Raw genomic sequence first — 71,310 nt, 5'->3', positions numbered from 1 at the left:
GTAAGGTTGCGTGTGTTCTCAGCTACAAAAGGCACAGCCGTGTGACATAGTTAAAAATGTACAAATTTTATAATGGCCATCATACTGTAAACATGAGTGTTTACTAAACTTGTTAGCTGGAAAGGCTGTTTGCTGTAATTGCTGTAATATGCCAAAGGCTACACAAACCATGTGTGTGTGTGTGATGCTACTGCCATTTAGCCATTTACAAACTTACTGCAATGTTTCTGTATGAAACCTAGCAACATGCAACGGTGGTTGGAGGAGGATATTTTTAGCCAACCCTGCTGTTATTCTAATTGTAGGAGTTCTTGTTTGAATCTCCCCATCCCCTTTAAGTACACTGCTGTTTTTTTTGTCAGCACAAATTAAACTACTGTGAGTTTGTTAGACAAATTAATCAAGGATCTTTTAACTATATTAAACATTCTGGCCCTTTTTTTTAAAGTCTCGTGATTTAGGAAAAGGCAGAATTTGACATATTGCTGTGAGATGAGAAATGCATTAACAAAAGACAGTAGCACCAGTATCTGACTATAACAAAAATACCCATGTAGTGAATGAGAGATATAAAATGATAGATTAATTGACTTGATATGACAGCCAAGGCATCGAGACATATGCACCTTATAGGGGGTTCATTCAGTGTGATGATGCAAAAGCAGCTCCTTGATCTTTAAACGGTATTAACAACCTCGTCATGAAGCTGTCAGCTACAATTTACTGCCATATGAGTGTAAACACGTCTTTAAACATTTCCCCTCCAAACCAGTGCCTTTTGTTTATTTATGTCTCTATTCATTTAGATTTTATGATTTTAGGTAATCTGAGACACAATAAAATTTACATCCTCAGACCACAGCTCTCAAATACGCACCAGCACAAGGTTATATGGTCTTCTGATAGCCAGTGTGGTCGGTCACACCAGAGGCAAATAAATCATCTTGGGTCACAGCAAACAACGGGCAAATAGCATTAGAGTGCCGGAGCTTTGGTCCGACCTCCTGGCTCTGCCACACACCACGGAGCTCAGCTTCACTTGATATGCTATGAACCGTCATCACGTGGACGCCTGGGCGTTCAGTGACCTACTGTCACTCTGCTGTCAATGAGCCACTGCTGCGCAACTCTGAGGAAGCCACACACTACAACTTCACACACACACACACACACACACACACACACACACACACACACACACACACACACACACACACACACACACAGTGCAATTCTGCTCTCCCAGCAACCTGGTTAATCACCTTCCACAGCATTTAAGCCCAAGATATGGCAAAGAGTGCCAATCGAAACAATCTGCCTTAATTACATATGGCAGTTCATGACATAACTTTCTCCTCTGCCGTTTATCACAAATGCCCTCATTAAACCACTGTCATTCATCACGGCGGTGCGCACCACTCAATGACATCCTCAAAGTTTTATAATGACATCTAAATGGATGCTGGCAAAGTCGTCGCTGCTGCACAGGCTGCAGGGTGAAACCTACTGGATCTCCAACTCGCCTGGTTCATGACTTAATTGACTTAATGAAGTACTCGAAGACACGGAGCATCACTGTCACACGAGAGCGAACATTAAGGAGAGGGCCAGCCGGGCCGGTTGTACCCGACCGCCAACCCTCAGGACGAGCCATCGCACATGAAGCAACCATCTTGGTAGAAAACAGGGACACAGCTGGAAGAATATTAGGTCAGTGGGTATAAAAGCTTAGTGACTTTATCGGAAGGCAATTTTGGAAAAACGGCTAAAAAAGACTCTTTACTTGATGTCAAACTGCCACATCTGCCAAGAAAGTGAGTCATTCTGTTTTGTGCTAGAGCTCCGACCCATCGTTTCACTTGCACCAGAAAGTAGCATCTTTACCTCATCCTCGTGAAGCACACTTACAGTAGTTTTCGTTGCATGACGATGTCAATGCCGTGCACGATCCACACCGCATTCATGGTGACTCGGCTGCAGCATACTCCACATATCCATCACAACATCTGAGACAGATGCATTACCACTTAGTTTGAAACAAGAAAGGGAATATTTACTGGGAATATTCTGCAGATTGAAGGGCAAATTCATTTAGAGGGAAATTCAAAGGGGTGCAAACAGACTTTAAAGATAATGATAGAGAGAAATTGGATTTGGCAAACAAATCAGAGTCATCAGAATATTTTATCAAATCTACTTTGATGCTGACACACACAGTTCTGGTTGCACAGTGACCTACAGACAAACTCTCTACACGCATATAACGCCATACTATCATCACAGACGTAGATTTCGTTTAAATACCAGAAGCTATAGTGCTTAACAGGGAAACGTTAAACCCCACGACAATAAAATAAAGTATCATTAGCAGAGGTGCTTAAACGCTCGTTATTTAAAACTTCTTCAGATGGACTGCTGATGTTCAGTAAGATATTGTAACTGGAAAGAGAGAACAATCCCTGGATTATAAGACTGATCTTTTAATGTTGACAAAGACTGCGAGCCTGACTGAAAAAGTCTGGTTGCCTTACTCATCCTGCGTTGTCTCAGTTATGTTGTGTTGAATATAGCTGGAGCACTATATATCTAGGCCTTTGCAGTAGCTTGGGAACACTTGCCTCGGCTGACAGTGGGCCACACAGAGGATTCACTGTCTTACTAAAACAAAGAAAAAAAATCCTCCGAGGTTTATTAAGGTACCATCTGGAGCTAAAACAAATCGGTGGTGTGATTTGTCTGACAGGGTAGATTCAATGAGTTAGCAGGTTTCAGTTGTAAGGAGCACTGCACCCCACTGACACACTCTGCATACTGGCCTACTTCATTGGCCAATAAACTACTGGCTCTACCTGCTGCTTCAGCACAAACCCTTACAATTTCTTTTATTCTATAACAACTGTCCACGAGGTGAATATGGTCTACTCTTACTTTGAAAGGCTTAGCATTTCAGAGAACAGTGAGCCTCAGCTTGATTGACTGATTGGTTGCATTGTGTTGAGTACAAGTTAGGGCCACGAGTATCTTACTGCGGCTTTTTCCACTGAGCAGCAATCAGTAAGTCAACGCCATCAAGGCCTTGCGGTCCCACATGGTGCTTTTCATGTAATCATCATATTTACTTTAACTTTGATATTGTTTGTTTTGGAAAGGTTAATAAAAGTCAAGAGTACAAGAAAAAAAAAACTCAAAGGTTTTAATGAAAACATTTACCCGTTTTTGGAGCTGGTTTCCAAATTCTTTAGGGTTTCTTAAACATCCACACTAAGCCTTAAAACGCCATAAAAAACAAAACATCTGTCCCGAGTTGTAACCGTTTGACTGTTCCTTAAACCACGCGGGCGAAACCGGAAGTGACGTATGTCTCCCCTTGCTACGAAAATAAATGCGTAAAACCAATTAAATATGTAATAGTAAAATAGCAAATACACATTTATTTATGTCAACATAAACTTTAATTCACTATTAATTTTATATATAAAACAAATGAACATGCCGTTTTGTAAATCGTAAGGCCAGCAAGGCGACAATGTTACTTCCTGGTTGGATAAATTTGCAGCTCCAGAGTTCAATACATCGTCTTTATTGTGCAACGCTATTAATATTTCCCCCCCCCCCCCCCTAATGTTTAGGAAACTCTTGGAAGAATCTAGAAATGTCTCCAAATTAGTGATAAGTCTTTAAAAAAAATAAAAATAAAAAAATAAAAAAAACACCTGTGAGGTTTTTGCGAAGTCAGCTTTTGAGGCATTTAGCCTGAAAAATAAACGTGAAATGCAAAAACGAGGGTTAACTGGTGCTACTAGAGAAACATAATGCTACAAAAATATCATGTCGTTTTAGATGATAGTTGACGATGACTTTTGTTGTTGCGCCTGCAGTGTTGGCGAGGCGTAATAGTCCCGCTCCAGTATGATGATGATCTACTATACTGCAGCTGCAGTGTCGAGGAACTGCTGCTCAGCACATCATCCTCAAACCCGCTACATGAGGTAACAAGTAGTCCGCACTACATGCTGTCTACCTGAGGCTTTACAACAGCCTGTTGAAATAAACATCCCTTGCTCACTGAACCTCTGCAACGTTTCATTTAATTAGCAGGTGGGGTGCTGAAATCAGGGCTTGGGCATTGCTTTTCTACTAAAAGAACCTGAAAGATGTCGACTGTTCAGGTGTAGGTTTTGCATCAAGTGCAGTGGAGCTCAGTTCCTTTTCGACATGCTCTGTTCGCACCTGCAGCTGCCTGCTTTCTCCAACACAAAATCAACTCCAGTGCCTGCATGAAAATCCCGTTTCCCCAGGCCCGCATGAGGAATATTGGCCTGCTACAGCGGAGTGATAGACATGAAAGAATAGTCTGTCTCCTCCGGCTGGTTTGCTGAAAACACAGCGAGTAGAGCTCTCATTTAATAGAGAAGTGGTGATGCGGAGGGGGGGAAATGCTGCTGCAGTCAACCCGAGGAGAGGATGGAATAATCTGGTTATAGGGGGAAACACGTTGTACAGAAGAAAAAAAACTGCGCGTGGATTTGATCCACTGAAATATCATCGAGCCCGTGTGTGTGTGTGTGTGTGTGTGTGTGTGTGTGTGCGTGCGTGTGTGTGAAGGAGAGAGAAAGAAAGGGAGAGGGAGAGAGCGAGCGTTATTTAAAAAGTTAGGAGATCATGGTGCCGTGGTGATGCAGGGGGGGCTTTGTGTATGTGTCTGCGCGCTGCGTCCCCAAACCTGGGCTCGCCGATATAGTAGCTGCACAGAATAAGTTGTTTCCCCCCCACCCCCTCCCCTCCCAGCGCCACTGCATGATCCACTCGCTGCATAAATATGATTACAGATCCATCACCATTACAACAAACAAACGAATAACGCAGACACTCTCTCTCTCACACACACACACACACACACACACACGCGGGCGCACGCATAACGCCGGTTCACATCAGAGAAACAGGAGTAGGAATAATGGTGATGAGCTTACCACTTGGATTCTTGTTTTTCTTAAGACTCTTGCCACAAAGACACTGCAGCATATGCGTTCCTTTGCTGAAAATGTTCCAAAGAAACCACATTGATTTGGGCGAAGAGCAATCCAGTGGCTTAAACACCCAGATATAGATGAGATCCTTGCGGTTGCATAATAACACAATTGGATCAGTTCTCCCGAACAAGGCTACCAATTGTATCATAGAAAAATAGGTATATCCAAGTCCTATGCGCTTTCATTCACGTGACAAAATAGTCAGTGTCTGTCAGACTTCGTAATAATGGTGTGTTTTCTTCTTCTGGCGTATAAAGAATGCCTCCTCAACTAGTCGATAATAGAAAATATACTCTATAAATTGCATGTGTCGCACCGGGAGGAAACGTGTCGCCAGTAAACAAACACAACTAACGTGAAAACAGTAAACCACGGTGGATTTCCGAGGAGAAAATCATTGCCTATTAGTTCATCACTCTGAGGAGAGGAGGGTGGATCTGCACAGCATCAAAAGCCAAGGGAGGATGCATCCTATGCACAGACTGCTGCAATGATAGCCCCAACAAAACCCCACATTGCCGGATTAAGTCCGATTCGATCCTCCTTTAAAGCAGCTTGTTTGGCGAGGTCAGACAACACCAAACCTCAGTTTTCATTTCTTATAGTCCCACGCTGCAACGTTCCTGTTAAAGCCAGGCTTGGGTTCTTGGTGTGTGTCCGTGATTCCTGGAGTGTGCGTTTGCTCCCTTTGTGGGGTATTTTCCTCAAGCCGTCTCAGCACCACGCCACTGGCATCTCCAAAAGTACGGTGCGCCTGTATCCAAACATTTGCATCAATTTCCCTTTTAGCATCGGACCTCTGTTAGAAATAGACCGGGAGGAGGGGTTAAATTGAAAGATTGGCTTTCCATTACGTAAACACGTGGTTTCTGCGCCGTCATATCAGTGATGCTCGGAAATTTTTGTGATCCGAGTGAGACCATTGTCCCAAGCTGTTTCTGCTCGAATTCTTAGAAGAGACAACGTCTACGGAGTCGGTTTACTTCGTGAGGGCATGTGTGCATCGCATGTCGAAGAGTCTACATTTTTACAACCATCGCCTTGATGCCATTTCTTCTCCATTTATCATTTCTTTGCTCTCAGTTCCTCAAGTTGTTGCACCGTTGTGCATTTAGATGACGGTAAATGGAGATAATGTGATTACAAGCTCCGAAGTCACAGGTGCTAAGACTCACCAGGAGAGGCTGATGGTGATGCTTCAATTGCCTGCATCAAGTCATCTAAGCAACAGATCCCTATTACTTCATAAAGCTGAATGAAATGATTAAAACATTAATACATGAAGAAGAAAGGAGCATCATAATAAAAATGAAAACAAATGCAAGATAAAACTTTTAATGAAAATATAAAAAGAAATTCTAATAATTTGGTAGTAATTTAAAAGTAAAATTATGTATCAATAGTTGAAAAAAAAAAAAAACTTCACATTTACTTGCTGTATGTTGTTTCTTAAACCCTGAGGACAGGGAACCAGTTAGTGTTGCCCATAGCGACTGTTTCCTCTCTGATTACTTTTCTCCAAGGATTTAAAGATTTTCCATCACAGACGAACGGAGAAGAAGATATTGTTTTCCCCTGATTATGCCAAGAGAGGAAGTGTGTGTGTATGTGTGTAGAAGTTCAGTTTTTCCACCGAGGACATTTTTAATTTGTTGTGGAACCAGAGGAGTGTTTTGCTCTTTGCGTTATTCCATACTTTCCATCTAGGGTTAAATCACGCTCAGATCTGTCAGCGCCACTCTCTCAGCACAAATGGTAGAAGTCCATTTGTCTGCCAGTGTTTGGAAGAGGATCCATTAGTTGCTTGGTGTAGAGTTGACTCCCCTCACAGGTGGTACGCACTCTTTGCCAGTAAGCAATCTTTGTTATGGTCCAAGAGAAACAAATGACCAGCATTATGGCCCGAGCAAGAACTAATGGCCCATTAGGAAATGTAGTAATTTCCTTCTTCTGTGTAATTTTTTAAAATTATAAGTCTGGGATGAGTATTGAGTTCTTGCTTATATGTGGACTTTCACAGAAAAAGGTTGATCTGCACAGTGTTGCATTATATCACTTCATCGATCCTCCTATTTTCCAAATGACCCCCAAAACCATGTCACACAAATCACTTTGACGTTAAATACTTCTACATTATGTAACATGTATAACACCCGATCTCTTAAAATAATCTATCCTTCAAAATTACAGTATGTTCTGTAATAACAGCAAGTTGCAGCTGAACTCTGGAGAAGGTGTTATCAAAAGCTGCTCTTATCCAGCGTATTGTCGAATGAATGAAACAGAGGAAAGACTGAGGTTTGTATAAACAACATTAGCCACAGCACAGGAAGCTTGATGAGAGACTGGAGGAGTTCATTAGTGGGGTTGTGTTGTGTGTTCATCTCTGAATTACAGCATTAATCCACTTTAATGACCTAGTTTTGTGGCGCCCAGGTCTTGTCAGTTGTCTGTGATAACTGGTTCCTCTGGGATGTGGGCCACTTTGAAACAAAATGTTTCCTGATTGACTTTCTTTACACAGCATCATCATTTTGCTCTGTCACCGTTTAAAGCTTTACAACTACAAGAAGAATTTATTATTGAAGTCAAGAGGTGGCTGTCATTTGAGCTATTTACAGTGTTTTCACACTCTGTGTAACTGTTAAGGCATTTACACACAGAGACACACACAGAGAACAGGAGTCCTTCACACACACACACACACACACACACACACACACACACACACACACACACACACACACACACACACACACACACACACACACACACACACACACACACACACACACACACACACACACACACAGTATATCCAGTATCCCACTTCAGATACAGTCTGTGTTTAAGCAGTTTACGTAGGCTCACATGTGTCCTGTGAGGTCAAGTGGGCATTTACACACAGAGACACACACAGAGAACAGGAGTCCTTCACACACACACACACACACACACACACACACACACACACACACACACACACACACACACACACACACACACACACACACACACACACACACACACACACACACACACACACACACACACACACACACACACACAGTATATCCAGTATCCCACTTCAGATACAGTCTGTGTTTAAGCAGTTTACGTAGGCTCACATGTGTCCTGTGAGGTCAAGTGGGCTCACGGTGGAATCAGCACAAGTCAGAGGCGTTGCACTGCACTCTCTCCAGCTTCCTCCCTCTGCAGAGGCCTCTCGTGTCATCTTCGCTATCGATCCGTCTACTCTAATGTAAAGTATCATCGCACCCTGGAGGATATCGTCTGACAATTTTGTCAGGGATCATTAGAATACTTCTTTTTGATTGCCCAGGCTGCGGCCCGGCAGGAAGTGGCTCCCTTGTGAGTTTTTAACAGCCTGTTTTCTCCCGATGGGAAAAAATAACTTGATTTAAGATGCATAGAGACAAATGGACTGGTTCCAGTTTTACGCATGGTTTATGTGGTTTTCACTGTATCAGGCTCACACACGAGGGAGTGAAGACCGCATGAATGACTGTTATCATTTGTTTATTTAGGGTATATGGAAGGAATCCTATCATTTTATTTAATATGAAAAATATTATCATATGTAGAGAGTTATTTTATTATACCAGGTGTTGTGACACTTTTTTGTCCTTTACAAAAATTCTTAGAAACAATCTGCGGTTGTATAGAGTATATTTGTAATTTGGGTGAACTGACTGAAAGTACTGAGAATAGTCTAGAATGAAGGAGCCAGATGGTGAACTTTACTGAGATCATTGTAATATTTTGTCATTACTACCTGCTAACATTAAAAGACATGGTAAACACTAAGAATTTGAGCTGAGAATTTCCTCCAATTTATATCAATGATCGAGGACAGTATGAAAAAAATCTAACTGTAAATTTCCACCTACTAATATATGCATCATGTAATCTTGTGTATTAATGTATGACAGTAATTTTATCAGATACACACTGGCCGAAAGTTTTTGAAACAGGTTACATACTTTGATATTTGTTATCAGATTAAATTTCATAATCACCCTTCTGTTGTACAATTTAGAAACTTGTGCATCATGACTGATGCTCTCAGGGAATGCCGGACTGGGACGGCATGTAAGTCCATGTTCAGTAACAGAGCGGAAACCACCCTCTACCCCCTTCCCAGCACGCTCACAGCCAAGACGTCGACCAATCAGAGAAGGAGAGTGAGCTGTGTTTGGCACTGCTTGGAGAAAGTGTTCATTCAAAAATGAACAGCTGTTGGAAACCAAGTCATGACCACAGATTTCATTCAAACACACTTACACACACTCGCACACACACAAATATCCATACACAAACACAAACTGATTGTTAAAAAACTGGGGGTAGCATCTGTTCATTCTCACACAGCTATTTGCCCAGTGAAAGCCCTGCAACAAGTTGTGTTCAACACAGTCGCTGATGTCCAGTGACAGGGCTGAAGGGCCCAGAACTGTTGGCTGTGCTTCTTTAGGATCACACTGCTAAACTGCACTATATTAGACAAATGCCTGGGTTGCACTACTACCCATAACAGTTCATCAGAATGGATAAATGTACTTCATATTTACACAGCACATGAAATAGGGAATACGGGCCTACCAGACAGTTGATATTAATATCCAGATTTGGTTTACTGTCAGTTGCAACACCATATGTCCTGTTTAGACATCGTCTCTAAAACCTCTCCACTGCACCCACATTGTGACTAATAGGGTGAAAGACCAATGGAACAAATTGAGGAATCCCACACACATAATAACCAACTCCTCTTTAAAATCCATTGTGACCAACAGTGTTCATTATTGTAGAGCGATGAGGGCAATGACACTGGCCAAGTGAGGGCTCAGGCACCCTCCACTATATAAGCAAACCAGCCCACATTCACTGAGTATAGAGCACGAGTTATACAGTCTAATTCTGTCCACAAATGTACAGCTCAGTATCATGACTGCGCTATGATGATCCAAGGTCTATGTCTTCATACTGTACAAATTCCCCTTAAATATTTTATAGACGGACTCATCCTACACAATTCAACAAAGTAGGACAGAATAAACGCAGTTTTTAAAAAGTATGTATGACAAAAAAAATACTCGCCAACTACCTTCAAAGACAAAGAGGTGATTCTAAGATTTTAATGCAGTCATAGCAAGGATTCATACAAACATAAGTCTAACCTCCACACCTGATTTAACAATTATCAGTGTAGTGAACAACCTGTTATCATCATTTGTCCCAAATGTGTGGGCTAGTACAAGTCTACACTAAACTAGTAAGTTGAGGAGGCTGTTATCACCCGTTTATTTCATAATCCAATGTTCAGACCCAAACTGCTCCTGCTAGTAGGCCAGAAGATTACGTGTTTTTGGGACCTCTAGTGGCTATATTAATGATGACAGTAGCAAAGGAGGAAGGTGACATAAGCTGCGTTCTGAATCGCATACTTTTTCTTCTTAATTATAGTACATGCTGCATCTACCCTTACAAACTGCTTACTGTTGCATGCAGTACGCATACAAATGGGACATACGCCTTGAACTTAGTGATTCGTAGCGCGACATTAAAAGTAAAAGGAACAAGGATGTGATTTGCAACCAATGCTACACTTCTTTTTGATGCCTTTTCTTCTTCCTCTTGCGAAGCTGGCGGAGCATCGGCGCCAACAACTCCCTCGGCGGCTCCGTCGTTGTGACAGATCTTTTTGCTGTGCAGAGGATTGTGGGTCAGAGCAGCCAGAGAAGCATGCTGGCCTCCAAACTGCAACATACGACCGGATGTAGAGGACATCCTGGTACTTTTGGCATACGATGTTTAATATACTATGTATTGGGACACACTTAATCTAATACTGGAACACAGTTTGTGACAGAATCCACAAAGGGAGGAGCTCCGGGTGGTTGTGTGGTTTGAACACAGGACTTTCACCCAGGAGGCAACTGTTTATACCCGGTATGAGAAATCGTCAACTCTGGCTTATTTAAAGTTACGTATGTTAACATGCGTAACATGGTTACCTTAGGTGACGTTCATATATAAAAACATTTTTAACCCAAATGGCTTGTCCTAAACCTAACCAAGCAGTTTCGGTGCCTAAACCCAACCAAAGCACAATGGTGTGCCATGTGTTGCTGGTGCTTTCCATTGGTCATATATGTCGTTTCTAACAGCCTGCTGAACGTGTAGGTTCAGTCGGCCCCAAGTAGTCCATATATTTGTGACAGATGCGTGATGATAAGCACCTTTTCAGTAGTCTGACAATGTGGTCGTATAACTTCAAGGGTCTTCCCGTCGTTCCATGAACATCTTGAAGGAATTCTCAATCTGAATTCTTTAACAAATCTGTTGCTAATTTCCCCTCCGGACTCGCATTTTGTGTTTCTGTGGTACAGTAAGTCCATCTTTCCCTCTATTAGAACCACAAAAAGCACTACGATCATCCATGGTTTCGATGCAGTCTTGCAGTATTTTCTATATTTGGAGACATCTGTCACAAAGCCACGTGGTTGAAATATAGATGAAGATAGATGTTCTCGGACTCGCTTTGGGGCGAGGCAAGAAGTGCCTTCACTGAGTAGTCACTCAAAGCACGAGGTAGGGTCAAATGAAGCGGAGAACAAGCAGGCAGATATTAGTCATGAATGCTGGAGTGGTCACTCTCATGCCAAGCACCGTTCAACCCTGGCACTGGACTTCCTCTGGCCTAATCCCCACAACCGTCAAACTTTACTCAGCAGCGATGCATACACACACTCCCGTGTGAGTGGTGGCCTAAAATAAAGCCCACTCTCAAATCACGCCCTTTTATAATCGTCTCCCTGGGAGTTTCCTGTTCAGCGAGAATTGCCATAATCAACCTATTCACTTCCTTATCATGACCACACTTTCCATGTTTAGCCTCTCTTAGTTCTCTCTGCATTGCAAAGCTCTATATGGCTGCAACAGTGCGCTCAGATAGTCGTGCTCATGGAGTCAGAGTTTACCCGAACATACAGTCATGTGCGGTCATGCAATTGATTGGTTCCTGCTGTGCCAACAAGATAATCAATACTCCAACTATTTCCCCCCCCTTTAGCCACTGATCTGCCATGTAGTGAACCGCTCTGTTCTGCTCTGCTCTATTCTGTTCCTCCGGTACAGATTTTAGAAGTGACTGTTTCTGCAAGGATAAAAGATTATTTTGTACTACTTGTCCCAGAATAAAATTCAACTAGTAGGTGGACAACAAATGTGATACTGTCAGGATATTTTGAGTGCTAGGCTTGAGGTGGATGTTGTTTCCTCATGCATTTCTTCACTCCAGGCTGCAGGGGGCTGTTTTCTACAAGACCTGACCTGCTATTTTCAGCGACAGCTACTTTCAATGGTTGTCATGTACACTTTTATTCATCTAAAAGGGAATTGTCTGATTTTTGTAACAAAATGAAAGCAGCTAACACATATCATTTATCATATTTCTGAGCCTTTCATTAGCACCTGAACACTACACGTACTCAGCAATATACTTTTCAATTTAGTCCACATTTTCTGGATGCTGGATAAATAAACTCTAGTTACTTACATAATTTTATGCTGTGTAAAATGAAAAAAGAATCTGTGATTAGTAGACTTAAATCAAGCCATCGAGCATACACACACACAGAATGATTAACTCCAATTGGTGGCTTTCATTCTTCAAAATTGACACGAGGATATCTGTGTGCTACGTACTGTAGTATTAAAACAAAAACATGGACCTAGAGAATGGACCCATACGGTGATATTCACCTTTTGGAGTGAACCAGATAAATAACTGGAACACACACATAACTTCAGTGGATGGATCACTTCACATTGAACAAAAAGTTTGAGGAGAAGGAGTGAGTCCAAGACGTACATGTTAAAAAATATAGGGATTTTCATTTCCTTTCCTTTTGCAGGATTTAAACCAAAGTACAAGCACGAAAGACCTTGCCAGTATCCAAGAAGCTTAGATGTTGAGAAGAGGTGAAGTTGCCAAGGGAACCTGGAGAACATTTACAGAAAAAAAAACAAAAAAAAAACGGTGGTTACGTTTAAAGGACAAATCTGAGCATAAATCTGCATTTGTGTTAGCGTACTGCAGTCGATTAGTCTACAGTACTCGACCTTACTCCAGCTAATTTGTTATCCTCATAACTCATTCCACTGTTATGTAACAGTACTGTGGGTCTTTTTTAACTTGTAAAGACTGCAGCTTCCATTATTTATACCCTTTCATAGCACAGATCTATCTGGGATATAGGCCTTTATGGGTTTGTGGATTAAAATGGGACAAACTTCTTGCATTCAGACGGAAGTGCAGCATGTATGCGACAAACTGTCATCAAAAGAGCCACTTTTAGAGGGATAAAACCTATTTCCGAGTCAAAGCATCCATTCCTCTGCAGCTCAGCAACATTAATGGTGCAGCGGGCCTGAGAGTGTCGTGCCTCAGAGTCGTTACCTATTCTACCATCCATTAGCTGAAAATTGTTTTGACTATAAGACAACTTTCTACATATCAAGTGGGATAGGTTTTCAGATTTTGTTACAGCTTTTACACAAAGGAAAAGTGCAGATCGGGGGGTAAATACAACAGCGCCCTGTAACACTCCCACATTACAATCAAATATGTAGCGTTAGCAGTATATTTTTTATGTTTTCTGATATGATTAAGTCTATTCTGTCACACAACATAGCATCAGAACAGAGTCAACTCCTAGAGAAATTAGAAGTTTCTCTAAAGTATCTTTCTATTTTCAAAAAGGACAAGATATTGTTTGTAATGACTCTTTAACACCTGTCTGATAGATGATCACTGGATGTAGAGAAGACATATCTTAAAGGTACAGGAAGACCTTTCTGAGAGCAAAGTTTCCTGCAGTCAACTCACTTCTGAATGTTGATCTGAAAAGTTTGAGCAATGTGATACATTGGACCAAATGAACTGCATAAATGTGCAGAGAAAATGGAGTTGCGATTGTTCCAAATCCGCGCCAGCAAGTGATGTCTGAACAGCTTTGGCGAGATAAATTAATGAAAGCTAGAAAGTGTTCTTTTTAATAACAGAACTCCATGATTGCAGGTGTGTGTTAAGTAATCCTGACAAGCAGGTTGGGAGTCTGTGTGATGCAGCCATCTCTAAACAGGGTCCACTCATGGGGACTGTTACCATAGTCACTTCCAACAAAGAGATAAGAAGAAAAAAAAAACTTGATCTGACCTTGGGGAAATGCACCAATGCCTCCTGCTGATCTCAGTATGGTTCTAGCCACAGGCATGGATTAGAAAATAAGAAAAATATAAGCTATGAGGAAACTCCCGGTATTTATATCAATCAGCAGAGACAGGGTGACCAACAGACCACAGAATAAAAAGGGTATTTGTAGTTGTTCATGTTGAGTCAAAATAGATGTAAGCAGGACTTTTGACTGTGATCAACAGGAAAAGATACTTTAAATTTCAGTATCGCATTTATTGGCCTAAGTTTATTAAAAACAAAACACAATTAAAACTGCAAACAGTGATATGCGGGCCCTCCCACACAGCACGTCGGGGATCCAGCGGGTCGGTGATGCTGGCTCCCCAACGTGCAGCACGGCAAGGTCCGCATATTCCCGCTTGCAGCTTTAATTTTTTTCTCGATCTCGTTCCTTATTGTTCTTTGAAAAAAACTCCTATTTTTGGTGGCTTTAACATCTTCAAAAACTCATGAAAGTTGGTGCCTGACGCATGTGCAAAGTTTCATGAGGTTTGGAGCATCCTTTGACCTTAAACATCAACGTCCTGTGTCACGGTGAAACATCAAACTTAGTCGCATCGCCCTGGCTATACCATATACTCTATACTCTATACTATATACTATATACCCTATACTCTATACATTATACTCTATACTCTATACTATAATCTATATTCTATACTCTATGCTCTATACTATATACTATATACACTATGCTATAATCTATATACTATATACTATATACTCTACTATATACTATATACAAAAATTAATTTTGGGTCACTTTTTAGATAACAAAAATGACTTATTTTATCATATTTTGGACAAAATATGTCTTTTTTTCTGACACTGTCACAATAAAGAAAAGCAAAGTCTCTTTTGGACTGTTTTTTGTTTGAGTTTTGTGTTGTAGTTGACCTTTGGTTTGGTATTAGTATGACTGCATGAACAAACCTGAACCTGTGTGGTTTACCCTTAGAGGGACTCATCTTAAGAGGTCTCACCCTCCATGAACTATGTGGCTTACCCATTAAGGGAACTTGCCCTCAGTAAACCATGAACCTTGTGTGTTACCTCGGTGGGTAAACCATGAACCTTGTGTGTTGCCTTGGCGGGTAATCTATGAACGTTACCTCGGCGGGGCTCGAACCCGTGTCTTCATGAGGTCATCCAGCTCGGAGTCGGCGTCAGAGGACGAACCGCAACAGGAGAAAGTGTTTCACGGAGTTCACTCAGAGCTTCCAGAGACTCAACCGACAGTCTGGTTAACTCAACAGGTAAAAGATTCTACTTCACCAAGGTTGCTATTAATGGTTCAGATTCCACCTTGGCCTGTTGATGGTGATTCAACTTTTACTGAAGTTGAAACATTTGGAGAAATTGAAAACGTTTAGCATACACTACACATTACAGGAAGATATTTAATATCACTGCAGACCCCCTTGAAAACACGTATATCTACTATCCAAAGAATGTCTGTGGCAATTTTGGTCGCATTTGAATGAATATTTGTGGACGGTGGAGTTATAGGTTGTAGTGAGCCAAAGATTTGTCATAATGCTGTCTGGCTTCTGGGAAGGTTGTTGGCAAAGTGGTTAGTACTGCTGCCTCTCAACCAGAAGGTAAGCAGTTCGATTTCCCCCTTTTTTATGACTTAAAAACAAATTAGAAGTCAGTTTTGACTTTGAAAATGCCGTTGTTTTTTTGTTTTTTTAATAACATGACTTTTGGGTCACTTTTTGGCCGCCACGCCACGGGCACACCGATCAACGAAAACAAATTATTTTGATAACTTTTAATTCCAAACATGTTCTCAGATCAGAAAGATGCTTCTCTACAGCAGTCCCTGGAAAGAGTGTTGAGATTAAATGTGGACTGTAGTCAGCAATATATTCATTTAGATGCAATATGTTTATATTCAAGAAATACACGAAGTCAAAGTTACAAAAGAAGGCCGTCAAAATAATAATACTCTCCAAGAATTTGTGATCGAAATTGCTGTTCAACCTCAGTGTAACATGCAGAAATTCGTGGCCACAAATGAAGGAAAATGTCATTTATCTTTAATTGACAGACAAAAAGGAAACAAAAAAGGAAGCGAGAGCGATCTAGAGGCATGTTGCACTCCCTCTATTTTATCATCCTGTGTTCTCCATCTGTCCCATCAACTCCTCTTATACAGCAAAATAACAAATTGGACTGGAAACGTTTTATTGCACATAATTCATTCATGAGAGCTCGTCCTACGCTCTGAACGAAGACGGGGCTGAGGGGAGCGGATGGGGGTGCAATTATTTTGCCTCCGAGGGCATCTGTGCAGAGACGTCAGACAGCCTTACGATAACTCCTAAAAACTCAGACAACTGTATTATTGTTCAATACGCTCATAAAAGCTATACTCGTGGAACTCATTGCTTCTTTGTTTGAATGTTTATGTTTGGTTGCACAGCTTTTGGAGTGAATGTGAAGGATTGTTCAATCGTTGTAAAAAGTAGACTAAATAAATGTTGCACAAAATAAGATCGCTATAATCATCTATTACAGTTGGATCTGTTGTGGTTTTGCGAGAGCTTTGGTTGCTCACTCTGCTGTGGGATTTGAATGAGTGATCTCAGTGGCATAGAAAATGGTCAGAACCACCTCCTCTCAGTAGGAGGCAGTGTTGTAACATAGATGTTCATTCATGAAGCGCCTGAATGGGATTCATTCAACAAATCTTTGATTATGTAACTCTTTGTGTTTTATTATCAGGAAGATACACAGGGTACTTTATATATATACGTTGACATATTTAAACATAATACCACAAAATAGTATGCAGTTCTATGTGGTTTGTGTGATCAGTTTACTATAAGCAAGTTTTGGTTTTTTTTAACAATCTTTATTTGAGATATTGTCTTTTGTGTCCTTGTTTTGTGGCCGTTGTTTTGTTTTTGGTAAAGCATCAGCTCTACACTGTGGTGTCTGGGTTTGTATAAACTGTGTTTACACAAGGTGTGTTAGTATAAGTTGCTCTGATATTGTAAGTTTCCAAGTAACTGTTGCCAAGGCTGTTACTGCCTGCATGCAGCAAGTAGAAAAAGATAATAGCTTACTTGCCCTTCACTTCATTGATTTAGCCGTGTCGTTTTTCTTCTATGAAATACAATAATTCTACATTTGATTTCATTATTTCACTTTCACTTCTGTTGAACTTTCACGAACAGAAAGTCTGGTCAGAGTTCAACAATAAGTGCAAATCTTTTCAGAAAACTCGACTTAATTTTCACCTTTGAACTGAGTGAAACGGCGTCTTCACACAGCAGCTCATTTTACAGTCACTCACTCTGAAGTCTCCTCACTAATTAGCCCATCTCTATGCCTGTATGTGTTTCTCTTTGTGGAACTTGCTAAAACAAGTGCACCATTTAAAACCATTCATTCGTCTCCGCTCTCTCAAGCTGCTGTCATGGCAACCATATATGACAGGCAGAAAACAGACTGGAGTCAACCTGGGAGGATGTACGCACTCTTGGGCAGATGAAGATTTGTGATATTGAGAAAGCATGGATCACAGACTGTGAGGTGAGTCAGAGAGGCCCTGGGGACTTAGTTTGCCATCACTGGTCATAGATTAGTAACAGATTAGATTTGAAAACTTATGCAAAATAATACATCAAAGCGTTAAAATGTGTGAATTTCTCTTTTCTGGTGGGTGTGAGGGGGCTTGCAGTTTTGCAGCTTTTTTTAGTGGTTTGTTTTCACAGGGTCATGATGCATCATCTGGCAAATCAACCTCTGCTTCCCACCACAAACAAATATCTGCAGCAGAAGTGGGACAAGGCTTCATATGATTTACACAGAAACAAGGTCAGGGGAAACATTCATGTGGTTTTCAAAGTGGCTTCATAACTTTATTATCCTTTTTAGTCCCTATTATCCTAAATGTTTTGACTTCGAGCTTCTTTTTTTAATCACAAACTGTTTAAATTAACCCTTTTTTCCATTCTGTTAGGTGGAATTTAGTTTTATCATCCTTCACTGCCTCACACGAAGCTGTGTGTGTTTTGTTTCCCAAGGTGAAGTCAGCTAAACCAACAATGAAAACGACTCCACCAATGACTTTCAAACTGAAGAAAAGGAAGGTTGTTTTGTCAATTAGAAAATATAAGCAAATCCAAATAAAAATGTTTGCAACAGTAAATAAACTTTGTACAACCTCCATTCAGTTTAAAATCCAGTATGATTAAAACTGAAGAGTTAAAATGCAATAATCAATTTTTGGCAATAATTACAACACTTTTTCCTTCAGAGGCCTCATTTAAACTACCCGATGCTTCCACTAGTATAAATATGCTTGTTATTGTTTCTGATCATGTTTTATTGCATTAAGGCTGAAGAGGAGCGGGCGATGACGATTCAGCAGGAAAATGATATGCTTAGAGAGAAAATATCACACATTATGAGGACAGCTGGTAGAGTTGACAACAGGAATTTCTATGATAGGAAAAGGTAAGTTATGCTTTGTAACCATGGTGGCAGAAACATAAGTGTTGCAGAAAAATACATATTTGAAGTCAGACACCAGGTTTTCCATGAAATACGGTGAACTTTGAAATTAAAGAGCAAGTTGTACAACATTTCTGTGTCTTCACTGTAGCCTTGGCAAGGAGAAGCGACAGCTGGAGTTGCTGCGTATTACCAAGGAGAATCAAATGATCCTGTTTCGTCTGAACCAATGCAGGCCTCACTATAATGTGAGGAGCTGGCATGACGACTGGCTCAAAACTGTGAAGGTGATGGAAAGCATTGCATGCTACCCACGAGGCACAGCAAACCAGCAAAAGGTTATTATCTTCTAAGATAAGATAACAATGCATATAATCTATATAATCTATATACTATCAACTACTTCCTAACTGTATCTGAATTTACATTATAAGGATACAGATCATACAGTGTAAATACTTTATTTTATGTGTCAATACCAGGGACAAGAAAAACCCAGCAAGAAGCACAGTGACTGTGATAAAGAACAAAAGATAAGGCCCGATGCAACTACACGCAGCCCTGCAAGCAACAAGACAAATGGCAGAGCAGATTCTGGAGGAAATGAAAAGCGGAAAGAAGCCAGAGATGACGAGGATAAAGAAACCAAGAGACACAAAGAGAAGACAACTACAAATATTTGAGAAATCCATCTCACCAGACACACCACTTCTGACACAATTCAAATCACAGCAAATAAATGCCCTCATTCTGTTGACGAGTCTTTCAGTCCTGATTTTCGCTTTCTGAAATGTCTGTCACTCTTTGCACCCCTGAATAACACAATAAAACAGGAAACCTCAAGCACAAAAGAAAGATACATTTCTCTGTTGTTTTAGTAAAGTTATACTTTTTTCACAGTAAGAATTTGGACAAATACAATATTAAACTCGATTCAGATACTCCGTTAGCGGCTACTTTTACTATTGGTTTAGTGTAAACCAGCGGTTTACAAGTGGTGGTAGTAGGCCTTTATAGAGTTTTTTCTGTTTGATGCATTTTACTTTTTGGGATTTGTTCTTTCGATAACAAATAAATTATGAATAAAATAATCAAATAAATGCATAATTTTGTTCTGTACTTCTACAATTATTTTACAGCTAGGTATAGGCCAACAGCGAAGATGAAAATCACTATTCTCAATGCGGAACCTTCGGCCCGGGTCGAGTTTTCATACGGCACAATTTAGCGGAACACATGCTGCAGAAAGAAGCCGCGGATTTGATTTTTACGCAGCTAGCGAACTAGCACCCAGAGCACAGCTTCCTCTGTGTCTGAGAATGACACACTTTTGATAGTCAGGAGGTCAACTTTTTTTTGTTTTTGTTTAAAGAAATCAACATGAATCTCGACAGGCTCAGAAAGCGAGTACGGCAGTACATCGACCAGGTAAAGGATTCCTTTACGAGTTTCTGTGTTGCTAGCTAATGCTAGCCTGCCTTAGCGTCGTTGGTAACGAACCTCCACAGTTTTTTTTTGCCTGATGGCCGACTAACGACGAGGCAGCTTCACTAAAAATACATCCGCGACTCTTGCTCTTTGTGTTGTTTGTTCGCAGCAACAGTATCAAAGTGCTCTGTTCTGGGCCGACAAGATCGCCTCCCTGTCTCATGGTGAGTCGTGTTTGTTTATAACGAGCCGGTACCGTTACTGAGCCCCCCCCCCCCGGTTCTTATCTGAAGTTTGGAAACCAGAGTTACTCAGTCTGGTTTGGGTTTTTTTTTTTTTTTGGGGGGGGGGGGTCTGCTCTGTTTTATTTTATTTATTTATTTATTTTTACACTGAGTTGGAAAGAAACTTTTAGAGCAGAAAGTCACGTTAGATTCTCAACGACTTGCAATATTGTCTGTTAAACTTATCAGCCACGATTTCCTTAACCCCTCCCCGTTTGGCCCGCAGAGGACCCCCAGGACATCTACTGGCTCGCTCAGTGCCTTTACCTCACCTCACAGTACCACAGAGCCTCCCACGCCCTCCGCTCACGAAAACTTGACAAGGTAGGTGATGTGTGAGTCGTCGGTAATCAAAGTAATACAATTATTATTTTTTATTTATTTTTTTAAAAGTCAGCACGATTGATCTCCCGTATGTCATCTTCTCACACAGTTGTACGAAGCTTGTCAGTATCTTGCTGCTAGGTGCCATGTAAGTAAATGGAAAATTCTCAACGCGTCAGATCTTAACCCTCCTCTGTGATCACCTCGAAAAACCCACCAGGAGCTGTTTCACATTTATTTTATACTGTTTTTTTTGTTGTTGTTGTTCTTTCTAGTATGCTGCCAAAGAGTTCCAGCAGGCCTTGGATATCCTGGATGCAGAGGAGCCAGCCAGTAAGAGGCTCCTGGACAGGAGTGTAAAGGAGGACAATGGGACAGCAGAGTCAACCAAGGACTGGGACATGTCTCCTGCCTCTGTAAGTCTGGGCCGGCGCTGAAATGCCGTCTGTGTCGGGTGAAGTTTATATTTTCAATCAGCATAGCTCTGTGATGTTTCTGGAGGGAGAGCCCCGAACGATCCACGTCACCCTTTCATCTTTTCATTTTGATAAATGTTTTTGTTGAAGACTGTCAGTGCAAATATGTAGCTGTACTTCATTTTCTTTTAGTGCCCCTTACTTTTCAGCCAAGTGTCCCATCTAGTGCCCCAAAAACTCCCGCCACAGTTTTGTTTGTCTTGTTGATAGAAATGATATGCATTCACAAGTTTTACCTTAAACTTGTTCTTCAATATAGGGAATAAGATTCTCAGAATCCTTAAATGCAGTGTCGCCTATGCCGTCCCTATAAATCCTTTATTATTATTATTACTATTTTTAGGTTTTGAAACCAGCATTGTGTCTTTTTTAGTTTAATAAACTGTCCATGCTTTTCAGATAACACGGTCCATCAATACTGATAAGCATAAATCCTGCTCGCTATATAACAGAAATGCTCGCCAAAAAGCAAGAACGATTTTTTTTTTTTTTTTTTTTTTTTTTTTTTTTTAATTAGAGAAGAAAAATTACACATTTAAAAAACGTATTGATTGGATTCCACCCTCAATAGTCATGTAGGAGATAATTGTGTTTATTTTATGGGAGAGATTTGTTTATGCAGTGAAAATAATACACAACAACAATGAGTTTGCATTGACTTGTATTCTGTTTGCATAAATGTCCTCCCTGCGACTGCAGTCCAGTCCTGTTCATCTTGTGGATGTAGTATTAATAACACCGTATGAGTTTGTGAGTAACATCCAGACATTTTTCTTCTTTTTTCTTTTTTTTTTTCTCCTCTCCTCTCTCCGGAAACATTTCAGATCAGTAGCTCCATCTGCCTCCTGCGGGGTAAGATCTATGATGCCATGGACAACAGGTCGCTGGCCACCTCCAGCTACAAAGAGGCCTTGAAACTTGATGTGTACTGCTTTGAAGCCTTTGACCTTTTAACGTCCCACCACATGTTGACTGCACAGGAAGGTGAGGATAATCTGTGGTGACGACGTGCGCCGATCTGTTTCATTTTCTACAGATAGTTGCCATTTATTATCATGTCAGTAACATGTATAATGACTGTACACGTTTTATGAAATGTGTTGTTGTTTGTCTCTTCAATAGAGAAAGACTTCCTTGATTCGCTTCCTCTGAGTCAGCAGTGCACAGAGGAAGAGGAGGAGCTGTTACACTTTCTTTTTGAGAATAAATTAAAGAAGGTAGGAGCTTCAATATAAATGAGAAAAATACTTCGTTCTCTCATTCAACTATACTGTGATATTCTGTGTTTTCTTTTTGTCAACAAAACGCACAAAAGGACCAAAACAATGAATTTATCCTGCTCACACGTGTAATTTCTCTGTACTGTTGGCACACGATTGAAAACGACATGCTGTTTAATTATAACGAGCGCGGATACTGTAGGTTATTTTTGAGCTCATACAGATCTAAAAGTATGCTCCCCAGTGTTGCCACTCGTATATTATTGATATTCTGTCCTGTTTTTTACTGTAACACCTTTTCATGGCTTTCCTTTTATCTGTTTTCCCACGACTCCCATTTAAAGGTTCCTTTCCCAGACACGCATTAACTCACAGACTCTCTTCTTCTCCGTCCCTCTGCAGTATAACAAGCCCAGTGACTTGGTGGTGCCAGAGATGGTCAATGGTCTTCAGGACAACTTGGATGTCGTGGTGTCTCTCGCCGAGCGGCATTATTATAACTGTGATTTCAAGATGTGCTACAAACTCACATCAATGTATGTGTCCACAGGTTTCATCTTTGTTTGTTTGTTGTTGTTTTTTTATGTGGTGAATTGGTCGAATTAATTATTATTATAATTATTATTATAATTCTATAGTGATAATAGTCAAAATGTTATTAAAATTACACACTGGATTATGTGTGTACATTTTGATTGATAAACTATAGCTCGTACTATTTTATTCCCTTTGATTGCGGTCTTATGATAAAATAACAGAGCCTAAAAGTCTCTTTCTCTGTCTTATTGTTCCATGAGACAGTTGAAAAGGTTTTTTTGGATGAAAAGAAAAGAACTGTGTTTTTGTTTGTATTTCAGGGTGATGGTTAAAGACCCCTTCCACGCCAACTGTTTACCAGTCCACATAGGAACGTTGGTGGAGCTCGGAAAAGCAAACGGTAAAATAAATACATGCTGCTGATTCATTCATGCAGAATGTTTCGTTTGATTTTTTTTTTTTTTTTTGGCCCGCTGATCAGTTTAATTATTTATTTATTTTCCTGCAGAGTTGTTTTACCTCTCGCACAAACTCGTAGACTTGTATCCCAACAATCCAGTGAGTGTTTTTGTATTTTTGTTTTTATCATACTTATCATGTTAATTACCCTGTTTACATAACTTTGTGTGTTTGATAACCAAATAACAAGTTTATTTATTTATTTTATTTTTTTTACCAGGTATCCTGGTTTGCTGTTGGCTGCTATTATCTCATGGTTGGCCATAAAAACGAACACGCTCGGCGATACCTTAGGTACGTGTTTGCACTCAGGAAAAGGGATATCCTGTTTGACACTGGCAGTTTATATTGACTCAGAGATATTGGTTATTGTATATCTCCTGTAGCAAAGCCACGACCCTGGAGAGGACTTACGGTCCCGCATGGATCGCCTACGGTCATTCATTTGCGGTGGAGAGTGAACATGACCAAGCCATGGCTGCCTACTTCACTGCTGCCCAGCTGATGAAAGGGTAAGGAAACTCCATACACATGTAACTGTCTCTGTTTTCTCTCCCTTTGACTGGACCGCATCAGCTGGGGCCGTTTCCCTTTTTCATTATGTATAATATATGGTCATTTATATGGAGATTTCTTTCTTTAAACTAGTGTTCTCAGATCAACAACATGAAAATGTGTACCGGCTTTTTGACTGCTTAAAGTTGAATGAGTTTTTGTTATTACATATTGTTAAACACAATTTACAGCATTTAAACATAATGTCAATTTCCTAAATTCAGTGTTACTTTTTAAGGGGGTTTTATTCTCTTTTTTTCTGAAGTGTTATTAAAACGCAAGGTAAGGGTATCTTTGTTCTTGACGTCTCCTCCAGATGTCACTTACCGATGCTCTACATCGGGCTGGAGTACGGGCTGACCAACAACTCCAAGCTGGCAGAGCGGTTCTTCAGCCAGGCTCTCAGCATCGCTCCAGAGGACCCATTCGTCATACACGAGGTGGCAGTGGTCGCGTTTCAAAATGGAGAGTGAGTGTGCGGCCGCTAGTTCACACAAACGCTTATTCCCCCGGTGGGACAAAGGTTGCGTTCATGTTTTTGGCAGCACAAATGGATGTTGGCACACAGCAGGGCTATTTGTAAAAGCTGGTTTTAACAGACCAAAGGGGTCTTTGTTTAAAATCTCTACTGTCCTCGTACCGGCCATCTAAGAAACGTGTCAACTAGTTTCTTGGATGGCTGAAATCCCTGAATGACTAATTACATGAGGAGCAGCTACTCTGCTTTTCTCTCAGTACTGTTTTAGATGAAGTTGCTTTTGTCGTCGCAGCCCCGTCTGCTTCTGTTTGTTTTGTCTTACAGCTGACTGGGAGATTTACAGTTTATATAATTCTCCCATAAATGTAATTACTAGTGATTAAAGTGCACCATCTGATGGGGAAGATCTGAACGATTCCTCATAGATCCAGTTCACTCACATTCGCTTGTTATTGTCTCATATCGCCCCGCCTTTATCAAACCATGTGAATCATTGTAGATTTATTTGTGCCAAATTTGACATGTGTAACTAATAACTGTAGTCGGGAACAGTTTTCATTGAAATTACCTTCCGCTGATTACACCGTCCCCATTATTGCAATGAATAGCAAGTTTGTGAACTGTAATTGATAGATACAGTATCTCGAATGAAACGTGTGTGGGCTGTTATTAATGTAATCTGGGCACCGATCCAGATTAAAGAAGCCAAATATGTATATGCGAACACGAGTATTTCATACTACATACAGCTTAGAGATGAGTTGGAACAGTTGTCGCATGTTGAGAGGACACGGACTGCACACAGTTAAATCTGGGTTTTATTATTTTGAGTGTTTAGATGTGCTGTAAGAATGATCTCATCTTCGGTTTCAGCTGGAAGACGGCGGAAAGGTTGTTTCTCGATGCGATGGAGAAGATCAAAGCCATAGGAAATGAGGTAACTGCTCCTTTAATTAACCGGTCCCATCAGCGTGTTGAAAACATGATCCCTACTCCAAAGGAGGTACTTAACGTGTCTGTTTTTTTCTTATTTAAGGTTACAGTGGACAAGTGGGAGCCTCTGTTGAACAACTTAGGTCATGTGTGTCGGAAACTGAAGTAAGTATTGATCCAGTTTCACTGTTTCCTGTCTGAATGAATGAAAACTGCCCTTCTGCTGCAGGACGTCACGTCGTCACGGTGGCCTGTGCTGTAGGCAAAACAAAAAGTGGAGAACGACAGACACCAAATATATGGATTAAAACTTCTTGATGATGCACTGTGAGCGAGCCCGTTTACTCGTCACAGCGACCGTCGCGCCTCGTGTTTCTAAATGACATCGTGGACGTATGTCGTACGCGTAAAGTGTGCGAGCTTCGTCTCCTCCCCGAGTCCGTCGTTAAACAAGACTCCAGGACCTTCTCCTCTGTTTTGTTTTGTTTATCTGCCTGCGCCAAACTACTTTTGGAGACGTGCTCACTTGTCCTTATTGAGAATTCATGCAAAGACCATTTAATGAATTATACATAGGCACCACTCAACACATGGAAAAGTGCTCGCTGAGTATTTTCCCCCTCCGTGTTTGTTTTGCAAGGTTTGCATAGTTTTTTTTTTTTTTTTTTGTTTTTTTTTTTTATGTCGAAGAAGGATTTCATGCATAAAGAGTTTGAGATGTGGTGTCATAATCTTCTTCTGTGTTTTCCATCTGCCATCGAAATGTATTTATATTTAATATGTCTGACACATGTCCACAAGGAGGGCCTGTTTATTCACTATCAGACTTGATAATGAATACGGGCTTTTATTTATCATTAAGTATGTAAAAGAGGAATGTGCTTGCAGACCTGTACAGAAACACTAAATCGGGCTTCCAAGTATATTGAGGACTGAAGGTGGTGAAAATGTGAATTGAAGCCTGATTTAATAATGGTAATTATTGTTTTCACGTTTAGTTTTACTTCACTTTAAACGATCATAAATCCACAACGTAATAAGGCTTCAGGCGAGCAGTGTTGTGTTTTGTGCTTATATGACGTTAATTATTCCACGAGCTGTGGATACAAGCCAACTGTGTCTGTAGCTGTGATTCATTACTAACCTACTGAGTGTCTGGCGCTGGCTCATTACCACGTCCCCAAGCTATTAAAGGGAGAGAAAAACTTCAATTATAATTCACGTCGCAGCACCGTTTGAGACGAAAATATGCGAGCAAAACTTTTCCATTTTCAGTGATTTGAAGTTTAACATTTTAAATTTCCAACAAGCTGTCATCTGTGTTCATCGAGAAATATTGGCTGTACTTTTTTATTTTTTGTCATTACATTAATTAAATAGGACTGGAAAAGTTAGTTGTTTAGATAAATTAGAAATCACTCCAAAATAAGGTGTATTTTGCCACATTTCTGCAAACATCTGCTCCTGAAATGTTGCAGAGTCCACAGAAAGCTGTTTTATTTTATTTTTTTGTTGTTTTTGTTTCCCTAGAAAGTACGACCAGGCTCTGGAGTACCACCGCCAAGCCCTGGTGTTAATTCCTCAGCATGCCTCCACCTACGCTGCCATAGGATACGTGCACAGCCTCATGGGGGACTTTGAAAGTGCTATTGACTACTTTCATACGGTGAGTTTTAATGCGTTGTGTTTCCTTCACAGTCGTATTGTTCAGTTTGGGAAGAGTCGCTCATAGGCAGGCGAGTGGATGGCTTCTTCCGAGACTGTAAGCAGGAATAGGAGTAACCCTGGAAATTGGAGTCCTTTTTATTGTGAACAGTTAAGAGTTGATACCGTACGTTTCAAGTGTTTCGAATGGCCTACGATTTTGTTTTTTTCTTTCTGTTGCAGGCACTCGGACTGAAAAGGGACGACACTTTCTCTGTGACGATGCTCGGCCACTGTATCGAGATGTACATCGGTGACACGGATGCCTACATAGGTGTTTTTTATTTTTTTTTATTTTTTATCCTTAAACGATATTATTAAGATTTATTATTTCATTTCAGAATCCAGCTGTTGTATTGTATGTAATAGTTTTCGCTCTTGACTGGAGGTGAATTTCCACTGCGGGAACATTATGAGCAGAACAGGCACCCAATGAGGAACATAATTCCCCGACCTGCGTTTCCACTATAAATGATAGTTGGAGAATCTGTGAGCCGCCCATAAGTTTCCTGAAAAGAGATCTTAAAGCTTGAAGTTGCGTGTTTCTCTGGCCGTCTCCATCTTGGCAGCGTCTGACTGAGCCGTACGTCCAGATAATCCAACGGCGGGCCAACTGAAGCCCGGTTGCTGAAACCTGCCGACATCTCTCCCAACTTTCACAGCATCCACCTGCCACTCAAAGCAGCCGCTCCTTAACTGTGATTAACTTTAATCCTTAACGCTGTTTTTATTTCTGTTATAAAATACCACAAACAAAAGTAGCAACAGAATTCTCAGCTGCAAAAAAATCCCAACACTTAAAACATGCAAATCTAAAACTTTCTGCAGTATTAGATACAACATGAAGATTAGTGACGTTTTAACCCGGCCAGCCAAACTTTTGCTTTTGTGGCGAAGATTCAGTATATTTTCTTTGACACCAGAAACTTTTTTTTTTTTTTTTTTAAGCCTGTAAATTGGAATTCAGAACTGCACTGCGGTCTCTATCAGAAAAACAATGTGCTGTCTCTTTGTTTCCACTCAGGCACAGACATCAATGACAAGGTGCGAAGCAGCTTGAACACTCCAGCGCTGATGAAGATGCTGAACACGTCAGAGCCCGGCGACCTGGTGGCCACGCCGAGACTGGAAGACACGAGCATCACGTCCTTGGAAACGCCGCTGTCAAATCAGGACAAGATGATGCTGGAGACGCCACTTCGGCTCTCGTTGACCCTGGAGTGCGACATGTACGAGAGCGACGTGATGTTGGACACCTTGTCGGACACCAGCACGTGATCTCGTCCTGTCAGGAGGTGGAACTGTCGTAGCAACACGTTGTCATAGGTACACATATTCCGACTCCGGGGAAAACGTTCAACCCTAAACTTCAGCACCTGTCCTGCGCCAAAGGTTTCACTGTGGATTCCCCCTCTTGTGCATTACGTAGTTGTTTCTGTACGTGTCAAAACATAGACCATGCAAAATGTGAACATTAACAGGAGTAAATGTCGGTGAATTTGTGTACGGCAGCTGCTGTACAGCATATCAACTTTGCAAGAATGCACTTTAAAAGGGGAATTAGCATGTGCCTTGGTTAAGGGGTTGAGTACTTGGCTTAGTTCAGCCTTGGAGCTTGGGTTGAGACGCTGGGAACATGTGGTCCTCTTGACACTTGATTGAACGGAGTCAAACACAGCCACACACCTCACGTCACAAGTAAAAGACTCCAGTCTACTACTACTTATTGCTGCCTATGGCAGGACCCTCTGTGTTGCTGAACCTGTGGATCTTCACCTTGAATAAAAAAAAGAGACGGCTAAAAACAAGCAAGTTTTGGTGGAAAAAAAAACCAAAAAAAACATTTTTGGTTATTCCTACAATAAACCATGCATTTATCTTAAACATTTTACCCGTGTTTCTTTTAATAAGGATAAAGTAGCTGATTTGTAAAATCCTCAGAACACATTTAGTTTTAGGAGTAAGGCTTTTTAATTGTTAATATATGTTTTGTTTTTTTTTTTTATCTATTGTCATATTGCCGTTATTGTAAAAAGTCAGCTATTGTAAAGTGGAGATGGACGGACGGACGGACGGACGGACGGACGGACGGAAGGCTAAATTGAGGGCTTACTTTTAACTTTATAGAGCATGGTGCGTGTTTTAGTGGCATCTAGTGGTGAGGTTGCAGATCGCACCTCACACCCGTCTAGGCGTGTAGGAGAATGTCCGGGACTCTCTGGAGCCAGTGTTTGGTTTGTCCCTTCTGGGCTCCTGTAGAAACACGGTAGTAAGACAGGGCGCACTCTATGGAAGAGGAACCGCTCCTTTTGTAGATTGTAGGGGCTCATTTTCAGGTATCGAAAACACAGTTTCCGGTGATTGTACACAGATGAAAACAACTATGAATATCTTATTCCATTCCTGCCAATAGATCCCCCTAAATCCTGCGCACTGGAGCTTTTAAATAGTGGGACAGTGTGAAATATTGTGTACTTGGAAACATATCCCAGTAAACCACTTAACATTTAGAGAAACAACTTGTCATATTTTGTGCGGTATTTAACACGTGAGCACATTTTCGACAAAGAAGGTGATATTTTGTTCATAAAAAATAGTGATCGCCTCCCTGAGCGTCACCCTCAGCAGGAACAACTTGATAATACCTGGACATCAGTCTTTGGATGGTGGTGGAATATTTGGTCCACTCTTTCCTCCAGGACCACTTTAGTGCAGCCACGTTGGAGGAGTTCAGGTCTGGCCAGTGACGAGGACTGTTCAAAACCTAACATTTCATCCCCCGTTGAGACGGTCGCAGGTGGAGTTACTCTTGACGCCCGACGTCACTGTTTTGCTACGCAACCGGATTGTTTTTGCACCTCGACTCACAGACCGGTGACCCGATGTTCTGTTTCGTGATTTTCGGTCAAAATGCATCTAAAAATGACTCCCGTCTTCCAAACAGTTTGACTTTCGACTCGTCGGTCCCTACAGCGATCTCCCGAAAGGTTTGGGGCTCATCCAGGTGTGTGACGAGCCTTGACGCCATGAATCCCGGAGCTCTGCGGGCAGCGCGTCCTGCCCGAGCCAGAGCAGCGTGGAGCCCCGCACGGTGACACCGAACCGTTTATCTGACTCCAGCCGGCTGTTGCGGAGAGACACCGGACACCGGCACAACAAGTGGGAGTCAATTTATTGTCTGGCAACATAGCCCTACAATTGTTTGGTACGAAAACTGATCCTGATCACTTTCATTAAGTGATGCAGCGGTGCGTTTTGGGGAAAAGGTTGATTTATGTGTCAGCTTGCATGCACATGAATGAAACGGCCTATAAATAGTACATTTTTGAAGTGATTAGTTTTCACTTTATAATTTTTTTTTTTCTTTTGACTGGAAAGAAAACAGAGACATCTTCCTTCTTTTTTTGTTGTTTTTACATAAAAATGACAAAACAATGCAAAGATAACAAAAGGCTTTCAAATTGAACAAATGTCCCTTTAAAACCTCTGAACTGACACCAAAAACGATAATACGTGTTCATAATACAACCGTCCGTGTCAGTCTGTGGTCCATATCAAGGCAAGCGTTTATATCTCTCTCCACTCGCGACATCAGTGAACTCTCGCGAGCGCACCGTGGCTTAACACGGGAGAGGGAGATGGAGAGAAATGAGGTCTGAGAAGGACCAGATGACCGTGGGCAAGGAGAAGAGTGTCGTCGAAATACAGTTTCGGGACGTCCCAAGAGAGCAAGAGGGCACCGGCCTTAACCCCAAGCAGAAAGAGGAGAAGAAAGAGGTCTTTACGAAGGTAGGCCGCCGAGCTCCTGCGGTGCGTCGCAGTGTTGTTGACGCTGCGTGGGGAAACATGGAGGAGAGCCGGAGGGGAGCGGGCTCTGCTTTCAGCACCGAGGACAGCGACGCGAGCAGGAAAGTGCTGGATTCACGACGATCCTCTGGACTTCTGCAAAACCGCCGTCGCATGAACAACGCACAGCTTCCTCCCGGTTCATTACATCATATTTCATCTGGCTGCATTTGATACGAAGACACATTATAGCTGGTCGTGTTCGCAAAGGGACGCAGGAAACGTCGAGCACGGAAGAGTCTCGAACCACGTCCGGTCCAGTCCGTCTTCTTGCGTCGCCTCGTTTAAAACACATTATACAGTGAACCCTCGTTTATCGCGGGGGTTACGTTCCAAATAGAAACCGTGATAGGTGAAATCCGTGAAGTAGGAACCTTTATTTTTTTTACAATTATTATACAATGAAATACTCCATAATACATTGAAACCAAAGAACAAAACCTTTTTACAAGCCCAAGCATTTGTTTAACAAATAAAAGTACTGCATAAATGTTTTTTTTTACAAATAACTACTGTACTGTAAAATAATAATTTTAATCATCAATACGAACTGAAGGCTTCAAATTGCTGAGATCGGCACCGCCCCACTGCGACCCGAGTCACTGGATTAGAACGGGAGGAAATGAAAAATGATTATGAAAACAAATACAAAGTACAGTAGGACAAATAGTGACTCGTGTATTTCACTGCTCTTCTGACTGAGCCGCTGCATCCTGACTCCGCTCTGCAGCGGTTCTTTCTTCTAAAGCCGGCGGTGCAGGTGTGGTTTTTCGAGAGAAGAACATAGTTATCGGTAGTTGTTGTCGCTCTTTTTTCTTCTGGGCAAAAAGATTCTTATAAACCGACATGCCACCATCGATTATTTTTAATTTGGCAAGCTGTTTTACGTACGTGTACATATTAAACCGCAACGTTATTGACAAACAGGTAGAGAAGAAGCGGAGAGACTGTTTAGCCAATCAGAATGCAGAACACAATGCACGATGCAAATCCGTGAAGTAGCGAGACCGCGAAAAGTGAACCGCGTTATAGCGAGGGTTCACTGTATATCTTATGCTCGTTTTGAAGCCCTCCAGACCCTCGTTTCCCAAATCAAAAAAAAAAAAATGATGCTGTTATTTTCAGTATTTATTCAACTACATATTGTAGTGTCAACAACGTTTCCAAAATATTACTTAAAGTGATGCCATTGAAATACGTGTATTTTGTGTGTATGTTTAAGAATACATTATTACATTTTTGTTGCCTGTTAAAAGCCTTGCATACAATTTTCCCCGGTATTTTTTTTTCCCCCTTAAAATGGGTTTGAGTCTGAAAAAAGAATCACATTCCTCACTAGCCAGTATTCTGTCTTGGCTTGTTTTAATTATATTTAGACTGTATTTAGTCATTTACTTACTTACTTACTTACATACTGCACTATTGCACCAAATAGATTGTGCTTTAAAACTTCACTCTAACAGATTTAGTATGTTTTGGTAAATAAAAAAAATTAAAAAAAATTGAGATCAGAATCGATTTTTGAGCATTTAACATGTTTGCCTGAACAACATGAGTCAGCATGAATGGCTTTGAATTAAACAGGCACTGAGGCGGTTTGCCGCCGTGGTTTCATAAAGTCGAGGTTATGTAATAGAATAAATGAAAAGGAAAATAAATTCCAACATTGAAGCGGCGAAGACCAAAATATCCGGACTTCAAAAACGTGGTGGATCCTAAATTTACCCACAACACCGCTAAATAGTGTCTTTTGCCACACCGTCCCGAACAGGTAGCCGGTAAAACTCTTGTCTTTCAAACTCCACTGCTGAGAGCTACACGGGACGACGCAAACGGCCTCTGTCACCATCCGATTTGTATTTCAGTCTGGCCTGAGAACGTCATCTCAGGAACAGTGAACCGCCTTCCTCATAGAAATATGTAATTACCTGCTTTTCTTGCTGAACGGAAGAAAAAAAAAACTACGTCTGTTTTTTACAGGTTGTGATTCGAAGGCTCCCGCCAAACCTGTCAAAGGACCAGCTAGAAGAGCAGCTAAGTCCACTTCCATCGTACGACTACTTTGAATTCTTCCCAGCAGATCAAAGGTATGAAAACGTCTGTTTGTTTGTTTGTTTTTTTAAACTTTATGATGCAAAATCCTGTTTTATGAAATGTTAATGACCTCTTCCTGTTTCCCTTCACAGCCTCTGTCCCCACCTGTTCTCCAGAGCGTATATCAATTTCAAAAACCCGGATGATATCTTGCTGTTCAGGGACCGATTTGATGGCTACGTCTTCATTGACAACAAGGGTATTTTTCATTTTCTTTACATTTATTTTGACTTTATTGCAGATGTTGAATGTTCACACGTGTTTAAATATTTATTCAGGCCAGGAGTATCCCGCGGTGGTAGAATTTGCCCCCTTCCAGAAGATTTCCAAGAAGAAGCTGAAAAAGAAAGATGCCAAAGCTGGAAGCATTGAAGAAGGTACTAAAATACAGAGCTTGAGTCATTAGAAATCTATCCTGATCAGTAGATATAATATAGAATTGATGCTTTATTCCTGCTTGGATTTTAAGATGTACGGAGATTCTGATTAATTCTGGCTGTTAAACTCTCTCAGACCCAGAATATAAGCGGTTCTTGGAGAATTACTCCTGCGATGAGGAGAAGTCTATGGCCAACCCCGAGACCCTGCTGGGGGAGATCGAGGCCAAGACCAGGGAGCTCATAGGTACAGTAAACACAGCAGATTATTTTCCTCAAAATATCAAGATTCACTTGTTTTTGAATTGCAGCTGCAGCTGTAAACTGAGTTTTGGTTTCCTGTCGTATCTGTTTGATTTCAGCCAAACGGACGACACCGCTGCTGGAGTACATCAAAAATAAGAAAATCGAGAAACAGGTACGAAAGAAAAAAGTACGAGTGGAAAGAAATGAACCGCAAATTGAATTTTAAATGGGAGAACAACTTTTTGAATGCGCTAAATCCTTTTTGACAGAGAATAAGGGAGGAGAAGAGAGAAGAGAGGAGAAGGAGAGAGCTTGAAAAGAAGCGACAAAGGGAAGAGGAAAAGAGGAAGCGACGAGAGGAAGAGAGACGCAAGCGAAAAGAGGCGGAGAAGCAGAAAAAGTTGTCTGATAAAGACATTAAAATTAAGGTATCCCTTCATCACTGAAAATCTGGTGAACTTCTTCATGTGTGGGTGCAGTGGCATTTAAGTAATCGAGTTTTCCTGCGTTATCTGCACCCCCAGCTCCTGAAGAAGAGTGACAGAGATGATGATGTGGATTCAGACCGAATGAAGGACAAAAGTGACACCGGAGAGGCGGACAGAGGGAAATGGGAGAAAGCTGGGGGACAAATGAAGTCAAAGGACCCCAAAGAAAAGTAAGGATCGTGGGGTCCTTCGCTCTAACCGGGCGGGTGTGTGAGAGGGTCACTTATTCAATACTTTGGGTGTGTAATCAAGTCATTCTCATAGTTTAAAAACATGAGCAGAATCCCATTTAACACTACAGGACACTCCCACTATATATGGATATCGGATTCCTCACCTTTTGAAAGAAGGATATAACAAAATATAGATATTAAAATTTATATACAGCTTGGTTTATAAATATAAAGTAACTGATCCAAATATTAATTTAATTTATTCCAATGGATAATTTCTGATCTGTAAAGCTTTGATATATTGCTTATCAAGTACCAATATAATAAAATAAGGCACTTTTTTTTATAGTCCTTTGATAAACATACACATAATCTATTGCTTACAGGTGAAATAGTTTTAAATGTGATCGTAAATCCACATTAAAAAAAATTTAAAAAAACAAAACAAAGGTACCAAGAAATGTCATAATCAGAAATCTGTCTAACGTCCCTGCAATCTGCACTTTGACCACTAGAGGTCAGCCTGAGAGCGACAAGGAGCAGCGAGAGCAGCACGGACGCAGACAGAGAGACAAGGATCACCGAGGGAAAGATGAAGAGAGGAAGCGACAGCGACACCACTACGAATTTGACAAGTTCATGCGCCGGAAAGATGAGACCAAATGGGGAAAGGGATACTGCCAGGACCGGGCCAAGAAAGAGGGGCACCATCACTACTCTTACTGCCCTGATGGTGGAGACAAAATGGGAAAGGAGGACAGGGAGGACCTGGGTAATAGGAAGGAGCGCCTCCGAAACAAGGTGAGCGAGAAGGTGAGCATGAGATTGGGGGGAAGGTGATCAGTAATTACTTTGGCTCTTGTGATGTAAAGTTGTAAGATATATGTTTTATATATATATATATATATATATATATATTATATATATAGATATATATAGATGATAATATATTTCAGCTTAGAGAAATCATGTCTTTTAAGTGTGGTTGTCTCATAGAAACTATCTCTTTCAGGATACCATGAACTGAATACGATAAAGCCAGCATAAAGATGGCACTTCTCAATATTCCTCAGAATACTCCGTCGATTGATCTTTGCGTTCCTAAACCTTAAATAATAATATTAAACTTTATTTGCATTGCCCCTTTCATGCAAAAAGGCAGCTCAAAATGCTTTACAGTAAGACACGCAGGGTTTCACATATAAACAGATATGAGAGACTATAAAAGCAGGTTAAAATGTCATTTAGAAATATAAAAAGAAATCAAATGTATGAGAACAGATGAAATTAAACACAAGACAACATTAATACAATGGAATAGAAAATGCATTTTAAAGGCTCGTTGTTGCAAAGTGCAGACAAGTGAGAGAGATTCGAGATGGATAGTTCAGGTCAACATGAATACAGTAAAACGACACGTGTCATGTTTTTATTCAAATGTGGATACTACATGACCCTCGATGTGATTTGCTCACTTGCAGTTTGTTTTCACACGTTCATCTTTCTTCCCAAACCAACGCTGACTCATGCGGCATCGTTTGAATCCGTTCTCGTCACGTGCTGGGCAGATCCTTCCGGAGCCACAAACTACTTCTCCCCAAATATGCGCTAGTAATTCCCTGTCGGACTGTAAAACTGTAAACACACTTTAATGTGTAAAATCAGTTCCCCTTTAAGAAATAGCATGATGACGGGTACCCGAACTTGAAAGTCAGATCTCCTCTGCTGCCTCCCGGTCTCCTAACGAGCCTGCAGCTGCTCCCCAGCACCAGATCTGTGTGCAATCCTAATCACGTGCTCAAATAATTACAACAGCATTGAGAAACAACAGAGCGTCCCGGTGGTTCAGGAGTAAACGCCGTCAGACAGCCTGCTTCCTCCTGTGATCTCAGTTCTTTGTGGAAGTCTGTGAAGGACCTGTGAAGTCAGGCAACCACGGTGTTTGCTCCACCTGTTTGGCCCAGTGCGTGCTGGGATACACGTGTGGCCTGTGAAAAGACTTACCGGACAAAGAAAATGGCTGCGTGTGCTGCTTGTCTCTCCCATGTCCCTGCTCTCTCGTCCCCCTGCAGGACCGTCCCGCCATGCAGCTCTACCAGCCGGGCGCTCGCAACAGGAAGCGCATGAGCTCGTCGGGCAAAGGCTACGACTGCATCCCCGCGGGCCACTCGCCCGAACCCCGGGCGGAGCTTTGCTACGATGTTGTCACCATGGCAACGGGGCTGGAGAAAGCGTTTGAGAAAGGCAAAGACGATCAGTGAGCGGGCTGGACGTTTTTTTTTTTTTGGGGGGGGGGGGGGGGAATATAAATCAATTATTCAGCTTTTCCGGCGAAGTCGATAGCGACAGCTTTGACCTGTTATCGCTGAGCTTTCATTGGGACTAAAATACCCCGCTGAGGAAGAAAGGCACTTCCAAAGCAAACAGTCTTCAAACAGTCATTTCCATCAGTATTAGGTCTCATAAAATTCAGAGCCTCTAAGGGTTTTTTTTTGTTTTGTTTTGCCGGAGTACGAAGATTTGAATAGTTCTGGGAAGGGGGACAACCATGCGTAATTACCAGAATTATAGCACAAGCGTTAACTTAGTTTGCCCCCGTTTTAAGTTACATTTTACACAACGTGCTTCGTTCCGACTCACTGATTTGCACAGAATTTTTTTGTTTTTTTATTTGAATGAAATGGCAACTATTTTCTGACTTGATCTGCACTCGAGGCGGTTCAGCGTCACTCCCTCCCGGTTGTGGTTTTGAAGCGTGCTCCACTTGTTGTCCCCATCAACAGTCTGCTGGTGAAACCAAGACCTCGTCGTCTGCTGAACCTGGATGTTTCTAAAGATCCTATAGATTTTATTTAAAAAAAAAAAATAAAAAAAAACCTAAAAACTAATGTAAATAGAAGCTAAAGACAATGGATGTAGGGAATGTAAAAGAAAGAAAATGCTGCGGGTACTACAAGGTGTGCAAAATGAGTGAACGAGAGAAAGAGTTACGATGACGAGGCTTCACGTTAACGTGTTTTATGTACGTCTTATTCAGTCCATGTTATCCTGGGTTGTCATAGAAAGAAAAAAAAAAAAGAGACATAGTTTTATGTGAGCCGAGCTTTACATGATTACCATCGCGAGCCGCGAAGAACACATTCTCTAGATTTCTATAAAGCATTTCCTAAGAAGAAATTAAATGATAAAGTACGACACCAGTCAGCGACAATGATTCATTAATTTTCTACGCCGTTTGCATGGTTTTCTATTCACGCCGTCAAGTAAATGTCAAGGAGACGTGAAAAATATTCGTAAAGTACTGCAGTCGTTCTACCAGCCTTATTTTTTTTTTGCACGCGACCCAACGTTTGTCTGTAATACCTGTGATACCTCTTGTGTCATTATTTTCTCCTTGAGTTGTGATAAAAAATAAAGCTCCTCTTCTGTTGGAAGTGTCTCGGCAGTTATTGCGGTGCGTTCGCGGCCGTTTGGGTGAGGCCATCTATGCCTGCATCACAGCCCTCAAGACAAATGAACAGAAGGCAGATATGACTCAATCAGCGTTTGCAGTTTTCATAAATGACGTCTCAGTAGGTGTCGACGCTGTTTCAGGTTCGGTGCTGAAGGAAAGTTATCCGAACCCAAAACTCTGCCTTGATCTCAATACGTGTTCAAAGTCGAGATCACGGCGACACTGGAAGGGCACGCGTGTCGATGTTTTACGATTGTTGGCAATGATAAAAAAAAAAAAAAATTTAAAAAAAAAAATCCGAAATGTCTTTCTGTGGTATTCGTAAAAAAATTAAAAAAAATTAAAAAAAAATTCACACTCTCACCGAGACAAAAGCAGAACTATCATAACAGGAAGCCAGCAGCGTGGAAACATACATACACAACGTTGCGAGAATCTCGTGAAAGAGTTGAAATCTCGCGCTCACTTTCACTCGATAACAACACCTTTCAGACCAGCGCGACACGTGTCGTCTGTGATCGTCGGCGTCTACTGAGGTCGGAAAACTCTCGGTGTTGTGGTGTCCTTGACACTTCTTGAGAAGCATCTACTCGTGATATAAATCACACTCGTACACTTGTGGACCTTCAAACATTTGCATCTGTGTCACAGCAATAGTGGCATCTCTCCCTGTTTCGCTCACATCAATAACACGCGTGTGAGTGAGTGAAAGGGAAAAGTCACACCCGATGGATGACACATTGGAAACTCCGGGGACTTTGAATGGCAATTAAATATATATATATATATAGCTTTTTCTACATTTCCCTTCTCGTTTCAAATAAGCTGTGGTGCTCAATCACACTATGGAGATAAATCAACGAACCACAGGAGGAGGTGTAAGACAACCACACAGGTGAACAGGATGAGTAAATGCATCGACAGCATGTGGAGCGCTCGTCGGTGGGGTGGGGGAGTCTTCGCTGTCATTTCCAAGACTGAATCTAACGGATGGCAGTTGGTAGGATGATTGTCACATGACCCTTCCCTCCTCTCTCTCTCTCTGACACTAGGAAGTTCAAACCCCATTTCCTTTCCAGCCTACTGTTACAGTATCTGTACCCCCATTTGCAACCGACACTCACATTGCTTATCTGCCTGCAGTCTTGTCTTCCTCCGTCTCCACAAAGGTGAGTTTTCAACAGACTTTTACTGAAATTTCAGCCCTGTGATCAATTCTCAGTGTTAATATTGCCCTGAAATGGTCCTAAAACGCACCACCTGTCACTTGCTTTATGCATTATCTCTCAGTATTGTTTTTTTTCTTGGATTTATGTGTTCTTTTACCTCATCAGTAAAAAGCCATTTGGTCAACATTTGTTTTTGTTTTTTTATGTGTTTAGTGACTTCAAATTGGGTTGAAAACAGGAAACCACAATTTTCTTTTAACAAAAGTTTTTTGTTTTTTTTTTTGCACAGAAAAAACTAATAAGACAGTTGCCACAAGAATTAAACAGACTTAGATCCAAGATGTGTGCAAAATGCTGAAAAAAATGAAACATTATAGTATAATGATATATCCTATCAAAATGATACAACATAAATGTATCAAGGAGGAAAGAAGGTGAAACATGAATAAAAATAACTAACCTATTTAGAAATGATACAAAAATAGTGTTGAATATGTTACGTGAGTCGTGTTGTAGCCATTAATTGTGACAATTTGGACATTGTTGTGTTAAAAGTGGACTGGCATTTACTTAACTTGGCCATGACTTAAGAAAGCGTGGGTGCTTTCCTCACCACAGTTTGGGTTTGTGGTGAGTGACCCAACAGTGTCAGAGAAAGTGTTTCTATTCCTCAATTATTTTTTTTTCCCCTGAAGGGGTTAATCAGCATGCTGCAAAGTAAAAAGAAAATCGGTTTTGTTTCATCTCACAGTTTAAGGTCTTTAGGTTGAATTAACAGCCGCAATTGTGACTCAAGTGCCCCCCAAAAAAATCACACGCTTCAACTGTTAAAGTGCCAGGCGCGACAGTTGAGACATTTTGCAATAAAGCAAGCATGCCCATTTCCTGTGTGAAAACTCCACCCAACATGCGTGATACCCACTTGCAAACCATGGAGAGTCATCTTGTAATGGTATTTGTTTCACACCTTGAGATGAATCAGTTTATCTCATGCGCAGAAGTAAAGTTGCATGCATCGCTTCGGGAAAAGATCGACTGCAGTTTGTTTTTTTCCTTTCTTGTGGCTCCTGAAGTCGGGTTTTTTTTTCTGCTTTTTCATTTAAGTATTACTAAAAGGTATTACAGCACAGGCACAGATTAAAGTGCACATTATATTGCTTTATTTTCAGCCGTATTTTGTAAAAATGTTGAATTGTCTTCCGCGAGCCTCACAAACTTTTGTTAAACCTTGGCACACAGGTGATGAGAGCCCATTCCCACCCAATCATGACGGGGAACTCCAGCAGCTCCAAGCTAGACAACGCCACCCTACTTGTCTTCCAGGATGTAAACAGCAGCATCGCCATGTCCGTGGTCTACCTCATTGTCACTGCCATCAACCTGACAGGAAACGGCCTGTCCATGTGGCTCCTCCTCTTTCACACCTCCCCCAAGACTCCCTCCATCATCTTCATGATTAATCTCACCCTCACCGACTTGGCTGTCGGCGCTGCCCTGCCCTTCCAGGTCGCCTACCAGCTCCAAGGATACCACTGGTCTCTGGGGCCGAAGATGTGCAGGTAGTGTTTATGGTGATGTTGGATTACAGGGGGGGAAACAACGTTCTGTTCAAAAGCATCAAAATCCATAAAAGCACCTCTAAAGCTCAACTATAAACATGACATATCTTATTTGTTGTTGTTGTTGTTTAATCTGCACAAGACTTTGACTGTAACAGTGACAACAAAGTTATGTTACAGTTGATAAACTGAGGTTTAGATGCGTGACTATTTCTTGACAGGAGATTGTGGGGATTTTCTCAGTCTCCTCTGGTTGCCAGGCAACCTCACAATGGCAACAAGACTCCAGGAATTCTCCTTATGAAATTACAACGGGTCATTTTTATTTCATTTTTGTACATATTTAACAAATAAGAGGGTTGCTACCTTTTAGGCAGAGATGCGCAGTTTCCGGTCTTTACGCTAAGCTAACCGACTTGTGACTGTAGCACATTGAAAAGACAGAAATGAGAGCAGAACCCATTTTAATGTGTATCCCAAATTGTCAAACTATTTCCTCAGTGATTTAATTTCCTATAACGAGTCATTAAAAAACACACACGCCCCTTTCTCCTCACAGCGTTCTGACGCTCGGCTTCTACACCAACATGTACTGCTCCATCCTGACAATGATGGCCATCGGCGTTGACCGTTACCTGGGCATCGTCAGACCGATGCTCTTCAGACAGACCAGGGAGAGGAAGTCCATCGCGCTCGTCAGCTGCTTCCTCATGTGGGGTTTGGTCCTGAGTGTTCTCTACCCGCTGATGACCACGGACCTGACCTATGACATCCCCGAACTCGGGATTACCACGTGCTTCGACGTGCTGAAGAAAAACATGCTCCCGTCCCAGTCCGCCTGGGTGGCCTTCCTGTTCACCATGGTGTTCGTCCTCTTCCTCTTCCCCTTCTGTGTCACAACATTCTGCTACGTCAGTGTCATACGCAAGCTGACCCGCGACTCCAGGACAGCTCAGAAAGAGATAGCAATACGTCTGGCTTTCATTGTTCTCCTGGTCTTCACCATCTGCTTTGCTCCCAACAATTTCCTCCTGTTGGCTCACGCCGTGCTTAAAATCTTCTATGACAAGTCTCTCTACATGGCCTACAAAATGTCCCTCTGTTTGAGCTGCCTGAACAGCTGCCTCGATCCGTTCATTTACTACTTTGCCTCAAAGGATTTCAGGCAAAAGTTGAGAGGGATAATGAACCTGCACAGCCTGAGCAGTGCAGACTCCATGATGATATAGCACAAAGAGAATTTGTTCTCGACACAATTAGCTTCTGAAAGTCAAGAGAGAGAAAACAGCAAGGTGTGTTTGATGCCACAGCCGCTCCAGCATGGAGAAAGAGGAAAAAGGCCGAAGACAGGAAGTGTGTCAGAGAGCTAGAGAGCGTGTTAGTGGATGACCAAAGTTACGACATCCTCCCTTCGGTCAAACTTATTTTTACATTAGGTTCTTGTCATGTGAGATACAGGACAAATGAAAATGGAGAGTAGCTGACTCTCTTTGTCAACCACAGCTTTAAATCATTCTTGTGTTGGCCTCCCCTGTGTTATTTTAAACTGAAAAAAAAAAATTGTTTTGCCGTTATACTTGTGTATCTTACACATGCATCACAACAGTTATTTGGAGAAAATAATGTAGCAAAAATGTGAATCAAATGTAAATAAAATGTATGTGTTTTATGAGCCTTATCTGCCTGAACAAAGTTGACTTTTAATGTTTGTTTGTTTGTTTTATCATTATCTTTGTACATTTATCTGTAAATATTGCTGTTCCAAACTTTGTTTTCACTGTTTCCTTCCTTTGCAAAAATAAAGCTATTATTATATGTATTATTATTATAAGTTGAATTATTTTACATTTATTATTATTATTATTATTATTCTAAGTAGTAACAGTAAGTGGCACAAGTAGTTTTTTGCATTATATACGTACATCTGGTGGACCCGCCTACTTCATGCAACGTCATCACGTATGCGCCGTGACGCCGTGACGTCCTCAGCACGCAGCTACAGCTGACAGTTTCCTGACTTGTGCAGCAGGTAAGAGAAACAGCTGCTGACTGTCTACCTAATTTTTAAACCTACGTGTGTGTAACTTAACCGTGTGATGATAAATTATGTTTATTTATTACCTTTAATACTTACTACTGTAATTACAGAGTTGAGATTTCTCTTGCAGTACTTGCTGCAGCTCACTGTCTTCTTTTTTTTTTTTTTTAATTTTTATAATGCCACGTTGCGTATGCATGAGATATATTGACCAAAAGCTGCAAGTAAACACTATTGTGCTTATAGATTAACCGATTAAAGAGACATCTTCAAACTACCCGTTTTGTCCAGAATCCAAATGTACTCAATTAAACACGAATATGAAACACAGACAAGCAGCAAATCATCACGTTAGATCAGCTTGAATTTCCTTAAGAAATGACTTCCAATCGATCAGGTGAACATCAATGTGGATTGATTATGTGACGGACGGTCTCTGCATTGAATGTCCTCTGTGAACCGCTGCAGCCACCCGATTCCTTTTTTTTTTTTTTTTTTTTTTTTTTGCCGAGTTGTTTGACAGAAATGAGGCCACATCTGTAATGTTTAACTGTGTTCGCCTCAGACGAGAAGAAGGCCCACCATGATGCTGAACCCAGTCGTCTCCAAGCTCTCCGGTAAACTGGTTGTTCTGGCCAGCGCTTCTCCCAGGAGACTGGAGATCCTCCGCAATGCCGTGTGTATTTCCCTCATTACTCACTAGACTGCAGGTTGATCACAACAGCTGATCTGACTGGAAACACGTTAAGTTGTTAATATGTAAATAGGAGTTGGGCTTCGACTCTCCTTTTGGTTCCCACAAGTTTTCTGATCACAGCTATTGTGTTAATCTGAGCGTGAATGTTAAGTCTGTTTAGTAATGCATGTCCTAATATGGTCTAACAAGGGGACTTTGGATCAATTTAGCTTAATTCAGGCTTTTTTTTTCTTTCTTTTTTTTACCCCTCCTGTGATTTTTTTTTTCTTTCTTTCTTGTTGTAGGTTATATAAGAAATGAACACATCAAAACAAACTATTCTTTCTACAGTTTTTAATGGTGTGAAAAAGGGAACGTGGATTTGTATGCGTCTCATTAGGTGTAATGCCGCCTGAATTATTGGATAAAAAGTATTTAAGAGAGATTGGAGACAAACGGGGTAAACAAAGCGAATGAAGTTAAGCAGCAGGGTGGAGGAGTATTTATTGGCTTATATGTTTAAACACGCACACTCGCACAGTTTTGTTTGTATGTATCGAGATGGAGGTGTAAATGCACGTACAGAAGTATATCTCACCTTCTCTTTACTGTACAAAGGACAGATCTATATTTGCTCATTTCTGATGCTCACCGCACCTACGGCAGCTACACCCAGTGAAGTATGCGTGATGAACCCACTGTAGACATCGTCACATGTTTTAATTAAAGCATAGAAAAAAGGCAGACTTGTCTACAATAAGAAAATCAAAGTCACAGAGGGAAAACCAGGATGTATGGACAAGCAAAACGGTGAATTATAGTGCTGCTAACTACAGATTACGGGCCTTTATAGCACATAGTAAAACAGAAGGTTTAACCTGGGCTGACTAAAGGAATAATGCTTATTCATTAATGAGTGTTTTCTTTTTGCTTTGTGGTCTCTTACGTGTCAGGGTTTGCGTTTTGAGGTTGTACCGTCCTGGTTTAAAGAAACACTCGATAAGGGGCTTTTCAAGGCTCCACATGAGTATGCTGTGGAGACGGCCAAGCAGAAGGCCCTGGAGGTGGCCCGGAGGATGCCCTTTGTGAGTTCAGCTACTTGTTGTGTGGCTAGCAGTATGAATTTTGTTCCTGTAGAGAGACATTAAAGAACATATTATGTCCTGTTCATTTGCTTTTAGAAACACCTGAAAACTCCAGACATAGTAATTGGAGCAGATACCATTGTGGTAAGATAAACATTACAGCATTTGCTTATTGCCTGCAATAAAGGTTTTATGCGTATGTATTTACATTGTCTTCTCTTGTCTGTCATTTCCACAGACTGTAGACGGTATGATTCTGGAGAAGCCAGTGGACAAAAATGATGCATACAGGATGCTGTCCAGGTCAGTATCAATTACATGTTGTCAGAATTAACATTCAAAAAACTAAAATGGACCGGGTCTTTTAAAAAATATATATATATATTTTCTCTCCGCTATCTTTATTTTTTCTCTTCCAGCCTGAGTGGTAAAGAGCACAGCGTCTTCACTGGTGTAGCTGTCGTCCTCTGCCATGAGAAAGAAAGTAAGTCTCATCTCGGTAACCGTCGGACTTAAAAGAAAAAAAGTAAATCAAAAAACGAAACCGGAACGCATGATTTTTATGCTGAGCTTTTATCGGCCAAATGTAGTATTTCTATTTCACCTCCAGACGATGAAGTGGATTACCAGCTGATAGACTTCTACGAAGAAACAAAGGTGAAGTTTGCTGATCTCTCCGAAGAAATGCTGTGGGAGTACATCAATAGTGGTGAACCCATGTGAGTGTGAACATTTGAACTCTCCCATATGGATGTCGCAGCTATCGATCGTTCCCGGTTTAGTGACCCGACCAAGCACTCGATCGATCGAGGTCATTTAAGCATGCGAGCTCCGTGAACCTGTTGCTTTTTGGACTTTGATGGCGGAGTTTATTTGCATCTGTGTTTGTCTTGTCTGATCTGACATGGTTTGTGTTTGGACTCGGGTCAGTAGGAGTATACGAGTATATTTGAAGAATGCCTCAGCCTTTGTGTTGTATTAGTGCCGGGTACGTGAAGTCCGTCTGTCTCTGTGTGTTTGTGTGCGTCAGGGACAAGGCCGGCGGCTACGGTATTCAGGCTCTCGGGGGCATGCTGGTGGAGTATGTCCATGGAGACTTCCTCAATGTTGTGGGTTTCCCCTTGAACCACTTCTGCAAACAGCTCGGCCTCATTTACAACCACTGCACCTCCTCTTCGGACAACAGCACTCACTCAGTGGCCGCTCAGCCCCGGCCCAACCTGCCGCCTCAGTCCAGCCAGAGCTCGGCAGCCAAGCACAAATCCTCCTCCCCTCTCAGACCCGACGGTGCCGCTGACAGTCAAACACACCACAATCGGCACACCCCGTCAGCCAGTCTGGTCCATAAAGTTAGTTCTTCTCACTGTAGGACCAAAATCTGTTCCCTTTTTTGTTGTTGTTTTTTTTGTTTTAAATCATCTTTAAACATAAAACAATCTCCTCTTCTAGGTGAAAAGGAAAGGAAGCGAAAGTGAAGTGCGGGAGAGCAGCCGGACGTCAGTCAACAGCGTGTCGAAACATGCGGATGGTAGAAAGGTGGCGCTCCATGACTCCGAGAGTACAACATCACCGCTGATAACGAGCAGAGAGAAGGCGACGAGCTGACGCACCAAGACGGTGTACCGAACAAAGAAGACTTGGAGCGAATCACTGCACTGATGGATGGATTCAAAGCCTCGAAGGTAATTTGGTGTCTGCGTATTAAAGCCCTGCGTGATGACAGTAAAATATCAACTTTTATTATTCCTCATTTTTGTAGTGGATTTCTGCAGGGTGTAATTTAATTAAGCAACTTAACACGCGTATTCACTTTCTGGCTGGGCGTTCGATAGAAGGCTTGATGCCACTCTTGTATAGGGCGGGTTTTACAGAGGGGTTGTGTGCTGCACTGTTTTTTGTTCAGCTGCGGTGACTTCCTGTCATCTGTGCTGGTTGCCTGGCAATGTATCCATGATACAGATTAAATAAAGGAGTTGTACAGCGACTGCAGATACAAAAGCTTGGGCGAGTTTCATATTCGTTGATTCAGATTCAGTGACTAGAAGTAAACACAAACCTTGCAGCTGTACCAGAAACTGCACATAAAAGTGTTCGCAGCTTCCAGGTCTAAAGAATGAGGCCGATACAGAAGTGCAATACCACCGAGTGCCACTGGAGTTGGGCTCCAAAAAGCCTCTTAACTCCATAGACTCCCATTCAACTAGTCTCACGAAATACAAAGTCAATCATTTTTTTGGTCATTTTGGTCTTTTTAGTCCCTCTTTTAGTTCCTCTTTTAGTCCCTCTTGCGGGTCTGTTTGATTGACACGCCTGTTGTGTAGTCTGGTTTCTGCTCTTTGTGGGCGGGACGTAGTATCGTCAGCTTTCCAATCAGATCGAGGCCGATCCACCGCTCGCCCAAATATGGTCACTGCCGGCTCCAGACCGCTCCGAGCAGAATATTTCCTCTCTGATGTTTAACAGTTGGCAGGTTGTTCTTTTTCTTAAGTGCTGCTCTTATTTTTCCAAACACACCGTTAATTATTGTTGGCAGAGAGCTAAATATGAACTTTATCTGACCACAGCGCTTGTTTCCAAAATGGTTCTGGCTCATCCAGATGACTCTTTGCTTGTTTAAGACTTTGGCCTTTGTGATTAAGTATCCGGTAAAAATGTACTTTCACGTCAACCCTGTTTTTGGAGCAAAAACGGATGCCTGTGTTTCCAGCACAAGTGCAGTTTATAGTGACACAAAGTGAGCAATAGAGATCCATTCAATCAGCTAGATACTCTTATCCTTGAGGGTTACCGGGGCGATGGAGTCTAGCCTATACCAGCTCACACAGGGCACGAGGTCACGGGGCTGACACACAGACAACTATAGACAACTACACTGACTTTAGAGTCTGCAGTTAACCAGAGTAAACCCGGGCAGGAGCAGTGATGACGTGCAAACTCCACCCCAGAGCTTGTTCTTATCTCACAGACAGATTAGAATTGTTTCCCAAAACGTTGAATCATTCCTGAAGAAACGTATTAATAGTCTGTTCGGACCTGTAATGTCCTGGATGGAACCGTAGTGGAACAAAGGAAGTAATGCACTTTTTTTTTTTACTGCAACGTTATCGTCACTCCACACGTGTTCCTTAATCTATTTAGAACCAGGAAATGTGTGTTTTTGCATCGTCCAACATCACATATCACGTCAATAAAATCGTACTTCTGCATCCCTTCTGCCTTCCCAAATATGTTGCAGGCGCTCTTTACAGCATCTAGGCTGAGTGTGTTCGACGTGCTGCACGGCTCGCCGGGGCTGGAAGCAGCACAGGTGGCCCAGGAGATCAAAGCCTCTGTGAAGGGGACTGAATGCCTGCTGGAGGCCTGCGTGTCTCTGGGACTGTTAAAGAGCAAAGACAGAAGTAAGTCTGCTCTCCAGATAATTACATGACGGTAACTTTTTTTTTTTTCTTTCTTCCCTTTCCTTCACTTGAAGTGGACCTCGCGTTGTTTTCTGTCGTCTCTGTTTCCAGCGGGCACAAAGCCGGCGTACGAGAACACCGATCTGGCCGAGCGGTTCCTGCGCTCGGATGCTGTTTTTTCTCTGCACGGATACATCCAGCACTGTAACGACACCGTGTGGCCGCTTTTCTCCCACCTTGAGAGTGCTGTGCAGGAGGGAACCACCCAGCACGAGAGGGCCTTCGGCAACAAATCAAAAGACGTGACTCAGGTGACGATTTAAATCGGCGTCCGATTTACAAAGTGCAGATGGGATCGTATTCAAAATGTTTAACGAATGCTATTCCTCCCTGCGTCTCCATTTAAAGGACAAACTGCGGTTCATGAAAGCCATGCACTGCGTCGCCGAAGTTACAGGAAGAAGTGTAGCAACAGCCTTCGACCTGTCCAATTATAAAACGGCTTGTGACCTCGGAGGTGAGGAAAAGGATGCAGAAGTCCACGTTTGGGTCTTATGATAAGAAACTCTTCTCCTACATGTCATCTTTTTGTGTTTCCAGGATGCACTGGTGCCATGGCCCATGAGTTCACTACAGCCCATCCTGGCTTGTCTGTAATAGTGTTTGACTTGCCTGCTGTTGTTGAATTGAGGGAACATTTCCATCCACCTCACTCAGACAACAGGGTGTCCTTTGTAGCAGGTCAGCTGTCACTCTTTATTTACACTAGAAATACATTTTAAAAAAAAAGTTCCGAGACTGCTCCTGTTGTGCGTGAACGGTGAGCAGCACCATGGTGTGCACGGATCAAAGAGAAGCTATACAACTTTGTGAGTAGGTGTTCCAAGTTTTGTCGCTTCATCATCACCACTACCCGAGTTCAACACTTTTTTTGGTGACTTCTGGTCCGGGTGCATCGGCCATTTCTCCACGGACTCGATCGGATGACATTTTGTGTCCAACTCAGGAAATCTGTAACGTAAAGCCTTGTAATGCTTCAGGAAGCACAGGGCATTGGAGCAATGATCCAGGCGAGGTGGTTTGAGCGGCAGAATTGTCCAGGACTGGAAAAAAAAAAAAAAAGTGCAACCGGGGCGGTTTTCGTCACCGGGTCAGACTTTCAACGTCGAGTTCAGCTGTGAAGTTCTGAAGCGTCCGATGGGGAAACATTCGGTGCAAACAACCTCAACGTTTGGTTCTCCGGCATGACATCACGCCCGCTCACAGCGCGTTGAAGACACACGAGTTCCGCGCCCGCGCAATCGTCCCTCCCCAGCAACTTCTTTCTGTTCCCTAAAACCTCCAGACTGAATTGGATGTGTGCTTTCCGCAGAGGTTTCAGGTTCACGCCAAAAGCAATGCCGCACCTGGTCCAGTGGTCACGAAACCGCGTGTAACTCGGGTGCCGATGACGATCGAGCGACATAACTTAATACTTCCTCACAAGTGTTTCATCTTCCTCCGGCTCCGTCCACGTCGCTGTTCAGCACGCGCAGTCTCTGAGCGGTCGGATCCACCCTCGTATGTTTAAAAGTTGAACGCTACAGTGTAATTAGCTCATACGGTTGGTCTTACTTGTGTCTTTGTCCCTGCGGTGTGAACAGGAGACTTTTTTAAAGATGAGCTGCCCAAAACAGACTTGTACATCCTGGCGAGAATTCTTCACGACTGGTCTGATGAGAAAGTGAATCTTCTGCTGAGCAAAATCGCAGCTGCATGCAGACCAGGTAAAATTCTTCAAGGCGTTTTTAGTCTTTTCATTTGAAACTTTTTTTTTTTTTTTTTACTACATGAACAATAAATGCTAACATAACTACATACAACATAACAACAACAAAAAAAATTATTGTATGTTGAGTATGTTCTCAGTTGCGTGTCAGTTAAACCTCTATAGAGTTTCCAGATTTTAATTTCATTTAATTTTTACTGATTACTTCTCGCTGTGGTGAAATCAGACGTGGAGTCAGCTGCCGCATTGTTTGATAAAAAATTAAAAAAAAAAAACGCCCTGCAAGTTTCAGGAAGACTATCATGATCGGTGTTCAGCTCGTACAAACACTGAAAAAGATTTAACCTTTTGAAAACCTGACAGAGAAACGGTTGAAGTTCAAAGCCTAAATGTGACTGTTCTCTAAAGTTGTGTGTCTGCGTTTGCGTCCTGCTGCCAGGCTGCGGACTCCTGCTGAGCGAGATCTTTCTGGACGAAGGCCGGCGGGGGCCGAGTCGTGGGCTGCTGCAGGCCCTCAGCATGTGTGAGGGGAGGCAGAGGAGCGCGACGGAATACAGGCGGCTTTTAAAGAGCCACGGTTTCATCGCGGCGCACGTCAGACACACAGACAACCTGCTGGATGCCATGCTCTGCGTCAAAGCGTGAGCGGCAAACACGCTTAACGACACGCGTGACGCACGGTGCACTGTATGTTGTAGGTAACCGCGACCGAAAGTCGAGGACCGAGGTGAGGGATCTCTTTACACGCGATTGTGTCAAAACAAGCCGGAGAACCAATAAAAGGTGACATAATATTTAACATTTACATGTTTGTTGTTGTGTGAAGCTTCAAATTGGAACTCTTGTGCGTTGAGCCTCAGGACGTGTTGTGGTCTCTTAGTGAACTTGCATCCTTTTTTTTTAATTTTTTCTTTCTTGGTGTCCAACGGCTCGTACAACTCGCCGTACACCTTTGTTCTCTCGTTGCTTCACCCCACGTCCCCTTGTGCTCCTGCGTCTTCGACCGACCTCGTCCTGTGCATGCTTCCCTGTAACTTCCACCAACCGAGACTCCTTTTCCTCCTTCCTCTTGTCCAGGTGACACTCAAAGCACCTTTTCCTCCACGTGTCTCTCTCTCTCTCTCTCTCTCTCTCTCTCTCTCTCTCTCACCACTTCTGCAGCCATCTGCTGCAGCCTCCCCCACCCCACCCATTCCTCCCCCCCCTCCCCCTTCTTCTGCACAGCTTGGCACGCCAGCAAACGTCCGATCTGACAAAGCAGTACAGGGGCATCCTAAAACAACAAGCCAGTGCTTATGGTATGGAAAATGTGCCAATTTTATCCACATACTTCCCCGCTGAGGCACTCTGCTTTACTTAAGGAAGTGTTCTTTGAGGGAGTGGATAAGCACACAAAGTCTAGACAGCTTTTCTTGGAACTCCTGGTGGTGCAGTGGATTTGAATGTTTTACTGCAGGTCAAAATGTCATAAGAATCCCCGGGACAGTCCGGGGCTTGTTGCTTCTTACAGCACATCATCATCCACAGGGGCTGCTTACTTTGTCATCTCTGGCGTAGATAGAAAAATCCTTTAGACCTTAATATCATGTATTGACATGAATTAACAGTCAACATAACAATAATAATGTTTTCCAAACCGAGCTACCTGCCATTGTTTGGCTCCGTCTCTCTACAACACACTCGAGGCTGTGGTCATCTGCACGGCGGCCGTGCGCATCCGGCTTCTTGACTCTCATGTTGTGATGATGCAATCTGGATGCAACGAGGAGGGGAAAGATGATTAAAGAAGAAGTGATAACATCTGAGCGGGATGTCGTTTTGCTACATTGATGGGTTGTGCATCCGGAGCAGGAGGGAGACGAAGCTTTCTTCACCGTCACCCCTGTCAAACAGGAAGGTTTGGGTGGGGCTTTTTTATGCTGGTTTTTTTTTTTTTCGGTCTTCTGTGTTTTCTTGCCTTCTCAGAACAGTTTTGTTTGAACTTTAAATCATACCAGCCACCAGAAAGAGGCCTCGTTCAAAACTCCCCCCATTTCAACACGTTTTGTTTTGGTCTGTTTGTCTATAATTTATAGATATGGGGATAAAGGGTGATCACACTTTTTATCATTCATCTCTGGGGCAGTCACTCTTTTTACCTTACTGTAAGCAGTTGCAGCTCAAATGCTCGGTGACATTTTGTATCCCTGAAATGCAATTTTACCTTCAGAATAACTAGTTTTTTTTTTTTTTTTTAGCTCCCTGCTATGTTGGTGAATCTCCATTAGATGGCATCAAAAACCTGCAGATCTCTCTCAGAAACACGGCGCTAGTTTCCTGTTTTCTTCAAACGGTCTAATTCTTTCCAGCAGCAGCTACATGTGTGCTATAGAGTTCAACTGAACACTGAATGACAGCAAACTCTCCGAATCAAGGTTGATCTTGTCAGGTTATGGAAATGAATCTGTGCTTTATGCATTTGGTTGTGCAGCACAGCCTCCTAATGCGCAGAAGCATCTGACACCATCCTTTAATCCCTTACAGATATACTGTACCTCTTGAGGCAACGGTTAAAGCAGCCAAACAGCTGAGGGGAACGTGGGAGTATCTCCAGCTGGGATGAATAGCTTTTATTCTTTGTGACGCAGAAAGTGTATCCGGATTACTCTTCATTTTGGATCCCTCGCTAAGTATTTTCCGCACAGGGTAATAAGGGTGGTCGTGTTATTCGTGGCTATTTTCTTGTCAGTCTGGGGTTCGGGCTCTTTGTGACATCTAACTGATTTCCATTACTCAGATTGTGTTCTTTGGATGGGGAGAGACAGAGGGAGGGTGGACCGGAGTTCAAATATGACACGGGGTGTAAATCACATGAGGTTTACTTTATTGTGAATGTCCACCGAACGCATCAAAACACCACTGCAACACTCTTCGGCCATACTGATGGTGAAGGCCTGCATTGATGTAATAAATTCAGAACTGATATTGTTCCACTAAAGAGATCCTTGCAGAGACAACTAAGTGGCACCAAATGGTAGTGAGACAATGTACAGATGAGCATCACGAATCAAAGCGCGCACTCTGTGTTCCCACCCCCCTCAAAACATGATGAAGCATTTCCATGAAAGGATTTGCATATCCGTCCACTTTCAGGTTCCCAGCTGCACCCGCTCACCCTCAAAATGCCTCAACTTTTTGCCCACCAGTATCAACAGCAAAGACTCTTTAATGAAAACCATTCAAGTCAATCAAGTTTACCAGAGACCAAAGGCCAGTGTAATTTGGGAAAATTGCTGAAACTCCAAAGTAATCTTCTGTAATGTGATCTTGCCTATTGAACACTGGCTGTACTGTACGTGTCGGATAAGAGCTCAGTCATTTTCTTCAAATGCAGTCTTGACAAGCAGCATGGATATCCACCTGCAAGTAATCATCATTCTAGTGTTAAGTGCTTTGATATTACAATGACTGATTTAAGACCATTTGCTGCTAGTAGATAGCGATTGGAAAACACTTCCACATGTTTGATAGTGAGGATAAGCTGAGTTTGTGAACTGCTGTAGAGGAGCCAGTGAAAACACATCACGGTTAAGTCATGACTGCAGTTTTTTTTTTGGTGTGTTTTTTTCTGTAACTCGGTTGAGAACACAGTCTTTACTTTTAACAAAAGTGATGTAATCAAAGCCTGCTGAGTAAGTTACAAGAGTAAAGTCTCATAGGATTTAATGTATTAGCTCCTGCAACTCCCAAAGTGACCACATGGGGGCAACGTTGGCTAAAGAAAACCTGCATGCGGAGGCTGATTTCACCAAGTTATATTGTTTGTTGACACTTTTATCAAAGTGACAGGAGACGACAGACAATTTGACTGGTGGGATATTTGAAATTTTGCAAGCATCCGTGTCAAAACTTTTTTTTGTGTTACCTTAGCAAAAAAAACAACAACAAACAAACAAAAAAATAGTATCGTTGTTTATACTGAAAGCCTCTCTGACATTGGGACGGATACAGAAACCGAATGGTTGCATGCAGAATAACAAACATCCTCTAATCAGTCAGGTCTCTCTGAATTGCCTCTCAAAACTGAACTCATGCTCGGGCACCTGTTTCAAAGAGCGGGCTTGTTTATCAAAGTCCTCCTCTGTCAACAAACAGAATAAGCGCAATGATGGCTGGCTCCTCAGCCCACATCTGATTTCAGCAAATGTGCAATTGTTCAAAGTGAGATGTGCTTCATTGATTTGTTTCAAGGCAGAGGGAGGGAAAAAAAAAATAACCCCAAGGCTTCTACCAGTTAGAAATAACAATGGAGTCCTTCTCTGCCGTTTGTAGTTTTGTTGGCTTGACATCAGTGGTAAAACGTGGAGGGAGTTTCACTGTGAATTTAACTACTAGTGGGGACTGAGTCCTCCTCGCTGGAGAGGGGGGCTTTATTTCGGTGTATCAGACCGGCACCGTGTATTTTAGATCCAATGGACTCTTAATGTTTGCTGCGATTCTGCAGACATTTTGAATTGATCCGTCTACTGTTCGCTCTGGCACCTAATTTTTTTTTTTTTTAATAGTTTTTCTTCGTTTGTTAACTTTTGTAAAATAGTTCAGCGTTTTGAGATATATATATATTTGCTTTTTTTTTTTTTTTTCTTCCTCAGAGTTAGAACGGAAAATCGAAGAAAGAAGCGAGACGGAGGAGGTGATTAGCTTAGCTTAGCACAAAGCCTGGAAGTCGGGCTTCCAGTCGGGGAGAGGGGGGGGGGGGGAGAAACTGTTAAGCCTGTCTCTATCTTTAGTTTAAAAATAAATAAAAAATACACCTACCGGTACCTATAAATGATGACAGCTGGTAGTTTTACGGGGACTTGCAGCAATTTCTTGGTGGATAAAAGCAGTCACGTGACTTCGCCGACGCGTCTCCTGGTTGCCTGGCAACCGCACACAGAAGACAAGGCAACGAGAAGTCTGTAAGAACCTTGTAATTTTATTATTATTATTATTATTTTTTAACATTTCTGTCAACAAAAAATATGCAATGTGGTAACTGATTCGCTTTAGATGTGTTTGTAGCGTTATTGTGAACTATGGAGAAAAAAAAAAAACAACAACAACTTTATCGACACAGGCACAGACGTCAACATCGGCAGCGACAGAGCGAACAGGTCACCTCTCCGGCTCGTAATCAGAGCCCATTTGGGCCTTCGCTAGAAAAAAAAAAAAAAAAAAAAAAAGCCAACAAACAGTGCCCCCATTAACACGTGGAAATGTGTGTCGCGGTCAAATAAGAGAGCCCGTCTTCCCCTTCCTGTCTCCGCGTGACGTGTGAGGTGTCACTCAAGCGGTTACAGTAGGGGAGGAGACTCTCGGTGCTGAAATGGTTGGTGACAGAGCTTTCATCCGACCCACTGAGGGCTCTTTGTTGTTATTTTGGGATTTCTCATGGGTGCAATCTGAGAGAGCAGACGACAGACTGGGTCTCATCTTTGCGCACGCGCACACACACACACACACACACACACACACACAGAAAGAGAGAAAAGCAATGTGCACACTAAGAGGCACCTGCCTACACACACACACACACACACACACACACACACACACATGTTTGACATTCTCACTGTCATGTCAGTCATATTGACTGGAGATGTGTGTGGGTTCGGGGATGCCATTAAATGTCTGTAATTAAGACATAAGTGGAATATTTCGGTGCAGAGGAATATTTGTTGCACTCGCTCTGCTATGATAACGTGATGTGTGTGGAAGCCCATTTCAACTAGGAAAAGAAAAAAAAAAGAAGAAAAGTTAAGACGGTAATAAAAATAGGCTTCAAGTGGTGAGTCAAATTATTGATAATTAATAATAACTTTGACCTTGGATCAATTCATTTTTGACTTAAGTGAAAATTTAGATTTCTATTTTCATCAAGTCTAACTTTGAATCTATTTCTTTCTCACTGCTAATTTTTTTTTATGCTTTTCAGTAGTGAAACTCTTTGATTTACAGACTTCGCTTAATAAGTTTGTTCTCTGGTTGTTTAGACACGACTTATTTTAGTTTGTGTCAGTCAAACTCAGCTGAGGCTTTTGATTTATCAGAATAAAAAGGACATTTTTGCCTCACTTTGATTGAGCCAGGTTATTGTTGTTGTTGTTTTTTTTTTATCTACCAATGTTTTTGAGATATTTTGATAATTAGTCAAATAAGCTTTAAGTATTTTTCATTTAATAAATCATCCATTATCCATAGCAACCACAACATACACTAATTGCTGGAAAGACAGACTGTGTTTTTTAAGTAGTGCTTTGCGCATGTCTATGACTTTATGACAGACAGTTGAGAGATGACATGGAAAGATAGAGAAATATATGCAACACCAATTTTCAACTCAAATTAGGGATTTTGGTGTTTATGGTTGGTGTCCTAAACTCTTATAGGAGGCACTCTAACTGATGCAAGATTTAGAAAAAAATAAATAAAACATCTCACCAATATCCTGTGTGTTAAAGTGGTGGCCAAAGATTTAGAGGAGTACAGTTTGAAACCAAACCAACTACATGGTTACATATCACCATTTAATAATTTAGGTGAATTGACCCTTTAAAAAAAATTAAAAACTGGGGGGAAAACATTTCTACATATTCCTGTTATTCTCCAGCAGTCTTTGTTTGAAAATTACGCTGCTTGAAAGAAAATGAAAGTCTCCAGTCAACAGCTTAAGTCTATTTGATTTCCCATTCAAACAGCAACAATGATCGTAACCTCTGACAGTGTAAGATGCAAAACAAATGTTTAGCCTATCAGTGGTTTGTGGCAATAAGATATTTATGGGGTTGACAAAATTGTCTTTGTGTCTGTCTCGTTGTCTGTTATCACAAGTTGAAGGTGCTTCTGCAGTGGCCTCTGACACACATCACAGACGGCTGCTGTTTAAAACAAGTGAGAAGATATATTCCTCTCGCAGTGTGATGATGACCCTTGCTCTTAACCCCCTCCAGCAGCAGTTCATCCTCCAAACAATAACAATCAATTCCCTCCACATCTGACAGAGCCGAAGAACAACTTATAAATGATATGCATCTCCTGCTAGTCCCATGGCAACCGCCTTGACTTTATTGTTGCGTTTCTTTGATCCCGCCAAGCTTTGATTCATTTCTCTTTCACCCTTTTAGCTAAACATATCATGTGAATTTGGAGCTTTGTTCCTGACAGGCCCCGTCTTACCTCGCTCTCTCCACAGGCTCCTGACGCCTCCCAGAGGAGCCGCGGAGGAGGAGAGGAATTCCACTGGATTCAAAGACTTTGCCGGGTTTCTTTTGACTCCTCCGTCTGCCTCGCCTCGCCTTACCCCCGCTCTTCATGTTGACCTGTTCCCCGTGATCCCCTGCCAAACCATCTCCCCGGCCCTGAGAGACTGTGGCTGCATGTGTGCAGGTATACACATTACATGGGTGCGCAGGCTTTTATTCAAGACATTTCCAGGGTTCTTTGGCGTGTCCGGTGCCTTTGAGTCAATGAATGAGGAGAATGAACTTTGGCCTGATTCACTCGGCGTTTCTTCATCAGGGCGTGTAAGTTTGGTGACGGAGCTTTAGGTTGCCAGGTTTCTCACAAACATCGGTCCTGAATGGATTCTGATATATTCCAAACTCATTGCAGGCAGTTTGACAGGGTTTTTAGGACTCATCTTCAAACAGAGTGGGACATTACTGTATGTCTTAAGGACTTTCACCAAATGAGTGCGTAATGAAAAATGAAAAGTGTGTTTTTTTTCTCAGTGCCATCTGGTTTCAATCATCGCAATATCCTAAACATGACCAGCTTCTTAAATCAGCTCCCCTCAGCCTGCCTCCCAGACGTTAGGCACTCATTATTCTAGTCAGGCCTCTCTGACAGCTACACATAGTCAAACTTTTTCACCAGTAAAACCCATACAAGGGTCCAAACTATGAAGATAGCCTTTACGCGCTGGTTGCAACCTCATAACGCCCAGTGTTTCAGAGATATATTTTAAGTTTGTGAACAACAGGGAAGTGATCTGACTTTTAAGATACACCTCCTGGTTTTATTATTACAGCCAATAGCCCATAGACATGGTGCCATGTGGGGGTGCTACTGGGTACGAAAAGCAGGAGAAGCATCTTCATAGCCAACAAAGTAAACATAACACGACACCTTGTAAATGTGAGCTTAATATCATAAAATTAAACGTGGCCAGTTTCTTGAACTCCTCTTTCCGGTTTTCCAGGGAGCAGTGATTTGCAACTGAACCACTCACTGAGAACAGTTAATTATTATGATCTGGAGTTTTTTTGTCCTTGTAATGTCTTCCAGAAACTTCAGCTGCTTCCTCTTGGTCAAACCTCAGCGCCAGTTGCGAGCTTATGCAACATCCCAGTCAAGATCCTGAGCTCCTGCTGAGGTATTTCCCACCTGGACGAAGGTGATGTTATGCCTCATTGGGAGTCGATGTTTTGCTCTGTTGTGTTCCGGTGCAGATGGTGCCAGCTGTTACCTTCAGTACTTTACCATGGTGCCAGCTGTACCGTCCCGCACAGTGGGCATGTTGGGATGCTGGCTAGACCCCAGCAATGCAGGTTGGACTGGCTTAAGAAGACATCATACACTGATTGGATCATAAACTTAAGTCTATAGCTGGTTCTGACTCTCAAAGATCCGTCCAGGTGAACTTAGGGACAATTATTTGGTCCCACTTAGTCCAAGCTCTCTGCTTATGATAGTAGCGTTTCTTTTCCACCTCTGCACGGATCTCCTCCTGGATTGGCTGACAGCTCTGTCTCCCCCGGACATATTGAGGTCTTGCTCATCCAGCTGCCACAGAGCCTACCGGGATGCCACGTATGAGCCGATTCTCTGACGCTTCCTTCCAGTTCAACTCTAAAGCCTACAGAGGAGACTCTGATGCCAGTCAAGTCTCTATAAAGTAGTACTTCTCTGTCTCTGGTGACCTTTAAGTCATCTGTCAAGGCTTTGAAAGGAAAACTAAGCATGCCAATGTGTCCATTAAGTGAAATGCATCTTGGGTGTTTGGTAGATCTAGCTACCTGCCAAGAAAGAGGCTGATGTTTTAGCCCTCAGCAATGGTCTTTGGAACATCATAGTAAAGTACTCTGTACTCCGCCTTAAACTTACCTAGAAGTCCTGACTTATCCACAGCTGATAGCCGGGCTGATAGCTCCTTGCATGTTGACTAGGCCGCCATCTTCACAGGCTTCTCAGACCCCGATGGGTTTTGGACTTCTCCCAAGGAGAAGGCGGTTCTTGCAAATATTCGTCCTTTCCACGGGACCAAAGTCTTGGATTTTCTTGGTTTAAACCTCTTTCTTGCCTTTGGCATCCTGGCACCAATGTTGCTGTGAAAAGTCATTCTGTCCGTGAAGGTTCAGACTGAAGGTTAACGTGTGCCAGATCTGGACAGACTATGCTCCACCTCTGCTGACTTGAGAAGCATGTTCATTGCCAAGGCAAACGAAGACACTGATACTGTACAACTAGTAATGTTGTGTTTCTCTCGGCGATGCCAGACAGATGTTGTTGTCCCAGAGCTGAATCTCAGAGTGAAACGGTTGTCACGGTCCAGTATGAAGTCTTTGTTGCCACAAGCTAACGTGGAATTGATCCATAGGCATTGCCCGTTGTGAGTATTCGGTTTCAGGTAAACCATCGCCAACGCTGTCCACTGTCTCTCCACTCGCCATCACGCTGTTTACAGTTGTCACGCAACCTTTCCTGGTAGTCACGGGCAACACCAGATGAAGCTAGCTTCTTAATTCATAATAACCATAAACAATTTAAACTGCTGTATGGTCTACTGTATTTTGCAGCCTTCCTCTGTCTCAGGCCAGATGTGCTATTAAATCAGCACCACATTTCCTATAAACGTCACTACTAACTGCTGCAAAGAGGGTGTTGTCACTTGTTAGAAGCTTTCTGGAACCTGACTAATAAAACAATTTCCCTTCTTGCCCACAATTATCTCCATTGACTACTCTATTGCAAAGTTATATAAAGTAGGCATAGATGCAATGGCAGACTTTCTTTTAGCATTTCTTCTCAGCTTTTTAAGGCAAATCTGGTGTCAGCCCTTCACTCGCTTAAACACGGCTTCAGAGAACAGAGACTTTTTAAACCTGAGAGCATATTGTCACTCCTGCCACCTAATTAGACCTCTGCACAGGTTAGGGGGTTGGGGGTGGGGGTGGGGGTGGGGGGTTGTGCCTTGAATTTTCTGAGGTCATCAAACTGCCATCAAATGTACCAATAACAATGATAAAGGTGTGAGTTGTGGAGCTCATACATGAGCAACAAAGCTAGCAGGGTAATAAGTGAGATGTGAATCAAGCGCAGGTCTGATCAGGTATACTGTGCAAGTTCAACATGGGTGTGCGGGACCTTTAAAAACACAGAGCACTTTGCTCTACAATAGCTTCTACTTCATGAAACCGCTCCGTCACATCTTTAAACCACTTAACTGAAGCCACACATGTGCCCCCCTAAAAGCCAACAGGAATCATCCATTCAGCAGAATCACTGAACCACTTTGTGAATGCGTTGATCTTGCTGTGCAGTGTTATGGAAGCACTTGCATGACACAGTGCAGCAGCTCCTCTGTCGCGAGTGCAACATAAGTCTAAGCAGAATTTGTGACACTGATGGGTAGCAATTGGGAAAATACAGCTTTCCTAATACTCTAGAGGCCACAGGGCATGAAAATAAATTTAAAAATTTTCTGCAGTAAGTGCTCATACTGCAGCTTTTCAAAGTAAGAAACATAGCTGAGATAAAAAATAAAAAAAAGATAAGATAAATAAGTAACCACTTCTCCTCTCCTCTCTTCTTTCCCCCTCACTATTCATAATACATCCTGAGTAAATTGTTGGAGACGACGATGATGATGGGGGGCAAATTGAAGATTGATACTGACATGCTCAAAGGTTCACATAGTTTTATGGATCAAAACCAAATTCTTAAAGATTTCAACACCTTATTTATGTTTTAAATCAGCTGTTATGCACACATTTTCAGGAATCCACTGTTAAAAGCACACCAGAGGTGCATTACTTCTTCATTACATCTATAAGATACACTATGACCAGGAATGATGCACAACCATGTGAGTAATGCAGCACTTTTGAGTCACACTGTAATGAATTTACTGTTTTTCCACGTGTTGTGAGATAGAAGAGAAACGCAAAAAAGTGCCTGAAGTTAATTGCACCTGAAGTTTCGTTGATGACTACATTCAGTATGTGTAGTGTAATATTGCCTAGAGGGTTACAAAAAAACTACACAAAGGCTGTTGTTTTTAAATGAAATTCATGCATATTATCTGATGTTGACTCATTTACACTGGAGGTTTTTTTTTTTTATTGCTGGATTGTAAGATTTTATGAAAAGTCTAGTGCAGGCAGAAAAACCACAATGATGAGACCCAGAGAACAGGATGAATTGGACAGAAACTATAAGTTGTAAAATAATAACTACACTAGCCTGCTATGAATCAAACTGGATTGCCACTGTACTGCACAGTACTTGTAATATGACTTTTAACCAATGGAGGGCAGTATGACTATGATGACAAGCATCATTACCAAAGCTAGAGGCCAAACAGGTTCTGTTCGACACCCTGAGATCCTTGTGTGTGTGTGTGTGTGTGTGTGTGTGTGTGTGTGTGTGTGTGTGTGTGTGTGTGTGTGTGTGTGTGTGTGTGTGTGTGTGTGTGTGTGTGTGAGAGAGACAGAGACAGAGAGAGAGAGAGAGAGAGAGAGAGAGGGGGCTACAGTGCATGATGTATGTGTTACATGGTAAATTGTGTGTGTTCTTCCATTCAGACACTGACAAGTTTAGATTCCTGTGATTATGACTGATCACTGAGAAATGTTAGATTGTGAAGCAAAAGAAAAAAAGTCTGAGTGTGTACCAGTCAAATTGTGTTACTCCTGGTATTTAACGTAGTTTTTTTTCATTTTATAAAGCAACGTCTGTTCTCTGATGTAGAACAGTTTTACATATCAGTTACAGATTTTTTCTATTCATAATGTGATCAATGAGATGTAACTCTATGTTGTAACTTAATCATTTTCCCACTAATAATGGTTTGTTTTTATAATACTAAACTAAAATGTTCTCATGTTTTCTACATTTTTTTTTTAAACTTCCACCTCTCAAAATGAACTTGTACTGATATTTTCTGGCCAATCACTGTTCAGTCTTTTAATGTTACATCTTCATTCAGCCACTGTTTTTGTTTCCCGCAGCGTTTGTAGAGAGGAAGTGCCTGGGGATGGCCGGGGGTGAGCTGAGCCCGGACGGCACACAGCACCTGTGTGCACACCTCAAACCTGAGGGTAAGACCCGCAACGTGACCTCTGCAGTCAGAGCAAAAACACAAAGAAACAAAGACTTTTCACAAGACTAAAACACAAAGGGGGAACTAGCTCTTGTGGAGTAATTTCTTAACTGTGTTTCCTCTGGTCTGAGATTTCAAATGTGTTTTGATCCTGAGAGTTGTCGTTCCTCCTAAATGTTTTTTGTTTCCTCCTTGCACATATCACTTTCCAGGTCTGGCAAAGTTCATTTTTCATATTCATAAAATAAGAATCTACTTCCTCTCTTTACACACACACACACACACACACACACACACACACACACACACACACACACACACACACACACACACACACACACACACACACACACACACACACACACACACACACACACTGTACCTCTTCTTCTGCATTTCTCTAAAGAGCTACAGCAAACAGCTGCCTGATTAATAAGTTAGGTCCTCTAAATATGGCTCAGAGTCATGTATCTTTAAAAACTACTTAATAATGGTAATCAAGATTATCAACAACGTACCAATTACATCTTTACACTTTCCTCTTTTAATTATGTATAGTTCTTCTTCACTGTGGATAAAAGGGCTGCTTTCTTAGTCTCAGGTGGATTGTTCATCTTAAGTGTTTATGATGGTGTATTTGTATCACAGATAAGCTACGCTCCCTTAAAGTGGCAGTGAGCTAAAAGGGGCCCAGCGCCTCTTTCCATGTGCGAATCAGCCACAATGGAGGAGTTCCTATGTTTTATTTATTGATATGTTTTAGTCGGGGAAGACCTAACATTCATTATCATAAAGGCCTCTAGACATCAAGTCACACACAAAAGACCCAGCCCGTCTCACGGTGTCACACACACGCCGATCAACACGAGACGAGCAGGCCGCTTTGCTGCAGCAGCTTCTCGCCAGCAACCATTGGTAGCTTCAGTGACAGACGCTGACAGTGTCAAAGTATCTTTGTCTCTCGCACATAAACTGTCCCTGAAGCTGTCGTTGTGAGAGAGATGTAAAACACAGGCTTTTTTTTCCTTTTTTTTTTTTGTCTTCATGGGGGAAGTTGTTTTCATTCCCCTCTTCTAGTTTTTTTTTTTTAAATATGTCATATCTTTTCTGTCAGGGCCCTGGGGCGCCTGGTGGTGCTCATGCTAGAGGAGGAGGAGGAGGAGGAGGAGGAGGAGGAGTGTGAGCATCAGCAAACCCAGTGGAGTCTGACCATATTGTACCTGCACTCGTCTTCATCTCACTTATTTTGTTCAAAAGCTCAAAGCCGAGAAATTTCACACAACCGTGTTGTCATCTGATCTGTATGTGTGTGAATCTTCATGTGAGAGTGTGTGTGTGTGTGTGTGTGTGGGTTAAAGAAGAGAGATGGTAGGAAGAGATGTGGGGAAAAGCCAGTAAAAACTCAATATGAACCCTGCAGAGGCCTTCCTTTCTCTCTGTTCAATTATTTAGAGTCAAAGAAAAGAGGCGAGAGTAACATATTTCCTTTAGAAGCCACTGTGTTCAGCAGGAATGAATAACATATTTATCTAGTCTCATCTTTGCCAAATAGCCGGAAATGGAAACAAATACCTTCAATTGGATTCCTGGCTCTGGTGTTTTCCTTCAGCTGCTGCTGTGTGTACTCACGCACTCATATTGAAAAATTCCTCAGGACCAAAAATTACAGAAGTGCTGACAAGTAGGATTTTTCATGCTATCTAGATGTACACTTGGCAGTTTCAGGCAAAGCTTATCTGCTCCCGTCTCATGTGATGGGGGGAGAGAGAGAGAGAGAGAGAGAGAAAGAGCGAGAGAGTAAGAGCAGGAAAAAGTGCTCACCTATTTAATTTGATTAGAGATTAGAGGAGGAAAAGAGTCACATTTCCTCCCTGGCACGTCTCTACTTGGCGCACTCTGACACCTGATTTTATAAAGAGATGTCACAGCCAAGCACGGCGGTAATGCCGGTAATTACTCTGAACTCAAATAAATAAATAAATTTGCTTTTCTTTGTGAGAGTCTGACAGCTTTTCCAACATCCTTGACTGGGAAAATTGCAGTGTGTGTGTGTGTGTGTGTGTGTGTGGCGTGTATACTTTTTTGAGGCTGTGTATTTGGCTGTGCGTCTTTATGTGGGTGTGTGCTTGTGTTTACATATAGTGAGGCACTTGTAAAGGAGAAATTCAGACAGGATGAAATTTTGACAGCTACAGTATAGCTTGTTTTCCCCTCTCTTCTCTCTTTTTTTTTTTTTGACTGTGATAATCTTTGCTCAGCCGCGCGCGCTGAAGGCAAAACCTCCGTTTGAGACTGATAAGGTTCGAGATACAGCTTTGTAAATAATAAGGTTAGAGTTTCTACACAGTTGCTGGTGCCGCGGCTGATCTCGCTCCTATTAGTGACAATTGGCTGTGACCTCACCTGCTCACCCATGCTGTCATCACTGAGGGTGTATCTACAGCAGCAGCAGCAGCAGCAGGCTATTAGATCATCCACTCTGGTCATAGAAGGAGACATCCAGACAAACGTTGCTCTGCTGAACCAAAGAAAGTCTGATCCATGTTGTCATGAAGGCTGGCTGCTTGACTTTTGATATTGTTCATCGGCAAAAACAGTTTCATATTTTATCTTTTAGGAGGAAAAAGAAACTTTATCTCACAAGCTCTCAAAGCCTCCTGCCTGTGAGGATACACAGGTGGGTACTGCCTCTGTGATGCCTGTCATCATATCTTTACCGCTGATTAACAATCACAAGCAAGTCTTACACAATGCTGTACATTGATAGGTGTTATTATATGCAGTATCTAATGTTTCGTCCACCTCAAATATGACAAAAACCTTTCAATATACAATATATAATTCAAATTATTTTGTATTTGATTGGGTTTCAATTCCAGATGTTTCAATTTGAATGGATTTCATTTGACTGGGGGTTATTTAACACCATTGATTATCTCAAAAAGCACATTGTGAAATGTTTTTTTTTCATAAACTTGAGCAGTCAATGCTTGAGTGGCTTTGATGAAACTTGAATGCAGACAGAAACCTCTTTAGCTCTCAGTTTCAACAGTTTATCCAACACTTTTAGTGAATATTTCAACCATTTATTTATTAAGTTTACATTAGAAAACTGTTTTTAACTGTTTATCCATTGCTTTCATCTTGTTAACAATCAACCCATTCGCTATTTCAGCTGCTTGTCCATTACTTTTAGCTACTCTTTAAAGTAATTATCGATTACTTCTCTGTAACACTTTCATCTTCTGTTTGTTTTCTAACTAGTTCTTAAAAACCAACACGCACCATACAGAAACAGAATAATACAGTAGTTCTATTGACCAATGATTCCCAAAACAACATACAGCATATGAGCACTTTGAGCACCCTCTATGGGACAAAAAAAAAATCTCCTGATAATTACATGAGAATAGGTCACGTGTCAACATTGGAACAGCCAGAGTAGCATGTTGGCCTGATTACTGCAAAATACAGCCTGATGCAGAACATCATGGTACTTTTGGCATAGTGCTTTTTAACATACTAACATAATGGGACATACTAACTCTTCTTCTGGCAGAGTAAATGGTCGTATGGAGAGTGGAACGCACAGGATCCTTCTTCTTACTGTGTCGCCTGACTTCCTCGTGTGCTCCCGTCATACTACGACCACTAGACCACTAAATGTTCATATAACAATTCATTTTTCATTTTACAGACGACCTTCTGTAGCTATACGTCTGTGTTTTAGGAGAGGACCGTCTGCACTCACATATGTGGATATGTAAATGTTTTTAATTGTAATTTCTATTTTGTTTCAAATCAACTGAGCTAGTCTGCAATTTTTTATACATTTTATGCACATACATATCTATAATTATACGTACCCCCGTGGAAACTGCAGGAATACCTTCTGGGGTACAAGTACATTATAGGCCCCTGGTCGGGAATTGACTTAGAGTGTACAAGAGTACCTAATCGACTGAAAACTGTTATATAACGCCGAATAGGAGCTTTTCATTGTCTGAAAAAAATAACCCTGATGATGTCATCACACGGAGCAGTGTCCCTCGAGCCTTCCTTTGAAGTGACTTTAGCAAAATATGGTTGTTTTTTTACGGTATCTGAATATTGTGATAACAAGTCAGGGTTAAAAATCTCTTCTGTAAAAAGAGAACAATGATGCCTTTGATTGCTAATCAATAACTTTCCTGTAGCTTCAAGTAGATAAAAAAAAATATATGCATTTGAGTTATAAAAAGGAGTACAAAGAAAAAGTACTTGTCTTGCCCGTACTGCCTCCTGTTCGGATTCACTGCTTTATAGGGAAAGAAGTTTGATTTTTTTTTTTTAACTGATCTGTTGGATTTAGAGTCTGGATGGAGTGCAGATAATTACAGTAAGGCTTTATACTGAATCACAGTCCTTCAATCCTCACCTCCTCTTATCCTTCTCTGAGTGACAGCCTTGCAGATATTCAAGGCCTTCCAAACTTCTTTCCCTCCATCCCCTTGTTTTCTCTGTCTGTCCAGCGAGTGTCAATCACCAATAATTCCTCACACTATTTTAGCAGCAAATATTCTCCTGCTCACGATGCTTCTGCCTCCCGTGAGTCCCTCTGCACACCACAGTGGTGTCAGGCAGTCACACCTCTCCGGCAGAGCAGATGTTCAGGATGCACTTTGCGGTGATGATCGGGGGATTCGTGTGTACAAACTTGAAACTAGCCTTTTTTTTCCTTGACAAAGCCCTGCCATATAAATTATAGATGGTGAAACAATCTTTAAACATGTTCATTAAAGACAACGATTTCTTCAAAAAAAAAAAAAAAATGCAGCTCATAAATATTTCTTTCAAGCAAATCTCAATACATCACCCCCACCCCTCCGCCTCACTCTGCTCTAACAGGGCCTTCTCTTCTCCCAGTCAACTGGTATGTGTGAGGGGAAGGTGAGAGACGGTGCCTCAGCAACCTTGACTGGAGACAAGCAGGAGACACATGCGTGTCTGGATCGACTTCGCCTGTGATGGCTGTTAGCTAGCTTTTCCTCCAGAAGCCGGGCTGCCTGCCTGCCTGCCTGCCTGCCTGCCTGCTGATGTGCTATTACTCGCTCTGGAAGAGTTGCTTGTGTGGAGGATGACACATTATTATCCTTTAATCTCAGTCTCAGCTTGTTGAGCATCAAATTGAAATATCCTGAACAGATGTAAAAACACATGTGAGCCTCAGCGCGCAAGCTGTGCTGCGCTTTGTTTCATCTATCCGTGATGTGAGCCTTGAGGAGAAGCTTTTTAAAATTTCATCACTATTCAAAAGGATAATTAATACGTACCCCCAGGCTTTGATTATGCGATACCCAGTGTGTAGCGCTGGTGTTGCCATAATGAGCCACTCATCAGTACTCTGCCTGTGCCTCCCCAACAAACATACAGTTTGCATAAGGTACTTAAGATTCTGCTAAGGTACCATCATGCTTGTGTGTCTGTGTGTGTCTTTGTGTGTGTGCTTATATGTGCATGCACCTGCGTTTACTCATATGTAGGTGCTTGTATGCATGTGAGGTGTGAATCCCCTTCTAATTTGCAGCACAACGCTATAGGTTAGATCATGCTGGTTGGTGCAGTTTGTTTACAAGAAGGCCCCTGTCAGATTGTCAGCAGCATACCTGCAGAATACCCTTTTCTATAAAGCCTGCCACTGCCTACACCCACACACTCCTCTGCACACACGCGCACACACCACACACACACACACACACACACACACACACACACACACACACACACACACACACACACACACACACACACACACACACACACACACACACACACACACACACACACACACACTCTGCCTCTCTCCACCCAGCCTAAAAGCTGGCGAGGAGCTGCTGGTTGTCAGTGAGTGGGTGCCGAGGTGATGCGGCAGCGAGATGGACAGGCAGGTGGAGACTGACAGGCTGCTGAATCCGAAGGGGAATATCGGGAGTTCACACATAATGAGACCTGTCAATTTGAATGCCTCAAGGCGGAGAAGTGAGCAGGCCACGGCTGACGACTGAGGCAGCCATTTCTACTCAGGAAAAATATTTCAGGGTAATCTCTCACCTTTGACCCTGGCCAGTCTCTAAACAACACAGTTACCACAGCAATTACTCTGTCGTTGTGTGGATGTAACTGCTGCTTTCTGACTCCCGACTGACTCCACGAGAACAGAAAGCTGCCTGTTCATAAGCATGACCTGCTTATTTGAAGGCTTATTTCTATCCAAAAAAAAATCTGTTAATGTAAGCTAAATATGTTTTGTTTTTTTTACCATTGAGTTTGTATATGTCCTAGCCAGATCCTACCCACAATGCACTCATCTTTTGTCCTGACAGATAACAAGACATTGCTAGTCACGGGGGTCGGGATCTCCTCTGACTTCCTATTCCCTATATACAATGTGCCGCTTCTGCTTGGAGACTACTCAGGGATCCTGAGCCATGGTAGTGGGGGGTAAATGGGGAATAGAAAGTGTCATTAGAGATTTGCCCAGGGCCACAGATAGCCTGTGATGGTGCTTTACCCTGTTAGGAATTTAGCATGTTCACCCAGCGCCGAAGTGACACGCGAGAGGGGCACAGGGACCTGCTGACAGCAGACGGACCTATACGTAACTTCCCTGTCCTTAAATCCAATTCTATGCTTGACACCGGGCGGAATTAGCTTTGGACAGGTGAGTGATAAGTTCTCCGGGTGCAGTCGCCAAATAGATCTAAGAGATCTTATACGGCGCGCTGGAAGCCACGAGTTTTCCATATCAAGTCGTACCCACTAGAGCAAATTGAGATATAGAGGATATGGTAATCACAATCAGTGTTAAGGATCTCTTTGATAGAGCAGACAAGCATCTGTGTCTACTTAAAGAGATGATCTTATCAATTACGAATCAATAGCTTTCCTGCAGCTTAAAACAGATAAAATATACATTTCCCCTGTAGACTATAGCTCAGGGAAAATCATTACATTTGGCCGTGCTGCTTGTTTTCAGGGTTACTGCTTTATTGACTTGCGTAAATGATCAGTCACCAAGGGGAAGGCTGGATTTTGAAAGGATAAATAATGAAAGAGGAAACAATCAGAAAAAAAAATCTGGGTAATTAACCAGCACATTGGAATCACGGTTACCGAGGTCCTTTTTTCCCGCTCTTCTTCTTCCCCCCTCCTCTGTTTCCTCCTTCATTTTCCAGTCACCCTCTCTATTCTCATCTTTGAGTGACAATGGTGGTGATACTCAAGGCCTTCCAAACCACTCTCCCTCCATTCCTCCATCCCTCCCTCCATCCCTCCGTCCCTCCATCCCCTGCTCTCTCTGGTCAATGGGTGTCAATCAGAGCTTGGCCCTCACGCAGATTGGCAACAAGTATCCTCGTGCTCACGAAACAATTATGACTGGGCTGCGGTGAAAATGGATTCCCACGTCGACTCTCCACGCAGCGCTCCTCTTCTCCCGGCCGACGGGGTCCTGCCATGGGAAGCAATTATCGCTAGATGCCAGCTGACAGCCCGATTCTATTGCCAGCGCTATCAGCCCTCGTCCTCGGGCTTTCTCTAGGCAAATAGCATCCTCAACACTCAAATCAAACCTCTTACCAACCATTGGCTTCTATCAGAGAAATTGATGGTTCCCTTTGTTCTCCTGGACAATGCGCTGGGAATTAAGGTGGATACAGAGGCAGAGAGAATAAAGAGGTGTTTTGATTTTGCAGGCACTCAACTCAAGCGGCTCCATCTCCCCGGTGTCCAGGCAGCCCAAAGAGGGGCCTTTGGAAGAGTGGTGAAGAGTCGGTGTGTGTGTGTGTGTGTGTGTGTGTGTGTGTGGGGGGGGGGGCACTGAACTATGTCCACCAGACAAAACAAGAAGAGAGGGGATGACAAATGAAACCAAGAAGGAGTGCCCATAAACCTGATGGACACATGGAGTGATAATTTATATAAAGGCTCCCTCTGCCTTTAAAACATGGATGTGCTGCTTCATTTATTTTTAACTTGAATTTTGAGACATGCTGTTGGCTTTCCCAAATCATTTCAGACATATATTTTTGGAGGAATTTGTGGAGGCAGTCGATATTATTAGGAACTAAGTGAAGTAAACAAAAGCTATGTCATGGTCAGTGGTAAATCAAACAGCCATATACCAGAACCATGGAGGCTCAGGATGATCACAAATACTAATTAATTGGTGTATCAGTGGAAGAATATGTACAAAAGATCAACCAGTTAACTTTCTACATATTTTTTAGTCAGAGCTTGTTTCATAACTGAAGACAGGAGAGTCTCTTCTGGGACACGGGTTGAGATTGATCTGTGATGGCTTAAGAGGATGAGTGTAAGATGAATGAGCCTAAATGAACGAAAACGGTACAATTAATTGTTATAAAAGTCAAATAGTCATCTGCCACTTTCCTTATTAATTGAATAAACACATCAAGGCAAAGTTCAGTCAATCCTCTAATCACTTTAATTAATGCACATTGTTCCATTTTCCGCTCCCTCTCTCTTTCTCTGGCTCACTCTTGCCGTCTCCCTGTGTACCTATATTTGTGAAATAATAAATAAATTAGAATACACACCGACACCAACTAATTATCATGCAAATAAAGCAGCAACAAAGCATAGTGGGACTGTTAATCTTTGCCAGATCGTGGGTGAAATTCCCCAATGTGTTCAGAGATGTCCACTGTGCAATTAGATAATTATGACTTGGGATGCAATAGCAGAGAAGAAAGCGCATCGCTAAAGGACGGGACTGACTGTCAATTATTCTCTGTCAAATTAATTCTGTCTTCTCTTCTTTTTGCCTTTGTCTATGGCAAAGTGGCTGCAGTGGCTCCATGTTTTTTTTCCTTTTCTTTGTCTCTTTCCCTGCCTTCTTCCATGTCCCCGGAAACACTCAAAGTCTAAACACCCCCATAAAGACTGCAGTGTCCATTGTACTTCAAATACATTTTTATTATTCTATTAATTCAAATGTGTTAATAAAGGAACAAAAGTAAATATTTAGCTAATTTAGTTAGTTAAATCCAAGTATTAGAAGACAAAATCAAAATTTTAGAGCTGAGGTTTACTCGAGAGTATAAAGTCCAGAAATGCAAGAGCCTCATCTTAAAGAGGCCAAAATGACCTTAATCTCACAGCAATCAGACAAATAGATTATGGGACATATTTTGTGCAAAACTAAAATTGTAAGATTTGTTGCTGATGCTAACATGTACATCATAAGTTGATGTCTTGGCTTTGATTGAAGATAGCGGCCAACAAATTTTGTTTAAACCTTTTGTACCCAGCTGTTTTAGGAATATATTTAGCCTTTAGAAAATCCAACAATATATTTGTGACACACTTCTTTGAGAAAGGGTGGGCTTGGTGTCACAGACCCACACGTCCTCAT

General features: G+C 42.0%; 5 protein-coding genes across 7 annotated transcripts in view; 4 read left to right on the top strand and 1 right to left on the bottom strand.

The window, feature by feature from the left end:
* The window catches only part of fgf14 (fibroblast growth factor 14), a 100,352-nt gene extending 94,525 nt beyond the window's left edge, over window positions 1–5,827 (bottom strand). For both annotated transcript variants that reach the window (XR_011311249.1, XM_069706970.1), the window contains exon 1: window positions 4,974–5,827. Coding sequence is in view for 1 of the 2 variants with exons in the window: in XM_069706970.1 (XP_069563071.1) it covers window positions 4,974–5,181 (208 nt within the window). In the remaining variant the exon portion in view is untranslated. The remainder of the gene's footprint in view (window positions 1–4,973) is intronic.
* A 14,202-nt stretch (window positions 5,828–20,029) lies between these two features.
* Window positions 20,030–29,065, top strand: cdc16 (cell division cycle 16 homolog (S. cerevisiae)). Its single transcript, XM_069706926.1, has 18 exons — window positions 20,030–20,211; window positions 20,381–20,435; window positions 20,722–20,819; window positions 20,929–20,967; window positions 21,095–21,235; window positions 22,120–22,279; window positions 22,418–22,512; window positions 22,918–23,051; window positions 23,373–23,452; window positions 23,561–23,610; window positions 23,732–23,805; window positions 23,898–24,023; window positions 24,383–24,535; window positions 25,418–25,481; window positions 25,581–25,642; window positions 27,008–27,143; window positions 27,365–27,455; window positions 28,206–29,065. Exons 1-18 carry the CDS (start codon window positions 20,164–20,166, stop codon window positions 28,457–28,459), a joined length of 1,860 nt encoding a protein of 619 aa, XP_069563027.1. The 5' UTR covers window positions 20,030–20,163; the 3' UTR covers window positions 28,460–29,065.
* A 1,718-nt stretch (window positions 29,066–30,783) lies between these two features.
* Window positions 30,784–37,835, top strand: upf3a (UPF3A regulator of nonsense mediated mRNA decay). Of its 2 annotated transcripts, none has more exons than XM_069706965.1 (10): window positions 30,784–30,970; window positions 33,008–33,114; window positions 33,214–33,320; window positions 33,400–33,498; window positions 33,635–33,745; window positions 33,861–33,916; window positions 34,014–34,172; window positions 34,269–34,402; window positions 34,921–35,206; window positions 36,478–37,835. In XM_069706965.1, the coding sequence occupies exons 1-10, from the start codon at window positions 30,830–30,832 to the stop codon at window positions 36,664–36,666; spliced, it is 1,389 nt and encodes a 462-aa protein (XP_069563066.1). In that variant the 5' UTR covers window positions 30,784–30,829; the 3' UTR covers window positions 36,667–37,835. The 2 variants fall into 2 exon arrangements, with proteins under 2 accessions (XP_069563066.1, XP_069563065.1); XM_069706964.1 differs by having other exon boundaries at window positions 34,921–35,218.
* Window positions 37,836–37,923: 88 nt separating this feature from the next.
* On the top strand, window positions 37,924–42,410 carry p2ry8 (P2Y receptor family member 8). Its single transcript, XM_069706967.1, has 3 exons — window positions 37,924–39,028; window positions 40,268–40,587; window positions 41,147–42,410. The coding sequence occupies exons 2-3, from the start codon at window positions 40,271–40,273 to the stop codon at window positions 41,814–41,816; spliced, it is 987 nt and encodes a 328-aa protein (XP_069563068.1). The 5' UTR covers window positions 37,924–39,028; window positions 40,268–40,270; the 3' UTR covers window positions 41,817–42,410.
* Window positions 42,411–42,567: 157 nt separating this feature from the next.
* Window positions 42,568–50,351, top strand: asmtl (acetylserotonin O-methyltransferase-like). Its single transcript, XM_069706925.1, is given in 16 exon segments — window positions 42,568–42,616; window positions 43,191–43,301; window positions 44,255–44,386; window positions 44,483–44,530; window positions 44,625–44,689; window positions 44,806–44,870; window positions 44,997–45,105; window positions 45,417–45,735; window positions 45,836–45,961; window positions 45,964–46,068; window positions 47,622–47,784; window positions 47,896–48,095; window positions 48,193–48,301; window positions 48,385–48,525; window positions 49,428–49,550; window positions 49,992–50,351. Coding segments are annotated over 15 exon segments (2,004 nt in total). The 5' UTR covers window positions 42,568–42,616; window positions 43,191–43,208; the 3' UTR covers window positions 50,198–50,351.
* The last annotated feature ends 20,959 nt before the right edge of the window (window positions 50,352–71,310 follow it).

This window comes from Brachyistius frenatus, unplaced genomic scaffold, assembly GCF_029030835.1.
Source record: "Brachyistius frenatus isolate BFR_SWC_R1_liver_20210118 unplaced genomic scaffold, ASM2903083v1 Contig_66, whole genome shotgun sequence".
Taxonomy (NCBI): Eukaryota; Metazoa; Chordata; class Actinopteri; family Embiotocidae; genus Brachyistius; species Brachyistius frenatus.
This window is presented reverse-complemented; position numbering and strand designations above follow the sequence as displayed.

Excerpts from the sequence above, each read along its gene's own strand:
- upf3a (XM_069706964.1), top strand. The coding sequence starts at position 30,830 with ATGAGGTCTGAGAAGGACCAGATGACCGTGGGCAAGGAGAAGAGTGTC. Across the intron at positions 33,115-33,213 it reads TTCTTCCCAGCAGATCAAAG|CCTCTGTCCCCACCTGTTCT; the intron begins GTATGAAAACGT and ends TTCCCTTCACAG. Across the intron at positions 33,917-34,013 it reads ATAAGAAAATCGAGAAACAG|AGAATAAGGGAGGAGAAGAG; the intron begins GTACGAAAGAAA and ends CCTTTTTGACAG.
- p2ry8 (XM_069706967.1), top strand. The coding sequence starts at position 40,271 with ATGAGAGCCCATTCCCACCCAATCATGACGGGGAACTCCAGCAGCTCC. Across the intron at positions 40,588-41,146 it reads CTGGGGCCGAAGATGTGCAG|CGTTCTGACGCTCGGCTTCT; the intron begins GTAGTGTTTATG and ends TTCTCCTCACAG.
- cdc16 (XM_069706926.1), top strand. The coding sequence starts at position 20,164 with ATGAATCTCGACAGGCTCAGAAAGCGAGTACGGCAGTACATCGACCAG. Across the intron at positions 20,968-21,094 it reads ATCTTGCTGCTAGGTGCCAT|TATGCTGCCAAAGAGTTCCA; the intron begins GTAAGTAAATGG and ends TGTTCTTTCTAG. Across the intron at positions 25,643-27,007 it reads CATGTGTGTCGGAAACTGAA|AAAGTACGACCAGGCTCTGG; the intron begins GTAAGTATTGAT and ends TTGTTTCCCTAG.